Raw genomic sequence first — 72,089 nt, 5'->3', positions numbered from 1 at the left:
GAAAGAAAATATTAACATGGGGGCGCCTGGGTGGCACAGCGGTTAAGCGTCTGCCTTCGGCTCAGGGCGTGATCCTGGCGTTATGGGATCGAGCCCCACATCAGGCTCTTCCACTATGAGCCTGCTTCTTCCTCTCCCACTACCCCTGCTTGTGTTCCCTCTCTCGCTGGCTGTCTCTATCTCTATTGAATAAATAAATAAAATCTTTGAAAAAAAGAAAAAAAAAAAAAGAAAATATTAACATGGGAAGGACCAATCAGTCTTCTGTGACAGAATTTGTCCTTTTGGGACTTTCTGACTATCCAGAACTTGAGGCCATTTATTTTGTGCTGGTCCTATGTATGTACCTGGTGATCCTGCTGGGAAATGGAGTCATCATCATTGTAAGTGTCTGTGACACCCACCTGCACACTCCCATGTACTTTTTCCTCAGTAACTTATCATTCTTGGATATTTGTTATACCAGTTCTTCTATTCCCCTATTTCTCAGCAGCTTCTTAATGTCAAAGAAAACCATTTCCTTCTCTGGATGTGGAGTGCAAATGTTTCTCTCCTTTGCTATGGGAGCCACAGAGTGTGTCCTTCTAAGCATGATGGCATTTGACCGCTACGTGGCCATCTGTAACCCTCTGAGATACTCCATTATTATGAGCAAGACTTCATATGTGCCCATGGCTGCTGGGTCCTGGATTGCAGGAGTTGTCAATTCTGTGTTGCAAACCTCTCTTGCAATGCGGCTTCCTTTCTGTGGGGATAATGTCATTAATCATTTTACTTGTGAAATCTTGGCTGTCTTAAAATTGGCCTGTGCTGATATCTCCATGAATGTTATTAGCATGGTTGTTGCTAATATAATTTTTCTTGTGGTCCCGGTACTTTTCATTTTTGTTTCCTATGTTTTCATTCTCTCCACCATCCTGAGGATTCCTTCTGCAGAGGGGAAGCTCAAAGCCTTCTCCACTTGCTCCGCCCACTTAACAGTGGTGATTATATTCTATGGAACCATCCTCTTCATGTATGCAAAACCCAAGGCTAAAGACTCTTCCGGTGCAGACAAGGTACAAGTCACAGACAAAATCATCTCTCTCTTCTATGGAGTTGTGACACCTATGCTCAATCCCCTCATCTATAGTTTGAGGAACAAAGATGTGAAGGAAGCTGTGAAGAATGTACTCTGTCGGAAATGCTCCTCAGAGGGAATGTGAATGCTTTCTAAAGAAATTCCTTTACTCTGAATGCAGGACTAGTTCTCACCTAGAGGTTCCAAAATAAATATAAGGGTTAGTGGTACCATTAATTCCTGAAATTCTCTTTTTTTCTGTTCCTGATATTTAAATGTGAGAGAAATGTAGAGCCTACCATTTTCCTTCATGACTGGATTAAGGAGAAATGGGACAGCAATTTATGGGTAAAAGGATTCTCATCCAAATCATCCACCTTCTCACGGATAACCAAATTTAGTTTAGCTCTGGAATAATGAGTTCTGTAATCTTATGTGAAAGGAAATGCAATTTTATTAGCTTACCTTCTTATCTTCTATGTGAGTTGGTTTTCTAGTCTCTTATCTTTCTTAGGAAGATAAACTAGAACTCAACAAAAATAATTTCTAATGGGGTAGTCTTTGTTCATATAAAGGAAAAGAGTGAGCATTTTAGGATGTTAGGTACCTAGCCTGTGTAAATGCCAAAGAGAGACAAGAGTAGTAAAATGAAACTATTTTTCTTAGGGCTGATTTCCTTTTAGCTGCAAACTGGCAGGCACACTTCTGTGCAGAAGTGTCTGAGGCAGTGTGAATCATTGTGCAGACACCCCAGCTGATAGGGAGATTTGGCTTATCGTAGGTTTCAGTAGATGAGCAGTGGCGTCTTTGAGTGGAAACCATTGTTACTGTTAAATGACTCAAAAAATTAGTTTCTAAGGAACTTGTTTGCATAATTCTCTGAGAACGTGGTAATAATGTATTTACAGTGTCACAAATTAGGTATTTTTGCAGTTACATGAATTTCCTGTAGAATATGAGCTTTCTGTTCATTCATGTATTCCTTCATTCAGTTATTCAAGCAACTAGTATTTACTGAATAGCTATTTTATCTCAGGCATTATGCTAACTATTGGTAATATCAAAAAACTAAATACATTGAGACAAAACCCAAAACATGATTAAAGAGTGCACAGTCCTGTGGAATACCGACTGACACTCAAATTGAGGACAAAATATTAAAGATTATTCACAGCTTTTCCCTTTCCCCCACTCTCTAAGCTGGATCCTTTGTTTTCATTCATAGTATGTTAGCTCTTTATTGGCTGAACAGAGTAATGAGTGGACTTGGAGTAGTTTAAATGGGATAAACTGATCTTTATATAAAAGGACTTGGACCAGCTCTAGGAAAGAAAAGAGGACAATGAGAAAGAGGGGATAATGCAATGAGGAAGAAAGTATTGCATACTAGAGATCTGGAAGATTGATATGGGAGATATTTAAATAGATACCATAAAAATAGAATCAGAGAAAAGGAAAAAAAATAGCTAAATAGGAAGCTTTGGTGTGGTGTTCTGTGACCCATCCTCAGTGTCTCTCTCTCCTGGCAATTTCAGTAAAGATATGCAGTATTCTTTAAGACATTTAGTGATGGATTCCATTTTTTTTAGTCTCTCCATGCTGAGATCAGCTGTTAAGATTGGTTAACTTAAGTGGGTCACAATTATAATGTAGTGTGTTAAGTGCTATTAAAGGAGGATGTTTAATTCCCCTAGAAGGGGCAGTTCTAAGAAGGGAAAGGCCTTTCTCCTTGGCTGAACTGGGGAAAACAATTCTCCTTATAGTCTTGTGCAGAAGAATTTTTCAGACAGAGAATATAGCATGTGGCAAGATATGGACTACAGCTAAGAGTTCAGATTAGTTGGAACTTGAATTGTATTGTTGCTTAGTGAACAGGGGAGAAGATCAGAAAGACAACTTGGAGCCAAATTATGGGGGCTTCAGATACTAAGATGGGAAGTCAATATTTCTATAGGTTTGGGGTGATCACCTCCTTTCTCTGGAGCTCAGGAGGGCTCCACACAGATGAGTACATTCCAAGAAGTCAGATCTTTTTCTTCAGAGGAAAGTCTTACCAGCCCTTAAGTCTGAAAGAAGAATGCCTCTAATCATTCACCAATGTCTATTTTTCTCTATATTATTTGAGGATGGTATTGTTTAAATACTTCATGTGGTGCAAAGAGCCAATTTGACTCCTCAATTCAAGCTTCTTCCTTCATTCTTTATGTTTCTGTTCCTTTCTTCTAAATTTGGGTTTAAAGTTCACCATGTGCTTAATGTATATTTTTAAGTGACTAATTCCTACATTGTTCTTCCCTCGGCTGTTTAGTACTCATATTGCTTTACATATATTCATTTGTGCTTGTAAATATTTTATATATGACAATGTAAAGGACATTGCAAAGAGATCTGGCGTTAAATAGTATATGGCCTTGGATAATCTCTGAACCCACTTATTCTCTGGAACCTTAGTTTCATAATTATTAAAATCCAACTTCAATGGATCACTTGGTCAATGTGAGATAGTTATCCAATGAATTCATTTATGTGAAAATCATTTATGTTGGAGACTTTAAAGTATTAGAAAATGATAAATATAACTAAATTATTATTTTATTCATTAGTTTTTCCTTTTTTAAAAAAGATTTTATTTATTCATTTGAGACAGAGAGATACAGAGAGCATGAGCAGGGGGTGAGGCAGAGGGAGAGGGAGAAGCAGACTCCCCGCTGAGCCGGGAGCCTGATGTGGGGCTTGATCCCAGGACTCAGAGATCATGACCTGAGCTGAAGGCAGACACTTAACCATCTGAGCCACCCAGGCACCCCTCATTAGTTTTTCAATAGCAGGGACTAGATCCTTTATTTCCCCTGTGTCCCACTCTAGCCTAGTAATATACCATAGTTTCTATTAGTGCTTTTAGGTCTATTACAGGAGCCCAACAAACACAATATTTATTGTTTAGTTGATTGATTTATTGAAAATTGGCTGATTGAACTGAATACAGAATATACCAGGGAAGAGATGCATTTGTTGTGCTAAGGTGAATGAAAAGATAAATAATTGAAAATAAAGCACAGACACAAATGCTTCTGTTGAGAAAGTAAAGATTTGTTCCTGCTGAATAGAAGTGAATTTGTATATGCTATCAGATGCACAATAATTTGATTTTATATACTACTAGAAGAGCTTATATTTTTCAGATGAAAAACATTCAAAAGTGATGTTCAAGACATATTTTTTCATTCAAAGACCCAAATCCCCAGAGTGTAGAAAATCAATACATCTTACTAAGGAATGGGAAAGTAAAGACAAATAGGCTTTGCATCTTGCTCTTGAGTAGTGTTCCACCCAGTGGCAGAAATGGGGTAAAATGAAATAGAACAAGTATACATTGTGATTAAAATATATGATAATACTAAACACAATAAAATCACAGAGAAACATCTTCCGGGAGTGAATTAGAAACATTTTACCTTGTTCTGAAGGATAAGTAATCTTTTTCCAAGTGGAAAGTGGGGACAGACATTCCAGATGAAGAGCACAACAGAACATCATTTTCAAAGGAAGACAGGGACTTAATCCATGAGTTTGTTGAAAGCACAGGTGTCAGAACAAGGTTTAGGTGATTTATTTAATAAGATGACGGCAGGGATGTATTTTAACTATGAATAAAAAATAGAAGGACTAGTAAGATGGACCCAATAGAAAGATTTCTTGAATTCAGAACTGGCTTCTTTCTGCTCCCACATAGTTAGATACCTTAAAGTCCTGCTAAGCTCCAACACATTCTTCAAAGGGAGCCAAAGTGCTGTGGCTTTCCTATAATTTTCTTTGAAAAAAAAGCTTCCCAGGAGGGTAAGTCCAAGTGAGGGTTCTTCTTCCCAGGTCTGCTCACAGACATATTCCTTCTGGTTTAAGAGTGTTAAGCTGGGGCAATGGTTATGGACCAATAGAGCATAATTTGCTCCTTTTGCTTTGTCATATAAAGACACATGTAATATATTCATGAATGACATAAATTATTTTTATAGATCTACACACGTTCTTGCCCTTGTTAGAGAAAAATGTAGTATTTCAAATAAAGACAGAGATTTCTGGATTGTACAATTTCTTCTAAATTGATCTACAGTGTCCTAACAAGATGCCATTTGTATGGAATGGAAATGTGTCATTTATCCACAGACTGGGATTTATAAAACGAACCGAGTATCAGTTCTTGGGTTTCAGGCTTCTTGGTGGAACACACATGATAAAGAAAGGTTCCTTAGACTTCTGAAACATAGACTTCAGTGATACCAAGGATCAAAGATCTGAGCTAGAAGGAATAGTACTGGCTTTTTGTTGGTAAAATATGCCAGTAACACCATAAAAATGTGTTATTTTAAATTGTACTGATCATATAACTTGATTTGCATGCAATAGTCCAAGTTATGTCTGTTGTTCAAGTATAATTGCTAATAGCACCCTGTTTCAGCTTCAGAAGTTTGCTGGTAGGTGATATTGTGGCCCTTGTCACAGGGTAGAGTTGCTCAGAAATAATGTTGCTTAGTTTCTACCAGGTGGGGAAATTGGTAGATTCTAAGGGTTTCTTTCTTAGTGAGGTACTAGTGCAATATTTATACTTTCTTAAATATGCATTGTGGTGGCTAGACCTTTTCATTGCTCCATCCTCCAAAAGATTATCTTTTTATCAAAACAAATAAAATAAAAAATAAAATATAAAGAGTTTGTAGGAAAGTCAAGCTCCTTCAGCATAAACTTTATGATCATCTATCAATTTCTACAGAAAAAGCTACTAGGGTTATGATTAGGTAAGATAAATTTGGGGAGAATTAGTTCAACAATACTAAGTAAATTCATCAACATAATGTATCTATCCATTTATTTTGGTTTTCTTTAATTTCTCCTAAACTGTTTTGTAGTTTTGGTAGAGAAGTTTTATTTCTAAATAAATTCTGTTTATTCTTTAATATTTTTGATGGTATTTTTTATTTTTATTTTTTTTTAAAGATTTGAGAGAGAGAGAGAGAATCTCAAGCAGATTCCATGCTGAGTGTGGAGCCCCACACAGAGCTTGATCCCACTACTCTGAGATCATGACGGGAGCCAAAATCAAAAGCTACTCAACCAACTGAGCCACCCAGGCTCCACTGATTGTATTTTAAATGGACTTAAAAAAACAAAAAACAAAACAAAACAAAAACCAAAAGAAACGTTCTCGGGATTGCTCGATTGTTGTTCTGTATAAATTTTAGGTATTTTTCTCTATTTCAGTGAACAATACCATTGGAATTTTGATAGGGATTGCATTGAATGTGTAGATTTGAGTAATATGGACATTTTAACATTAGTAATTCTTCCAATCCATGAACACAGCGTATTTTTCCATTTATTTGTGTCTTTAATTTCTTTCATTGATATCTTATAGTTTTCAGTGTACTAGTCTCTTACCTCCTTGGTTAAATTTATTCCTAGGTATGTTATTCTTTTTGATGTATTTGTAAATGGGGTTATTTTCTTAATTTCTCTTTCTGCTAGTTCATTATTTGTGTATAGAAACACAACTGATTTTTGTATATGGATTTTGCATCCTTCAGCTTTATTAAATTCATTTATTATTTTTAGCTTTTTTTTTTTTTTTTTTTTGGTAGAGCCTTTGGGGTTTTCTATATATAATACCATGTCATCTGCAAATAGAGACAGTTTTACTTCTCCTTTCCAATTTAGAAGACTTCTACTTCTTTTTCTTAATCATTACTCTGACTATGACTTCCAGTACTATGTTAAGTAAAAGTGGGGTTATTGAGCATACTTGCCTTGCTTCTGATCTTAGAAGAAAAGCTCAGCTTTTCACCATTGATTATGATATTGGCTCTGGGCTTGTCATATATGGACTTTATTATTTTGAAGTATTTTCCCTCTATACTCAGTTTGTTGAGAGTTTTTATCTGGAATGGATGTTACTTTGTCAGTTTTTTAATGGATCTATTGAGATGATCATATGAATTTATCCTTCATTCTGTCAATGTGATTTATCATATTGATTTGCGAGTATTAAACTGTACTTGCATCACTGGAATAAATCCCCCTTGATCATGGTATATTATTCTTTTAATGTATGGTTGAACTCAGTTTGCTAATATTTTGTTAAAGATTTTGCCTGTTTGATATTTCATTGATTTATTATTTCCTTTCTTTCTTGTATACCAATTACATGTGTGTTAGGCCTTTTGATTTTTTTCTTTTTTTTCTCCAGGTACTTGATTCTTTATCACTTAATCTAATGTTGAGCCTCTTCAGTGGATTTTTAAATTTCTGCTATTATACTTCTCAGTTCTAGAATTTCCATTTGGTTCTTTTTATACTTTTTATTTCTTCACTGAAATTTGATATCTTTTTTTTCCTTGGGAGCATATTCTCTTTTATTTCATTTGAGCAGTTACTTAGGTAGTTGGTTTAAGTAGTTGCTTTATCACCCTTTCTGCTAATTCCAGCCTTTAGGCTATCTCAGGCTTGGTTTCCATTGATTGTCTTTTTATCTTGAGAGTGGGTCACACATTCCTGATTCTTCATTTTATTTGTTGAGTAATTCTGGTTTGTAGCCTGGACATTGTAAATGTGATATTGTGGAAACTCTGAAACCCATTAAATTCCTCTGAATAGTTTAGATTTTTTGGTTTTAAAATAAACCTGGTTTGACTTAAACTGCTAACTCAGTATTTTGGTAATAGTTCACATCTTAGGTCAAGATTTTTGTGTGTGTGTGTGGTTTTTGTTTGTTTGTTTGTTTGTTTTATCATTAGCTGGGCTGTGCATACATGGCACCGGGGTCAGTCAGAGAACTGGACCAAGATTTTTACACAGAATTTGATTTTTCTGCTTTTGTATTTCCCCTTTCTGGAATTCTCCCCTGACTTTACACTGGCTATGTTTTCCATGACTCTGAGGTTTGTCCAGGACTGCCAGTTTATTATCAGAGTTCATGAGCCTATAGGTATAAAAATGTGAAACTTACACCAAAACATTACTTCTCCAAAGTGACTTTTTATAAAAATTTTGTACAAAATTTACCATAGCTGAGATGCTTGAGTCTGATAGGAGCTTATTCAGTCATAGTGAAAGCAGCAGAAATCAGAAGTTCCTCCTTCACATTTTATGACTAGAATGTTTGCACCTCTTGCTTTCTCTTATCATACTTATGTTGTTTCTTTTTTCAAATTTTTATTTAAAATCTAGTTAGTTAACATATAATATAATATTGATTTCAGGAGTAGAATTTAGTGATTCATCACTTACATATAACATCCAGTGCTCATCACAAGTGCCCTCCTTAATGCCCATCATCCATTGAGCCCATCCCCCACCCGCCTCCTCCTTCAACCCTCAGTTTGTTCTCTATCATTAAGAGTCTCATATGGTTTGTTTCCCCCTCTCTCTTCCCACCCCCTTCCCATATGTTCATCTTTTTTGTTTCTTAAATTCTAAATATGAGTGAAATCATATGGTATTTGTCTTTCTCTGACTAACCTGTTTCACATAGCATAATACACTTTAGCTCTATCCATGTCATTGCAAATGGCAAGATTTCATTCTTTTGATAGCTGAATAATATTCCATTGTAAATGCGTGTGTGTGTGTGTGTGTGTATAGCACATCTTCTTTATCTATTCATTCACTGATATTTGGGCTGTTTCCATAATTTGGCTATTGTTGAGAATGCAGCTATAAACATTGGGTCTGCATGTGCCCCTTCAAATCACTATGTTTGTATCCTTTGGATAAATACCTGGTAGTGCAATTGTCAGGTCATAGGGTAGTTCTGTTTTTAACTTTTTGAGGAATCTCCAAACTGTTTTCCAGTTGGCTGAGCCAGTTTGCATTCCCACCAACAGTGTAAAAGGGTTCCTCTTTCTCCACATCCTTGCCAACACCTGTTGTTTCTTGTGTTGTTGATTTTAGCCATTCTGACAGATGTGGGGTGATATCTCATCATGGTTTTGATTTGTACTTCCCTGATGATGAGTGATATTGAGCATCTTTTCATGTGTCTGTTAGCCATCTGGATGTCTTCTTTGGAAAAATGTCTATTCGTGTCTTCTTCCCATTTCTTCACTGGATTATTTGTGTTTTGGGTGTTGAGTTTGATAAGTTCTTTATATATATTTTGGATACTAGCCCTTTATCAGATATGTCATTTGCAAATATCTTCTTCCATTCCATAGGTTGCCTTTTAGTTTTTTTGACTGTTTCCTTGGCTGTGCAGAAGCTTTTTATCTTGATGAAGTCCCAGTAGTTCATTTTTGCTTTTGTTTCCCTTGACTCTGGAGACCTGTCTAATAAGAAGTTGCTATGGCTGAGGTAAAAAAAGTTTCTGCCTGTGTTCTCCTCTAGGATTTTGATGGTGTCCTGTCTCACATTTAGGTCTTTCATACATTTTGAATTTATTTTTTCGTATGGTGTAAAAAAGAGGTCCAGTCTCATTCTTCTACATGTTGTTGTCCACTTTTCCCAACACTATTTGTTAAAGAGGCTGTCGTTTTTCCATTGGATATTCCTGTTTTGTTGAAGATTGATTGGCCAGATAGTTGTGGGTCCATTTCTGGGTTTTCTGTTTTGTTCCATTGACCTACATGTCTGTTTTTATGCCAGTACTATGTAATTTGTTGATTACAGCTTTGTAATATAACTTGAAGTCTGGAATTGTGATGCCTCCTGCTCTTCTTTTCTTTTCAGGATTGCTTTGGCTATTCAAGGTCTTTTGTGGTTCCATACAAATTTTAGGATTGTTTGTTCTAGCTCTGTGAAAATGCTGTTGGCATTTTGATACGGATTCCATTAAATGTGTAGATAGCTTTGGGTAGGATAGATATTTTATCAATATTTGTTATTCCAACCCATGAGCATGGATTGTTTTTCCATTTCTTTGTGTCCTCTTCAGTTTCTCTCACAAGTGTTCTGTAGTTTTTAGAGTACAGAGTTGTTTCTTAATTTACCTCAGAAACAAAATAATGCTGATATTTAGAGTGGAGAATATGCTACAATGAATAAGGAATTTGAAATTCTCCTGAGGCCAGAGCTGAGCATACCATAGGGTTAAATAATGCGAAATAACTCCGTAGTCTGATTTGAAGGTATTATTATCCTATTGAGGGTTAAATTGACTTTATGTGAAGGCACCTGGCTCATGGGAGGGATACATTACATTTTATTATCTTCCTTTTTTCTATTTGACTTTTTAGTCTCTTTCTACTGTTCGTATAGCCCTAGTCCATTCTTTCCTTGATTAGATAAAATGAAGGCTGGCCTCCAGAGTTCCCTTCCTTTAGCTACATCATCTCCTTTGGTCGCTTTTTGCTAATGCTCCCTCCTTTTTGTATCTTTTTCAAATATAACCATCTAGGACTCCATGATTAATTACCTTATTTTCCAGAACTCAAAAATGAATGAAGAAGGTAAGTAATGGGATGAGAAGTAATATTTAAATAATGCATATGTATGTAAAATGTGCTAGGTAACTAGATAAGTTATATATACTATTTTTAAGTTCCTTTTCATTAATTAATGCTGGTGGAAAATGAAATTTACGATTGTCCCTTACTGTCTCATTCAAATGTAGACACCCAGAAATTTTTGCTTAATGTCCTCTTTCAAGAAGCCAGAGAGCAAATGAGGAAGATAATAGATGGATAAGGCAATATTGTTTAATAAATGCATAATATATACTATGTGGTATACTAGGTATCATAATACATAATATTTTAAAATTATTTTCATTACTTAATAGCAATAATATTAATGTTGATGTTGCCTTCATTTTTGTGTGGATTACGTCTCTTATTTTTTCAACAGTGTATGTGCCTGGTAGGGACTGGGGATTCAGTGCTGGCTATTACATTGTCCCTACTTTCAAGGATTAGCTTCAGATGGCTTTGTAAGGTAGATAAAAAAATTTAGGCCCATATAAAGGTCACATAGTTCTTAAATGGCAGCCAAAAGTTAAGTCCATTTTCTGTCTGTATTTCCTATGTTAATTTTGGAATATGTTTGAGGAGTAAATGAAATATGAAGTGATATATCAGGAGGAAACAAAGAACTGTGAGAGATTCTTAAAAAGTGAAGAAGAGATTGTCTACTACTGCTGCTGCCAATTTTCTGAAGGAGAATTACTATTTTGATTCTGAATTTTGATTTTGAATCAGGGTCTTTCCATTTGTGCTGCAAACTAAATGTGTGTGTGTGTGTGTGTGTGTGTGTGTGTGTGTGTATGTGTGTGTGAAACAAATTGAAACAAATAATCTTTGTCTTCCAAGTTATTTTGACAACACTCTTCAGAAATCTCCCCACCCTGTATGTGGAGTTAATTTAAAATTTGTTCTTAAAAATGAAATCTGAGTTTATAGTGCAGCATTGGAGTAGAAATAAAATCCGAGGGCAGTTATGTCTTATGAAACACCACTGTGTATTACAACGCAATAGTCATGCAGAGGAGACATTTTTAGGACCTTTTCAGCATATTTTACTCAGTTCTACTTTTATCATCTCCTATTTTCTCCTACATTTAAAGATTAGATGCTATTTTATAAAAGTATTCAGAATTGTAGTTGGGGATGAAATAATATATAAAACCCATTTTTCTTATTTCCCTAAGTGGTATTTCAGATATTTGGACTTGTAATTTTACTATTCTTTTTCCATTTCAACAGTTAATGGCTGCCCACTATTTTTAATTAACTTGGCATTGTACTTAATACAGAGAACAGTGAGCCATAGTTCTGCCATTGGGAACATTTCAGAAGCTAACAAATGGTTATAACATAAAAGAAAAATTGCTGTAGTAGGTAAGGGTCAGGATAGCATAGAAGAGGGAGGAACTAACTCAAGGGAGTTATTGGAAGGCTTTACAGAGGACCTAACACTTGACCTATTTCTTCTGTCAATGCTAAGATTTCACTAGAGAAGGAGAAATCTGACAATGCAGAGGAAATAGCATTTGCTGTTGTTCTTAGGTGAGAAAGAACATGAAAGAATCAGGTAACTACAGTGAGTGGAGTATACAGTATGTGCAAAAGGAATGGGGGCAGTATAGGCAGGAAACAAGAAGGTGAAATGTGTAGTTGGGTATGTAGGTTGGGGCCAAATGAGGTCTCTGGGTAAAATTAAAAAAAAAAACACACAAAGAAATATATCAAAAGTATTTCAAATAGAAGCTACTAAAATATATGTTTTATTTGTTAAGTAGCTATATGTGTTGGATTTTCTTAGAAAAGCTTAATTTCAAATATTTTTTTGTTTTGTTCCCATAAGTTACTTGCATTTCTTAGACTACTTAGCCCTATGTTTTAATGAGATCATAGTCATTTTCAGAAAGTGATATAATTAGACTATTAAGTTCTGTGATTCTACATATGACCTTCTTTTGTTCTCTTTATATTGAAAACCCTTGCCTCAAAATATGTGCGTTACTTTTTTTTTTCTATGTGAGCTTCTTTTATGCATGAACTCAAGGATATCAGTTTCTCCTCATTTTCTCCAGAACCAGTGTCTACTCATTAATTTTTCCATAGCCCTGCTCTTCCTTACTTCTCAGGTTATAGATGATAAGATTGAGCATGGGGTTGACTACCCCATAGAAAAGGGTAATCAGTTTGTTTGAAGTCAATGTCTTTGGACTTCAGCTTCATATACATGAAGAGGACTGTCCCATAAGATATAGTCACCACTGTTAATGTGTAAAAGGCCTTTTTTCTTCCTTTAGCTGAAGTAATTTTCAGTACAGCATGATGAAAATACAGGAAACAGAAATTAGAAGGAATGGAGCAAATGAAAATATTACATTGCCCAACATTAGTATACTCTTATTCAAGAAAACACCTGTTCAGGCCAGCTTTATTAAAGTCAGTATTTCACACAAAATGATTAATGACATTTCTTCCATGAAGGAACACTCTTAATGTGAGTACATTTTGTGTCATTCCATTGAAAAAGCCTAATCTCTAGGAGATAGTTGCCATCTAAACACAAAGTGCCTTGTTTCTGATGACGGGCTATTTCAGAGATTTGCTGATGACCATGTAGAAGCCATATGCTATCACTGCCAGGAACACACACTCTGTGGACCCCATTACATAAAGAGATAGACATTTATATAATACAACCTGTGAACTAGAGGTGTTTTTTTTTTTTTTTTTTTTTTTTTTTTTGGCAAGTTTGTCAGCATAGAGGGGACAAAACAGGATGCATACCAGATATCCACGATGAAGAGGCATGTGGAGGCAGGCTTCTGGGAAGGTTAAGATGACCAAGGTGCTGTTCTCCTGGAGGATTGCCAGGTATACCACTAACCAAATAGCAAAAAGGAATTTTTTCGGTTCCTTGGTACTCATAAAGATTTCTCAGAATGTACTCAATTTCAGTTGTCCAATTGGTCCTTTCCATTTTCCTTTTTCATACCTGGAATAAGCCAGAAAAAGAAACAGCATATGAGTTAAATGGGTGGTCCCGTATGATATAAAGTAAAAGTGGGGTAGGAGGTCCAACAACTATGTGAGCGCCAGCTGGCGTAGTGGTAACAGCAGTGAGATTAGCTCAGGGGATTCCTCTTCTAGCTCATAAAGCAGCTGACCCACATGGGTAACTTATTAAAAATGCAGGCTTCTGTGTTCTGTTTTCTGAGATTGTGAAGCACAAGGTCTGAGGCAGGGAAGAGTGATTTGCATTTTAACGAACATCTGCTATTTCTGATGGAATCAATCCATAAACTGCACTTTAAAAATCAATATTTTAGAGAGAGCATGCTTTATTTTCTCAACAAAGATTTATTTATTTGATTTTACACTATGACAGTCACTAACAATATCATTTGTTTAGAGTTTTATAGTTTACAAACATGTTCACACGCATTAGTTATTTTATTATCACTATAATTCTTTGAGGAAAATGAAATCCAGAGAGAAGAAAGTTATATAAAATTGGAAGTGAACAATTATTCACTATTACTCAAATCTGTTTCTTTCTGATTTTAAATCTCATGTATTTTTTTAACTATACTTTATTGTCATCCAAAAATTCTATAAGTTAGCTAGAGAGTGGGAATCAGACACCTTTTTAAAAATAATGCTCTCCAGATGATTTTAATATGCAAATAAGGAGGAAAGCCACTGATCTAGTGCTGTCTAACAAACTTTAGGACGTATGTGAACCAGCTGGGGGAATCTCGGAAGTATACAGATTCTGATTCAGTTGGGTTGAGGTGGCTCCTGAGACGTGAACTTACTAACATGTTACTGCGTGATGCTGGTGCTGCTTTTCTACAGAACACACATGAGTCACAAGGCCTTTTAGATCAACTTTCTCTAATACCTTAGAGAGCACCTTTGGTGCTTCAGTTGTGTGTACAATAGTAACTGGATAGCCGACAATGTGAAACTGAACATTCTGGTGAGACTTGGAGGTGAGAGTTCTGTGTAGTTTATTGCAAACAGTTGCATATTCTTTAGATTATAGATGTACAAGCAACCAAATTGCACATAGGCTGTCCATCTGAAAGTTATCCATCTTGCATTTGTTGAATTTGCAGTTAGGGCCAATATTTTTTTAAAGAAAGAAATCTGGGTTAGCTAAAGCATCTGGGTTGTGTGCCAAAAAGCATGGAACAAATGTCTTCAATTTGAAAAAAATATTAAAGAGTAAATATTAGTAAATGACCTTCCTGTTTATAGTAAATGAATCACAGAATGTCCTTTTCAAAAAAGCTCTGCATGTTTTTAACCAGAGTTGCAAAATATTTCTCTAGATAAATAAATTAATTGATCTAATGGATGAGTTACTACTTAGTATTTTCAAACAATGGCTGTGGAGATGGTATAGGATTTGCCTTGTGATTGTCATTTGACAATAAGTTATGTTGCTTCCTAAGGAAACAATGATCATACCACATAGTCAATTTAGAAGGAAGTTTATGATCCAATTGACTATGGGAAAAAGGGCCCTTATCCAAGGTAAGCAGCACCAAACTATGCAGGTTTACAAAGAGAACATGAGGAGGTGGCTAGGCCAAGATATCAGTACTGTTTAATAATGAAATTTGAATTACGGCAGGAATATAATTAACCTACTTGTAGTCTGCCAGTAAAACTCTGATAGAGGCTTTGAACAAGCATCAGTAATCTGGAGTCCATAATGAAGCTGTTTTAGGGAAGATATAGATCAAGTCAAATGCCATTTCTTCCCTTTCAAGTTTTCCAAAATGTTTATTCATATTTGGAAATTACTTTCAGAAAATAATTATTTTATGCTGAGAATAAGGTGGTGTATTTGGTACTCTAAAAGCCCCAAAATTGTTACTGCCAAAAGATTTTACTTACAATCTTCCTACAGGAAGCCACTCATCTCCTTTGATGCTTTAAAAAAATAACAAATTGAGGGGCGCCTGGGTGGCACAGCGGTTAAGCGTCTGCCTTCAGCTGAGGGCGTGATCCTGGTGGTATGGGATCGAGCCCCACATCAGGCTCCTCCGCTATGAGCCTGCTTCTTCCTCTCCCACTCCCCCTGCTTGTGTTCCCTCTCTCGCTGGCTGTCTCTATCTCTGTCAAATAAATAAATAAAATCTTTAAAAAAAAATAACAAATTGAGTGGAGGTCATTATTTATATTTCTCTTGCAATGCTAGAGTAGCTCTTTAAGAGGTGATTGAAGATTCCACATATTCCATTCTTCAAAAGAGTACTGTCTTGAATACATTTGTGTTTCAAATGCTTCCTGCATTTTTATTTACTTCTTTATAAGATGGAGACCCAGAATCTGTGTAATGGAAAGAAAAAAAATTAAGGTTACTGATAGTACCTATAAATTTCTATTTATTTCCCATAGGATTTGGAGTTTTAGATAATATTGCCATCATTACCTGACACCTTTTAAAAAAGTTTTCACTTAAATTCCAGTTAGTTAACATACAGTGTCATATTAGTTTCAGGTGTACAATATAGTGATTCAGCACTTTCAAACAACACCCAGCACTCATCACAACAAGTGCACTCCCTAATCCTCATCACCAATTTAACTCCTCCCCCACCCACCTCCACTCTTGTAACCATCGCTTTGTTCTCTATAGTTAAGAGTCTGTTTCTTGGTTTGCCTCTCTCTCTCTTTTTTCCCCATTGTTCATTTGTTTTGTTTCCTAAATTCCACATATGCGTGAAATCATATGGCATTTGTCTTTGTCCAACTGACTTACTTCACTTAACATAATATTCTCTAGCTCTATCCATGTTGTTGCAAATGACAAGATTTCATTCTTTTGATGGCTGAGTAATATTATATATATATATATATATGTGTGTGTGTGTGTGTGTGTGTGTATATATATATGTGTGTATATATATATATACACGCACACACACAGACACACACACACAGACACACACACACCCCACATCTTCTTTATCCATTCATCCATCATTGGAGATGTGGGCTATTTCCATAATTAGGCTATTGTAGACAATGCTGTTTTAAACATTGGGGTGCATGTATCCCTTTGAATTAGTATTTTTGTATTCTTTGGGTAGTATAATTGCTGGATCATAGGGTAGTTCTATTTTTAGCTTTTTTTTTTTTAAAGATTTTATTTATTTATTTGACAGAGACAGCCAGCGAGAGAGGGAACACAAGCAGGGGGAGTGGGAGAGGAAGAAGCAGGCTCATAGTGGAGCAGCCTGATGTGGGGCTCGATCCCATAACGCCGGGATCACGCCCTGAGCCGAAGGCAGACGCTTAACTGCTGTGCCACCCAGGCGCCCCTATTTTTAGCTTTTTGAGAAATCTCCATACTGTTTTCCACTTTGACTGCACCAGTTTGCATTCCCACCAGTGTAAGAGGGTTCCCCTTTCTCTGCATCCTTGCCAATACCTGTTGTTTCTTGTGTTGTTGATTTTAGCCATTCTGACTGGTGTGAGGTGATACCTCATTGTAGTTTTGATTTGTATTTCCCTGATGATGAGTGATATTGAGCATCTTTTCATGTGTCTGTTAGCCATCTGGTTGTCTTCTTTGGAAAAATGTCTGTTCATGTCTTCTGCCCATCTTTTAGTTGGATTATTCATTTTTGACTGTTGAGTTTGATAAATTCTTTATATATTTTGGATACTAACCCTTTGTCAGATATGTCATTTGCAAATATCTTCTTCTATTCCATAGGTTGCCTTTTAGTTTTATTGATTTTTCTTTTTCTGTGCAGAAGCTTTTTATTTTGATGTAGTCCCAATAGTTTATTTTTGCTGTTGTTTCCCTTGCCTCAGGAAACATACCTAGAAAGAAGTTGCTACAGCTGATGTTAAAGAAGTTACTGCCTGTGTTCTCCTCTAGGATTTTGATGGGTTCCTGTTTCACATTTAGATCTTTCATCCATTTTGAATTTATTTTTTTGTATGGTGTAAAAAAGAGGTCCAGTTTCATTCTTCTACATGTGGCTGTCTAGTTTTCCCAACACCATTTGTTGAAGAGACTTTTCCCCATTGCATTCTTTCCTGCTTTGTTGGAGATTGATTGACCATATAGTTGTGGGTGCATTTCTGGGTTTTCTATTCTGTTCTATTGATCTATGTATCTGTTTTTGTGCCAGTACAAAGCTGCCTTGATTACAGCTTTGTAATATAACTTGAAGTCTGGAACTGTGATGCCTCTAGCTTTGCTTTTCTTTTTCAAGGTTGCTTTGGCTATTCGAGGTCTTTTGTGGTTCCATACAAATTTTAGGATTGTTTGTTTTAGCTCTTGAAAAATGCTGTTGGTATCTTGATAGGATTGCATTAAATGTGTAGATTGTTTTGGGTAATATAGACACAGGTTAACAATATTCATTCTTCTAACCCCTGAACATGAATGTCTTTACATTTTTTTGTGTCATCTTTATGACTTACTTGGGTGCTTCACTTGAGTAATGTTGGATATAGGATTTTGAGGATCCCTCATGATTTGAGAAGAAAGGAAAAAAAAAATGGGTAAAGAACTCTGTTCTTGAGATGGAAGCTTAGTCACATGTTGACAGACCAGGACCTAAGAAAATGTACAGGAAGCAATTCCTTGTGGTTAGATCAATGAATTTCAGAAACAATGATGTTGGATATCCAGTTTTAACTTGTTTCATTTCAGTGCTGATGAGGTTATGGGATATATGAGGTTCAGTGGGGTGAAGTCTGGAGCCGACGACCAAGAAAGAATTCTTGAGGCGTCTTTCATGCAAAGTGGTGGTTTATTAAAGCACGGGGACAGGACCCATGGGCAGAAAGAGCTGCTGCACCGGGCTTGTGAGGAATGGCCCATTATATACCCTCAAGTTGGGAGGGGGTTAGGGATAGCATAAGTCTCTAAGGAATTTTGGAAGCAAGGTTTCCAGGACCTTGAGGGGGCTAGCTATTGTTGGGAAAAGGTCATTTATTACCGTCTAATAAAACCTTAGTTATGAGACCCTTCAGATGTATATTGGTGGGCCATATGCTTGGAGGATGATTGCCAACACGTATCTTGGGGGGGGGGGGTTAGAGATGAAGTTTCCAAAGGAATTTTCATACGTTAAAGTAGACTTACAGGATCTTGGTGGAGGGGAGGGGGTCAGGCTAGGACTGCCTTAGGCCCTTAGCAAAGTATTAACATTGAGGCAGCTGAGTTCCTAGAGGAATGTCACTCTGGCTGTTTCCAGGACTTGTCAATGGGCTGTAGGTAGTAAGGAAATTTAATTGTGTCTACCCACATTCCCTTCTGGAAGCTAGGTTACTGAGAGCTTTGTTCTTGTAAACTGCTAAGACATTTGTAAACTGAGGGAGATTCAAGTCTTGCAAGATTGTGTATCTATAGGTTAACTGTTTCTTTATCCGTTAGGGCAGCCAGGAGTGCCTGAGGAATGTCACATACATCCCATGTGGGGGAGGGGGGGTTGCAGGGTGTCAACTTCTGCTTTGTCCTCAGCTTGCCTTCTGTTCCCTCATCAAGTGCTATGATTTTTTCCTACTGTCTTTAGACCTGTAGTCAAAGTCTGTTTTGCCTGGGTTAGTGGTTTTGTGGTAACAAATTACATTCATTGTTTGGGGGAAGCCGTTCAAGGAAACGAGAGCACACCCTTCAGAAGTAGAAGTTGGCTGAGAGTACCTGGGATTTTATACATATATTCATCTTTACCTCCTAACTGTATTAGGTGATAATTTCATGCCAATTAATGTGGGTGATAGGTATAACTGTTTAGGTGACTTCTTTTTAAAAAATATTTATTTATTTGAGAGAGAAAGAGAAAGCATGCACACACACACACACACACACACACACACACATACACACACACACACACACAAGTGGGGTTGGAGCTTGATCCCACCACCTGAGCTGAAACTAAGAGATCATGACCTGAACTGTAACTAAGAGTCAGAGGCTCAATTGACTGAGCCACCCAGGTGCCCTGTTTAGGTGAATTCTTGGAGATGCTTACATATGGAGTGGGATTGTGTTACAAATTAGGTTGTAAAATTGCAATAAGAAAACTGAATAGCTCAATGGCTTCTAGATTTTCATTGAATGGTTGCAAAGTTTCTGAATTTGTTGTGAATTTCAAAATGCCACTCATATTCACATAAATACAAGTAAATTCTAATTTTCAACTTCAATAATTTTAAAACTATTTCGTACAATAAAATATTTTTGTCTTCACTCACTAAGCAAATAAGAATTAAATAATGATTATAGTATAATCATTATATTATAATATAATAACTTAATGTATATAAAAATTCTTACAATTCCTGGAAATTTAAAAGTTTTTGCTCTGACTATTAATAACCAAGAGCTAATGTAGCTAAATGAGGTATTTCTACTATATTATCAATAAGACATGTTAGGATGAACAAAGGTATGGACAAAGGCACTGGAATATATTTGAATTAAGGATTTCAGCAGTGTATGATAATACAGAATGGGTTAAGATACATCCTCATTGCTTATTTGAAATACAGTATGGATCTAATATAATTAAGTCTTTAGGGGATTCTTCTTGAAGTTTTCAAAAGTTTTGAAGTTTCCCCTGAAGCAATTTAAAGCTTAGAAAAGTGCATAAGTCCCTTAGAGCAAGAAATATTTAAATTGCCTTCCTGAGCCCAGAGAAAATTCTTTAGAGAAATTCCTGGATCTTCACAATAGGGCAATGTTTCCACCTGGGCTTGAAGGGCAAATGAAATCTTCCATATTCTCAGATACTTATTTTTATCTTACTTTTGAGCTAGCACAGCCAAAATGCACTCCCTTTGTAATCAATCATATTTGGCTGTAATGTATAGTTTTTAAAACACTTTTGCAATAGTACCCTTGCCAACAATGTTTTCCAGACAACAAGGCCTGTGACATGGTCCTCAGTGGTAATACCTTCAGACATTCATCGACCTCATGGAAACTTTTGTATAACAGTCTGCAAATGGAAGATCAAGGCAAAACAGTCTGCTGTGTGTTGCAACCTAGGTGGTGAATTGATCTTCCATTTAGAGGTAATTGCTGAAAACATACTAATAAAACAAATCCAAGGGGATGTCAGTCCAGTGAACCGAGTTGAAATAGCCATGTGTTGGGGGATAGAATATTTCTTACTATAAAGAGTCTATAAAGAATAGGAATTTAAAAAATTCCAAGAGGATTTTCTTTGATATAGTGAGAAAATGGAGACAAAATTTAAAAATATGACCAAAAGAATAATTTGAATAGCCAAAAAAGATGGATATTTAGGTCTAGAATTTATTTTACTGGGAATAAAAATTCATTTAGCCAGAATATAGTTTCTGGGTCCTTGGTTCAGTACTGCCTGAGTATCGAATGGTGTCGTTTCCCACTGGTCCAGTGAGGTTGCTGTACAATAGGCGGCAGATTTGCACTCTTGTGTCACCAGCGTTCCGATTCTGTAACAATTTACCTCATAGCACCAATTCGGTTCTCTTTGGTTCTGTTCAGCAATGTTTGTCCAGTGCTAATCATGAACAGACAGACAGTCCCTGTCCTGGAGCCTTTCACTGGGGCTGCTATTTGGAAAACGCTATTACTTGTTCTCGAATACATACTTTGATTTGTGTAAAAAGTAAATGAAGAGGAGCAAAAGATCCTTAGCTAACAGGGAAGAATTTTGATTTTCATTGTTATAAGAATATTTGGGGAATTGTTTTGAGTACTTTTAATTTTTTGTTGTTGTTGGTAATGCATTCCCATGGTAACTTGAGACATCATATTTGTCACACACACAGACACACACACACGCTCATTTAACTTTTACATGAATGAATTGAAATAGCCTTTCTTTAAACATGTCAACCTGAGTTTCTTGTTTTAAATGGTGCTGGCCTTTACTATGGGGGCATAGCCCTCTTCATTACAGTGTGAGTGGAGTTTGATATAACATCCATCCACGTCACAAAAATTTTCATCTATGTGATGAAAATTAGGTTGACTTCTATTGCTTATAGAACCTTTTTGTAGAAACATTAACTTTAATGCACATCTGCCTGTCAGTAAAAATCTCAATTTCATAAAAAAAATATGTTTGTTTCAATAGACAAAGTGAACTTGCAGAGCAAAATTGCTTCTTAGTCATCATTTACTAAGGAATTGGGATTTAGCTGGCTAGCATTAAATAAAGTGAATCTGGGACTCTGAATAAAAGAAGCATGCATCTTTAGGGTATAAAAGAATCCATAAAAGATGAAGTTGATTGAAATAAGAGCAAAAATAGGATGAAAGTAGTACCCTAATAATGACCAAAGGCAAATAGACGTAATTAGAAGCCAGTTGAAATAGGTCCAAAGGATTCAGACCTAAAATTCACACTAAGTTTCCTGAATAGGGAGAAATGTTCTACATGTTAGGTGCCTTTTTGTTTGAGTGAATTAGAGCCTTTGCAATGGAATCTGTGTCCACAAGAAAGGAAATTTATATATGTGTGTGGGAGGGGTGCTATTTATGAGGAGAAATGAAAGGAAATAGCCTGAAACTTTATGAGGCAAAATCTTTGGATGCAAAACCTACTGTTTCTGATCCCTGAGTGATGGCAGTGAATATTTCCCTAAAGAATAACCCAAGGTGAGAGGTGTCAAAGAACTTTTAGAAAATATCTTTTTGGTCACAGTCTTTCAATTGAACTTAAGCAGCAACTGGTTAAAGTGGCAATGAAAAGTTTTTTGCATTAAGAAAATGAGAAGACAAGTCATAGACTTGTAGACAATATATGCAAGTCATATATCCAATATATTATTCATAGCCAGAATATATGAAGAACTATCAAAACTTGACAATAGGAAAATGAACAATCCAATTAAAATGGTCAAAAGATATGAATGACACTTTACTAAAGAGAATATAAGGATGGCAAAAAACCCCTCCCAAACATTAGTCATTAGGGAAATGCAGATTAAAATCATGATGAAATATTACTGCATACCCATTAGAATGTGTAAAATATATATATACACACAATACCAAGTGTTGATGAGGGTGAAAAGCAGCTCCCATACATTTCTGGTAGGAATGCAAAAATGATGCAGCTACTGTGGAAAATTGGCAGTTTCTTATAAATTTAAATATGCACAATTCTTTATCCACTATGCCACTCTGAAATTTACCCTAGAAAAATGAAAACTTGCATTCACACAAAAATCTGGGTATAAAATTTATAACAGCTCTATTCATAATTGCCCAAAACTGGAAACAAATGTCTCTCAGCAGGTGAATAAACTCTGGTACATCCATACAGTGGAATGCTACTCAGCAATCACAACGTGGGTGAATCTCAGAGGCTTTATGCTAAGAGAAGAAGCCAGAGACCAATGGCTCATGTGATTCCTTTTATATGATATTCTGGAAAAGGTAAAACTATAAAATAAAAGGCATTTTAGTCTTTGCAAGATTTATGAGTAGATGAAAGGGAGGACTAACAAGGGATAGCACAAGGAACTGTTTAGGGTGATAGACAAATTCTGTGTTCTGATTATGGCGATAGTTATGTGAATCTATACATGTTTAAAATTCATAGAACTATACACTAAAAGGGACAAAATCAATTTTACTGTATATTTTACTGTATGGTAATTATTACAATTTTGTTCTATCTTCCACCAAAAAAAGGATATTTGCATTATAACAAAAAGACTTCAGATAATTGGGTTTTACGGGAATTGTACTTGTTTTTTGGGCAATCAAGCAGTCAATAAACACTGGTTGGGTTTAATGCTGACCATTGTTCCATCCGATTAACACACTTCTTTCCATGTTTTAATATGCAGTGGGTTATTATTGAGTCTTCCCGAGTAGGAGCCAGGCTGTCTTTATAAGTGCTAACCAAATCTCTGATATAATGCATTCCTTATTACTTTTATAGTTCATTAAACATTTCAGATAATTAGGGACCACAGGCAGGCTTAAGTTTGGGCCTAGGCTTTGCGACGTATTAATTATATGACTTTAGGTTTAAACTCTCTTTGGTTAACTTAGATAAATTTCTTATTTTTTTTAAATGATCTTAAGTGTGGGGTTTAAGTGAGGTGATATGTGAAATCAGCCTCACAAATAGCTGGCCCATAATGGTGGATACAACAGATTCTCCTGCATACTTCACTTTCCTTGTTATTTCACTTCTTTACCTTTTCTCTCTTCCTTCCCTTCTTTATTTTCTTTCTTCCTTCTTCTCACTGGGTTAATGGCAAATTTTTATGTATGTGCATTGGTGAACTTGGACTTACCGTAATAAATAAATTATTATGCTTAAAAAAATTTTGAATTCTTACAGGTAAGAGAAAGTAAAATGGAATGGGAAAATCAAACCATTCTGGTGGAATTCTTTTTAAAGGGGCTTTCTGGTTACCCAAGGCTTGAGTTACTCTTTTTTGTGCTAATCTTAATAATGTATGTTGTCATCCTTCTGGGCAACGGCACCCTTATTTTAATCAGCATCTTGGACTCTCACCTTCATACCCCTATGTACTTCTTCCTGGGGAACCTCTCCTTTCTGGACATCTGCTACACCACCACCTCCATTCCCTCCACACTGGTGAGCTTTCTCTCAGAGAAAAAGACCATCTCCTTCTCTGGCTGTGCAGTACAGATGTTCCTTGGCTTGGCCATGGGGACAACAGAGTGTGTGCTCCTGGGCATGATGGGCTTTGACCGGTATGTGGCTATCTGTAACCCCCTAAGATATCCTGTTGTCATGAACAAGGATTCCTTTGTGCCCATGGCTGCTGTGTCCTGGTTTGCCGGGGTTATCAACTCTGCAGTACAAACTGCATTTGTGATACAATTGCCTTTCTGTAGGAATAATGTCATTAATCATTTCTCCTGTGAAATTCTGGCTGTCATGAAACTGGCCTGTGCTGACATCTCAGGCAATGAGTTCATCATGCTTGTGGCCACAACATTGTTCACCTTGATGCCCCTGCTTTTGATTGTCATCTCTTACTCATTAATCATCTCTAGCATCCTCAAGATCCGTACTTCTGAGGGGAGAAGCAAAGTCTTCTCCACCTGCTCAGCCCACCTGACTGTGGTGATAATATTCTATGGAACCATTCTCTTCATGTACATGAAGCCCAAGTCTAAAGAGACACTTCATTCAGATGACTTGGATGCAACTGACAAACTTATATCTATGTTCTATGGGGTTACGACTCCTATGATGAATCCTTTAATCTATAGTCTCAGAAACAAGGATGTGAAGGAGGCAATAAAACATCTATTTAACAGAAGGTTCTTTAGCAAGTGAATGGAAAAGGTGTTGGATTGTGAACACATTGGACATCGTTGAAACTTCGAAATTATGTTGGAACTTTGGTTACTTTTACTTTTTTGTATTTTCATTATTTATGATGACATACAGCTTTACAATATCATTGCATGCTCATGGAGAATTTGCAAGATACAGGACAGTAGGGTGAGGAAAATAGAGATTACCTATTACTCTAACACTATGAGATGGTTCCTTTCAAACATTTTGAACAATATCTTTCATATTCTGTATATGGAATATAACGTTTTGGAATTGGGCATTATATGTCATTTTATGTTCACTTTTTTACATAGTCCTATTTCATAGGCATCACTTCATCAAATCTTTCAAAATAAATAAGAAGCTCTTTTTTGTGAAAAAAGCAAATCAGAAAAACCTGCAAACACTACACCCACATTCTCCAGTGGAGAGCCTTGTGTTGTAGTTTCACATTAATCTCAAAATCCTCCTGTCTTTAGATACTATTTTCTCGTTCAATATTTAGAATATTTTGCCTGTGTAACTAACGGTGCTGAGCATTTGGGACTATTGAGGGAATGGGTAAATGAGCCTTAAGGGTGGAGCCTATGCAATCAATTAGGGTATCCTTGTTTTATATCCTTTCTTTATTTCAGCGTACATGTTAGCTCTAGCATAAAGAAAATTTTGTGAAATTAAAACTGGGTTAGAAAACGAGTCTGCTGGTCTAATAATAATGTGGACAAATGTTCGGTTGGATGGGGTCATATCCATGCTCATTTAGAAGAAGCCAGATTTGTTTGATATCCTGAGGTCATTCCAGTATTTTTCCAAAACTTAGAAGAAGGTCTAAGTTCTTGATTTTTAGTGTAGACCTGCACTGATATCTCGTCTCTGTTATTAATAGCTTTGTGACCTTAGTAATCTGAGGTCTGCGTAGAAGATGGGGTATGTCAGACAAGATGTGACATTATCTTGATTTTCCTTGGCTTTCTTCTCAAATTTTTACTCTATTTGAAGAACATTTCTAATTTACAGGCCAACAGGAATGAGAAAGTGTGTTCAGGAGTGAGCCACATTCTAGGAAATCCATTTGGCTGGGTAAATTTTATATTGATGGAGCAGTGAATTCAGGGGATGTTGGGCATTAACATATTTTACATAAGCAAATAAGAGTTAAATGTTTTTGGGATTTGGGGGTATATTAATATCACTTTTCCAAATTCAGTTTTAATTTTAGTGGCAGGAATATCAGTCATAAACTCTAATTACCTCCAGCTTCAATTATAGTTATTCACAGATTAAATCTGATGGCAAAGGCTAAGACTGTTGCTGTATCCCATTCACACCTTAGTGAAATATGCTATAAAAACCTATTAGTTTCCATATACATGCTCATAGGACTTTTTTCTCCTTAAGATTTCCAGGTAGGTGGAAAACCTCTAGAGTCAAGCATATTGTGTTTGACCCACAGGCCATCTTGGGTACTCAGACTCTACTTTTGTTTTTTTCTCAAAGCTTAAAACCAGCTGCTTCCAAGCTCTCTGGGATGACTGAACTAGGTCCTGGTCTTATATCAGACTTATAAATTTTTGATAGAAAATTAATTAAAGCAAGTAAAAATTTTAATATGTGTATTTCTTCCCAGAGGAAAAGTCCAAGAGTGTTTTCTTCCTCTCAGGGTCATAGAATAAAGGTCTGAGGAAAAGAAAGGCAAGTCACCTGTCTTTGATGTACCCATGTGTTTACATTTGCAGGGCAAATACGTTATCACTAACTGTCCTGGAAATTATGTCTTGATTCTGAGTTACTTGTCACTTATACTTCCATAGCACACTAAACCAATAATTTAATTGCAGCATTTACCCCCTTTTATTGAAATCATCTGATTACATGGACATTTTTTCTCACTACCTATTGGACAGGTAGAGACTGTCTTGGACATTTTTATAGTCAAAAAGATTCTTACTGTCAGCTTCATTGAGTAGGTGTGCAATAAGTGTCATGTCAACAGAGGTTATTAGAAAATATAAAACACCGAATAGAAACATGGGTAAAAGACATGAGTACAGAACACATATAAAAGAAAATACCGTGTATTTAAGACATACACACAAGTTAGTATCTCTAGTAGTTAAACATTTCATTTAAAGCAATGATGAGATAATATTTTAAGCCCTTAAGATTAGAAAAAAAGAAAGCTAAACTATTTGTCAGTATCCAATGATGATAAGAGCAAGAGAAAATCAAAAACACTATAACACTGGTGGGAGCATAAATTAGTGTTACCTTTCAGATTCATAAAAATCTTCATTTATTTTGATAAAATCATTTTACTTCTGGAATTCTATTTTAACAAAATAATTTGAACTTATTTTGTTAAAAATAAATTTAAAGGGGTGCCTAGGGAGCTGAGTTGGTTACGCATCTGACTGTTGAATTCAGCTCAGGTCATGATCTTGGGGTCCTGGGATCGAGCCCAACGTCTGGCTCCACACTCAGTGGGATGTCTGCTTGAGATTCTCTCCCTCTCCTTCTGTCCCCCTAAAATACATAAATAAATCTTGAAAAAAATAAATTTAAAAAATAAAGAGAAAAAAAATCATTCAAAAGTATCTAGTCTTAAGGTGTCTCATTGGATGCTCAGAGGAGCAAATGATTTTAGCTTGAGTTATTATATTGTTTTTTTATCTTTTTTTCTTTTTTTAAGTAGGCTCCATGCCCAGCAGAGAGCCCAATGTGGGCTTGAACTCATGACCCTGAGATTAAGACCGGGACTAAGATTAACCCACTCAGCCACCCAGGCCCCCCTATTATATTGTTTTATTATGAAAATCAGGCTCCTTTCTGAACTACTGTTATCACTAGGTTGTTTAATTATAATTTATTTTCAACTTTGTTTTTTAACGCTTTATATATCATCTAACTATATCTTTTCCTTCCTTGCTGAATCTTTTCCCTTCTCCTTCCTTCCTTGTTAAAAAAAAAAAATTCATCCTTCTTTCACAATGTGTATGTCTTTTGAAATATTTACAATGTAAATATATGTTTATTAAAAAGTCAACTTTTACTATAAGCTAAATTATAAGGTGAACATAAAATTGTGTAAGAAATAATACATACTTTCAAAATGGTTGTGTGTATGTGTGTGTACATGTGTATGTGTTTGTGTGTGTGTTTGTATGTGTGTAAGAGAGAGGGAAAAAGAGAGATGGAAAGATTGAGAGAGAATTCAGCTGGGGAAATTTGATGACAATACATGAGCTCCTTTATGATTTTTGTGTGAAACAGAGTAATAGGCTTCCTGTAATTAGGTCTTGAGGGCTTTATTTCTGAAGTCTCATACGTTTTATACATATTTCATTTATGAAGCAATTTAAAGTTGTATACAGAGGTTTAGAGAGGTCCTTAAGAACATTTAAATTGTGTCCTAAAGCATGGAGCAGATTCTTTAGGTATTTGTGGGTCTCCACAATGGGGCAGTGTTTCCGCCTTGGGCTTCATGGGCAAATGGCCCCATTCCTAAAATTTCTGCTAACTATTAATTTTCTTCCTTTTTTGAACTAGAGGAATCTAATGGTACTTTATTTGAGCTAGAAGAATTTATCTTCATAATCACACTTGTAACAATTATGTTTCTATAAATGTCAAACAATCAATGAATTTCTGTGACAAAATGATTACTCACCAGTAACTGCCTCTTTGGAGGCTCAGCTACTTAATGAGGAGTCATGAAGATTGGCTGCAAATAGAAAAGCAAGATGAAATTATCTGTTGTTGTTGCAGCCTAGAACAATAGGCAGTCTCTGGTTTGAAGGTAAGTTACTGCAAAGACAGGAAACAAACTCATCATCTATAAGCAAGAATTGGACTGATGGGTTAAAGGTGTCAAGTCTGAAAATGGGATGTTTTGAGGAGAGACTGTTAGAAATGGAATTTAAGGGTCTGTTCACTGAGATGTTATGGGGGAAAAAAGCTATGAGACTAAAAGGGCACTTCTGTATGGAGAAGCCATTGTGCAACAAACTGAAAGGAATTTGCCCAGCATGTGTGAATTGCTTTTTATTAATGTGTAGCTTTTTAGTACATTACAAAGTATTTGGTCACCATTGCCTATTTGAACTAAATGAGGCTCACTACAGGGTACATAATAGACTGTATGTTCTGTAGTATAGAATTAATAACAAACAAGTCTTCCTTGGTCCCCTAGCAACAACTCAGTTCCATTTGGTTCAGTCAACTGAAAACCAGGGGAACTATGTGTCAGGTACTGTTCTAGGGCCTTTATACAGAGATTACATATGAGGAGGTTACTATGACCAATTTGGATTAAAAAAAAAACCTGAACATTATAATTTCCTGAGATCTGAAAAAGATAATTTACCGAAGCAGTGCATAGCCAGAAAGAGACCTGCTCGGGCATTATTTTAGTGTGTTTGGATGCAATATTGGTGACTATTTTGAATATTTGCTTTTCAATCATTAGGTTATAATTGTAAAAGTGAGTTACTTTTCCTTTTTTATGTTAGGAGGATTGCTAAAATGTTAAAATAGTCTTAGTCAAAAAAGTTAGTCATGTGTTTTAAGACAAGGAATACACTGGTATCTTACTACAACCCTATTTCTTTTATGGAGTGAATTGAATTTGATATAAGGCAGATCTTTTGGGTGATTTTTCCTTTTTGGCACCTAATTTGCTGGTTTCTAGAGGATGAGAGTGAGTGTGATAAAATGTATTATAATTTGTATATAGGATGAACATAATACCATTTGTCAGAATGCTATGTGTGATCTGATTAAGCTTTTAAGCTACATATACCTGATCTTGCAGAAAGAAATGATGACCATTTCAGAGGTGTAAGAAGCGTCTAACAGAAGGAAGAAATTAACAGAGAGGCATAAAGGAAACCACTAACAATGGGAACCACTGTTGTACCTATTGAATTACATATACTAGCTCATTTAATCTTATCAACAAATAATATGATATTGGTGTTTTTATTTTCATTCTATAGCTAGGAATGGTGATGATCAGAAACATGCTTAGGCCATCTAGTTAATAAGGGGGAGAGATGGTATTTGACCTAAGCCTGCCTCCAAGGCCTGTGTTCTTTTTTTTTTTTTTTTTTTTTAAGATTTTATTTATTTATTTAACAGAGATAGAGACAGCCAGTGAGAGAGGGAACACAAGCAGGGGGAGTGGGAGAGGAAGAAGCAGACTCCCATCGGAGGAGCCTGATGTGGGGCTCGATCCCATAACGCCGGGATCACGCCCTGAGCTGAAGGCAGACGCTTAACCGCTGTGCCACCCAGGAGCCCCCAAGGCCTATGTTCTTGACAATATTAGGAATATGCTTGATAGAATATCATGTAGCATGGAGATAGCTAATGGAACAATGGGTTTTATAGAGATGATTTTTTTATAGGTGTGCATATAAATCTCCATTATTCAAAAAAACCCCTCGTGTACTTAATACCCTTTGGGATCTCAAGTGGTTTGAGACCTAGCCCAGAAAATCTGAAAAATTCCATAAAATGCAAATCTTATAAAAAGTTAAAGTATTTTAAAAGCTGGGGAAAAGAGGGGTTTAGAATAGGAAAATCAGATTGGGCTTTGGTGATCCTAAAGAGACTAATTATGTCCTGAAAATGACAAGATGGACCTCAGATTCAGAGCAAAGTACCTCATAAAGTTAGGTAGACAAAGGATTCTGAAGAGGGAGGACTCTTTGGCCATGAGAATGGAACAAGAATAATATCTAGTCTTTATTGAGCTGTAATTTTGTTCCAGGAATTTTACTAGCTCATAAAAGCAATAATGCATTTAATGGAAAGGGAATGACATTGGATAGAAGTATAGACCTTTAATCAGGTCAAAGAATAGTTTACAGCTTGATGGTGGGACAGGAGATGATTATGGGCCTGGAAATCCTAATGATACTACGTAAAGGGTCCTGAGTATTGAGAATGCAACTCTATGTAAAGTATCTATGAGTATTCAATTCCCCTTTAGTGCGTAATACTGAACAAGTTAGAACAATTTTCAAACATACAGGGTTGTGTCCTATGACGGGGATAGTTCGATGTAGTATACCACTAGAAAAGTGAAAGGAGAAAGGCTATGAATCTCAAAGCTTAAATGTTGTTTATTTTATGAATAAGCAATATATTCATAAAGTGCCAAAATTTTGAAAAGTACTAGAAGGTGTATAGTATACCACCTACCTTCCACTCCTGTGAATAAGCTATCCATTTCCTTTTCTGGAGATCACTATTCTTGTTTCTTTTTCTAGAGATATTCTATGTGTGAACAAAAATGTGTGTGTGTATATATATCACATTCATATATAATCTTTTTTACACAAATGTTAGTGTGTCATATATACTGTTTTGAACATTACTTTTCAAATTAATATTTCTTTTTAAAAAAATATTTATTTATTTGTTTTAGAGAGAGCACGTGTGAGAGTGAGTGAGGGGGGCAGGGAGGAGGGAAAGGGAGAAAGAATCTGAAGCAGACTCTGCACTGAGCACAGAGCCCAGCACAGGGCTTGATCCCATGACCCTGAGATCACGACCTGAGCTGAAACCAAGAGTTGGACGCTTAATTGACTGAGCCACCTAGGTGCCCCTCCAGTTAATATTTCTTAAAGATCTTTCTACATCAATGCACAAAAAGCCCCATATTCTTTCTGACAGCAGAATAGTATTCTATTATTTCTATGTCCCCTTTTCCTAGAAATTTAAATTGTTTCTGCATCTGCTAATACAGACAATACTTTAATGAATCAATTTTATGTAGATCACTTTATACATGTGCCAGCATAACTTATGATAATTACCTAGAAGTATGCTTTGGTGATTTTGATAAATATTGCCAAATTATCCTCCACAGAGGATGTACCAATTTGTGTGTCCACTGAGAATTTATAGGAGTTCCTGTCTCCTTACCTTTAGGAAGCAAGTCATTAAAGGTGACACCATGCCTTGTCCCTATGAGATATCCGTGCATAGCCACCTGAAGAATGGGTCACAGTGAGAGATGTTAGGAAAATTCTCTGGAGGCTCCCTGTGATTTTGGTCATTGAGTTTCTTAACTTTTTTCAGAATATATATATATATATATATGTATTATATATAATTTATGTAATATGTTTATATATTTATACTTATATATATAATTGTTATTGTATATATAAGCTTTAATGTACCAACTAATGTAAAGATGTCAATTAATGGGCATGATTCATATATACATATGTATGTATATTATTAATATATATTTTTTACTTATATAATTATTACAGGTCATACGTGTATTTGTTGTATATAATATGTAACTATATATTGTATATTATGCATAATTATGTATATTATTTTCTTAGGATATAGTCTTAGGTGTAGAATTTGGTAGAAAAGTCATGCATTATAAAAATTTATGCAATTTAAAATAAAGAAGTTATTTGATGATCTGTAAGAATCCAGATAATATATTACATACTCATCTGAGGAAAATTCTGCAAATATACTCTAACCAAACCAAAATATAAATGAAAATCTGGTCCTGAAGAGAATAGAAGAGAAACAGAAGAGAGAGGAACCAATGGTGATCAATGAGTAGATATATATAGAGATAAATACATTGGTAAAGACTGTCCAAGTACATATAGTGTAAGGGCTGATGAAGAACTCTCAAAAAGATACATTTTAAGGAATTTATAAATACTTCTACATTATCTCATTGACATTTGGGAATTTGAGGATAGAGATGGAGGAACAAAACTGTTCTTGTAGTTCTGTCTTCATTTAGTGTTTGAGGGATAACTTAGGAGATTAGATTCCACTCTAGTGGAAAAAATAATTAATCTTTATGAGCAAATGGTTGGGTCTTATCAGTCAAATTATGGGCATAGTGAAAGAGAAGGTATCCACTTATGGAATGCCAAAACTGAGTAGAGTGTCCAAGTTAATGAAAACAAATAGTAAATGACAACTTAACCAGGAAAAATAAGGAAGTGGGGAAAAAAGAAAATGCAGTAATGAAAAATAAGTAAGTAATAAAAATAAAGTATATGGAAAGAAAACAATGAAGTACATTAATAATTGTATTTTTAAAGTGAATGGACTGGATGTTCTCAAGAAAGACAAAGACTGTAAAAGGAGATTAAAAATTTAAACTCAGACATATGTTACTTATAAGTAGTGTACTTAATGAAGTAAAAAAGAAAAGTTGAAAATAAAGGGATGCACAAAGAGCAGACAAAAGCAAACTAAAAGAAAGCAGGAGTGTAATAGCAATATCATAAAAGTGGAATTTAAAGTACAAAATATAATAAAGACAGGTCAATTAATAATATTCACAATTGATAAAGATTACCAGCCATAAAAACACAGAAACTAAGCATATAAAAATCCTAGATATATGGGCAGAACATGGTTGCAAATATTTATATAGACTTGATTAAATATAGATGACAGATATAATCATTTCACAGATTAGAATAACATTAAATAAACTTGATTATGTGTATACATGTATGCATGTATTGTGTATCTGTATAAAACTATATCTCTCTCCCCAAGATAATTCATATTTTTTGTTAATATTTACATGGATCAAGTAATTGGCTGCCAAAGTCTCCATAACTAGAGAATTACATGTCATGTTCTCTTGTCATAATAAAAATTGTAAATAAATAGCAAAAATTGAACACAAATATCTAGTGACTAGATATGCAGAGAATACACACCTGAATAGCTGTTGGCTTAAAGAGGAAAAGTAAAGAAAAATTATGTAGAAGCCAAACAAAAGAACATTTCATGTCAAAATCTAAGTTTTTAGGAAAACAAAGTATTTTAAGGGCATTAATTAGAGCTAGAAATAGAGAAGAGGAAGTAGTAAGCAATTTAGTTCTTATTTCATGAAATTAGAAAATTCCAAATAAGCTTTAAAAATTTACAAACAAAACTTAATAAAACAGGAAAAAAAAAGTGGAAGTGATAAATCTATCCAAAAGCTCCCCTCCCCTTTTTTTGAGAAGAGCTGTCATATAGGAAAACCCCTCGTGAGACTAATAAAGAAAAAATATCACTAAGGATAGTAATGAAAAAGAAGATAGAACTTCTCACAAGGGAGATCACAGATTATAAGGATCAAATGCAACTCTAGGACAACAATTTGTAGGAAAATATCAAGTATCAAAATGAACTTTCAAATCACTATGTTGAAATCTTGCTTCTTTCTGAATAGTCACCTCTTTTGGTCTGATATTTCTTTTGAAACATTAGTATTGTCAATTAGATTACAAGATATTCTAGTCTGTGAGCCAAGTTCTCTGCAAATTGAAAAATTAAGAATTTATACTCTGCAGCCATATGGCTTGGATTTAACTCTTAGTTCTACCATTTATTTAGCTATATGACTGTAGGCAAATTACTTAACTTTTCTGTGCTTTATTTTCCTCCTCTATTAATAAAGATGATGATGCTAATAACAGTAATTGCCTAACAGGGTTGCTATTCAGACTAAATAGGCAATGCACAAAGCAAACAATTAGTAGAGGATTGACACAGAGTGAGAAATGTTAGTCATTATTTTGTCTTTCTTTTTATTCTTTATCCAACAAATATTTTTGAACAACTATCTCTGTGTCTACTCTATTGTAGGTACGAGGACTATGGAGGTAAACAAGAAAAGTACCTACCTTTATAAACTTTACATACTACTATGCAAGACAGATGGTAAACATAACATTATAATTTAAAGGAGTCACAAGATCATTGATTTATTGTGTGGTGCTTTGTAATCAATAAAAATGGTTTATTGTTCAGTTACAAATAATACAGTGCCAATTTTTATTATAACCTCTAGTTTACATATGTGATGATAAATATGACAAAAAGCCCAGACTTCCCCAGAGAAGACTTCGTCAGGTTTGAATCTTACTTAGCTCTCCAATATATTTACCTTTAGTCAAGTTTACTTAATATTTACACTTTAGGTTATTTTTCTGTAAACTGTGGATAATAATACCTCTGTCTTAGAACTGTGATGAGATTAAGTAAATTACATGGCATATTGTATGTGGCTTAAAGCATGTAAGTTTCCTCTTCCCACCTCACTCTTCATTCATATTACCTCACTTCTGTTTACTTCTTCTTTTTTTTTTTTTTAAGTCTTTCTCTTTAAAAAAAATTTTCCCCTCTGGCAGTGTGGTACTTGTAAACTGGTACACATTTGAAAGCAATCATAGTGAGATATCTATTTTGTTCTAAAAAATTCTAATGTCTTACAGGTAAAAGAGAAACAGTAAAATGGAATGGGAAAATCAAACCATTCTGGTGGAATTCTTTTTGAAGGGGCTTTCTGGTTACCCAAGGCTTGAGTTACTCTTTTTTGTGCTAATCTTAATAATGTATGTTGTCATCCTTCTGGGCAATGGCACCCTTATTTTAATCAGCATCTTGGACTCTCACCTTCATACCCCTATGTACTTCTTCCTGGGGAACCTCTCCTTCTTAGACATCTGCTACACCACCACCTCCATTCCCTCCACACTGGTGAGCTTTCTCTCAGAGAAAAAGACCATCTCCTTCACTGGCTGTGCAGTACAGATGTTCCTTGGCTTGGCCATGGGGACAACAGAGTGTGTGCTCCTGGGCATGATGGCCTTTGACCGGTATGTGGCTATCTGCAACCCTCTAAGATATCCTGTCATCATGAGCAAGGATTCTTTTGTGCCCATGGCAGCTGGGTCCTGGATCATAGGAGTCATCAATTCTGCAGTACAAACTGTGTTTGTAGTACAATTGCCTTTCTGTAGGAATAATGTCATTAATCATTTCTCCTGTGAAATTCTGGCTGTCATGAAACTGGCCTGTGCTGACATCTCAGGCAATGAGTTCATCATGCTTGTGGCCACAACATTGTTTATATTGACACCACTGTTATTAATCATTATTTCTTATACATTAATTATTGTCAGCATCCTTAAAATTCGCTCTTCTGAGGGGAGAAGCAAAGTCTTCTCCACCTGCTCAGCCCACCTGACTGTGGTGATAATATTCTATGGAACCATTCTCTTCATGTACATGAAGCCCAAGTCTAAAGAGACACTTCATTCAGATGACTTGGATGCAACTGACAAACTTATATCTATGTTCTATGGGGTTATTACTCCTATGATGAATCCTTTAATCTACAGTCTTAGGAACAAGGATGTGAAGGAGGCGGTTAAACACCTACTGCGAAGAAATGTGTTTAACAAGTAAATGGGAAAGGGACAGGTAATTTTTATAATCACAACATGGCAATCGATTAGGGAAACCAAAAAGCCAAATACGTAGGTTCTCACTGCTGTGTCAAATTTATCTCTCAAAGCTCTGAAGCTCTAAAATATTTTTTGAGTGCAGTCATAATGAAAATAAGTAAACAAAATGTCCATGTTTTAGGAGTCAATGATTGTAGTTTGTTCTTATTTTTGTTGTTGAAGAGCTTGATTGTGAGGGCAAGTAGAGGGGTTGTGTAATAATGAGAGAGATTTCTAGACAGGAAAAAGTTACACTTGTATTAAAACCTTTAAAATGTTTTTTTTATAAGATTATTTCCAAAACCAATTTCATACTTTCTTACTTTCTTTACAAGACAAAATGAAAACTGGTTTCAGATTTTTAAAACTCAGTTAAAATTATGAATTTACAGTACTGTAATTACAAGAACAGTTTGACTTGGAGTCTATTCAAGTATGTAATGCTGATTCTCCTCTATGTAGCTGTATAATATTAAACCTTTTGGTTCTAGAATCGTATTATTTTTTATAACTTGCTGTTCACTTCCACCTATGAAGCATTAAATTATTATTCTTTTCTACTTTCAACATATCTACTTTGACAGCCTTGTTTTCCCAAAGGTCTTCTGATTCGTGGGATCTAACTGCTTTGGACTTGGAACCTAATAACTGATTTTTAAAGCTGTTTGAAAATTAAAAGTAAATGAGTGAACGATCTGAGTTCTGAGTGAACTATCCATGGATAAAAGTAGAGCTATATGTTTTCTTTTGTCCCATTGGCTCTCTAACCATGAAGCATGTTGCTGATCCAAAAAGAATTCTGTTATTAGGGAATGGTGGGTCTACCTTTAGATGGTTTTTACATTTTATTTTTATCTGGGATTTATATTTCTTTCCTCTGTATGGTAACCTTCAGCTTTAAAAAATATTTACTTTTTATCATTTTATTTTTTGTTGATCTGAATTGTACACTTTGAATATTCATGTTAGATTTTAATGTTGAATATTACATCTCTTTTTTTCTTTCCTGCTACTGTATTATCCTCATAATTTTTTCTTTAAAAATTTAAGTAATTTAGCTTGTTTCTTTTAGAATTTCAGAACTTTCAGGTTTTAAGTTGTTTTTATTCTTTTGTTTAATTGCTTTAGTTTAATTGCTTAAAACCCCACATTACTTATTAATTTTTCTTTAGATTTTAAAATATTCTTGGTTTTCTGTTTTATTCTTTAAATTTTTTTAGATCTTGTGTTTACTTTTAATTGTAAGGTGGAGATTCATTTTCCCCTCATAGTTCAGAAAGAGGCAGCAGTGATCATTACATAGGACACCACACCACAAAAAGAAATGACTCCTTTATTTCATTGTCATGCTGCTTCTATCTCTGTCTCCTTGAATCTGTTAGCTCTCTTTATAATTATTTTTGGAGACTATTTTCCAAGAAATCTGAGAGAACCACAATTCTAGATCCTTCCTCGATGCTATATCTAGCAACAACAAAAAGATCTGAGACTTAACTGACTTCTTGGAGGATATTTCAGGGATAAAATATTTTCAGTTTCTCCAGTACATAAAGCCAAAAACATTGGTCCAAACCACAAGCTGTCAGCATTCCCAAAGAGGTCATGAAAGATTTGATTGACGAACTGCAGTAGAAGTTTTATATAGCAGGTTCACAACCTGATACACATCAAATATATTCATTCCCAAGGTGGAGTTCTTGGGAATTTTGTTCCAGAAAGGTCATATATATTATATTTTGTTTCACTCCTTTGCATTACTTTCTTTCATCATGATGGTCAATGAGAAGCTGGCTAGAATCCAGTTTATCCAAATAAGACTTAAAAAAAATGGGATCAGAGACTTTTAAAAATGGGGTCAGAGTTGTTTCACTGATTCATGGTTGGATTGTTGGATTTAGACTGGTCATTCTGCAGCTGCCCAGAAAGTGGAACCACTGTATTGCAGATTGGCCCTTCTTTAAAAAATTCTTAGGGAAAAGAGAGACTAACAATTTTTGAACTTTAGTTGACTTTCTTTTTTTTTTTAATAATAATATTTTTTTTATTATATTATGTTAGTCTTAGGAGAGAATAATGTGCCATTCAGAGAGCCATAGAATAGTTGAAGGGAGACTGAATGAGAGTCTTTAGAGACTGCTGGTTGTGGCTGATCTCTTGTTTCACACCACTATTTCGGCTTCAGGGCCAGTCCTTTCTGCCTGTTCTTTGATGTCATCAATGTTGATGCAGTTCTTGGTCCTGTTTGTTTCATCCCACACATGGATGTACATTCCCTTCATTCCCTGAACTATAGATAGCTCTGGGCTTCTATTTACTAACTGAAAGTTTGAGGAAGATATAAGGGAATGACAGTGTAGAAAAGGAAAAAAGAAAAACCATAAATAGACTTCAGATTTCACTGTTCCTAATCTCCACCATGATCTTTCATAAAGATTCCTTATCATCCAACTCCTTCTTTAGTCCCTTGTCTCCTGTTACATTAATAGGGTTCACTGTGTCTCAGATTAGAATTATATCTTAAATTTATTATCACTCTGAGTCCCAGAGAAGCATGATATCTGCCCAGGGATTGTTTCTGCAGCCTGACTCCATGAATTTAGATTTGGACCTTGGAAGACATCAAGTTCAGACCAAAGCTTAAGTAGTTGCTGTTGGCCAGGGTGCAAACAGAGCGTAATACCTGCTTTTTGTCATGAAACATCTTGTGTCTTTGGGACTTGATGGCCCTAATAGAACCAACCTTGGAAAGATGACCATATATCTCTATTTCCTCAGAGCTAGTCTACTTAACACCAGTTTCCCTGGTGTAATTAGTAATAATTCTCCCTTTCATTGTTAAGTGGCCTAGCTTGGATGACCTAATACATGACCACCCTAAAAGTAGGGCCTATTTGAAGCAGCAGGAGCATCAGATTCCAGGGAAGTGATAGGAATAGTAGTTCATAACTTTGCGATGGCTGTGTCCTGAGGTAGACAGAGTGAACACATAATAGCACATGGGAGATACTCCCAAGGACTCTTCAAATTAAATGGGTGGTTCTTTCATCAAATTTGGAGATACTCCATTAGATTTCAGTTGTCACTGAAAAATTGCTTAATATCCACCCATAATAATAACTTTATTTGGATCTGTGGACTTCCTTTAAGACAATAATTCACTAGAATGATTGTTATTTCTGGTAGCTTCTTGTTAGGATAATAAAACTATATCGTGTTTATAAAAAATGTCCTTTTCGTTTTTATTATGGAGGGACTGACAACCAATTAATCTAAAATGATGTGTGATTATTGAATAACAAAAGAATGAGTGTCCAAAACAAAGCAACTCTGTGTTTTCCCACTGGAACGTTAGCTTTTCTATCAGAAGATCACTCTTATTGGCGTTGCCTCTTATGAGGTAAGGAGTATGTGGGAAATCTTCTAAGCCTTGTAAACTTTGGCCTGTTACTCATATTTAACATTAAATATTAAAATATAATGGAGTAATATCTACAGGAAAATAGAAAAAAATTTCAAATACTTCCCTATTCACCATCATTGCTAAAGATTCAACAGTTCTCTTAAGATAAAGTTGCTTGATGGTCATACATTTACACATGAGTTTTTATTTATTCTATTTGTACCTCTCATTGCTTAGAGACATTTTTTTTTTAAGATTTTATTTATTTGACAGAGAGAGAGAAAGAGCACAAGCAGGGGGAGTGGCAGTCAAGGGAGAGGAAGAGGGAGAAGCAGGCTCCCTGTCGAGCAAGGAGCCCAATACAGGACTCGACCCCAGGGTTCCGGGATCGAGCCAAAGGCAGATGCTTAACCTACTGGGCACCCAGTTGCCCCTAGAGATGTTTTATTATAAGACATCCTTGATATTCTTCTTGCTAATGGCCTGTAAGGCCATGAGAGATTTTCCTATTATTTTAAAGGATAAATAACTTGGAATCTTCAAAAATGAGATGTCATTTGTGATTCCATAAATTCTGAGGTAACTTGAAAATATCAAGGTGCGTTTGCCATGACTTTGAAAAGACTGACATTAAAAGCCATACTTTCTACTCTCCACTAGATTGGGGAAAGTGAATTTCTGGGATTTTTATAAGCCAGGGGAAATATACTTATTTAATATAATCTTGAGTTATTGCATCCATGAAATATCTTGACTTGAGAGGGATAAGAATTTTCTCAAGTTTCTGTGAATGGGCTATTAACTGTCTTTTTTAGGTAACCTTGAGACTCAGGGAAACCATGTCCTCCTGCACATGAAATGAATGCTGAGGGAAGATCAACTAAAGCTACAAATAAACAAAAATTTTTTTCTGGCCAAATTTCCCCATGTGTCAAAAAAGAGAATTACTCTGGACAGATGTAGATTTGTGTCTATAGTTTGCTTGATACTCATAAAAAATATTGGTTTGAAGCACAAATATGTCAAACATTTAGCTGCTGTTGCAATGGTGAACTGCAATGCAAATTGCCATTGCAATTTTGGTAGAATGTTTAATAAATTAATATACATACTTATTGAGGAGTATAGGTGCGGTCATTTCTAGATGTGTGGATTCAGTTAGAAGGCATGTCAGATGATCATTAACAACACTGTCTCAAGTAGTACAGATCAGAGCAGTTTCTCATCTTTTCTAGAAATAGCTTTATCCTCAGGTATATTTTTTTCACCTTAAGTTTTTAAATAAACACTGATATGTGAGGGCCCCTTAGCTGGTCCCCAGGCAGAAAGTAGCTTGGGATATAAAATCATCAGGACAATTGACCTTGGTCTGAGTTAAAATATGTGAAGCTTTCTACTGAGGTCCTGCATCTCTGTCACCTAGACACAAGTAATTCTGTCTCAGAATATGCTCATATTGCAGATCTATTGGCTAGATAAGATCTACCCAGATACTCTATTATAATGATATTTTCCACAATTTACTTTGAAATTTGTTAATTTCCATTACGTTTGACACCAGAGAGTGATAGATATTTTTTACTTATTCTTTATCGTTTTGTCTCACTAGAATCATTAGAAATACATTTTATAGGATACCTGGGAGCTCATTTATACCCAGTACCAAGAAAATGGACTTTATATTTGCTATAGTACTTTCAAACTAGAAATATTTTATGTCTTCTGTGTTACAGGAGGAATCTTAATTTTTAAGTAATCAAAGCCTAGTTTTAAATAGTCTGCAGCCATTTTCAGGTACCAATACATTTTTCAAATAAAATTCTCTCATTTTGCCTTATTTTTCTCAGCTCCTGAATATGACATTATAAAAGTACCAGGATTCATAATCAGTACTGAAAGTAATGATAAATGATATAAATAAAGACAAATCTAACATTATTTATGAATGACACTATATGTATATAGAATATGCAAATGGTCTACAAACTATTGGAATTCATAAGTGAATTTAATGTTAACTATACCTCATTAAGTATTTAAAAAATTATTATAAAAAAGTGAATTTACCAATATTGCTAAATATAAATTTAGCATAGAAAAATCATTACATATCAATAACAAAATAGAAAAGAGAGTTTAAAGCACAATTTATAATAGCATCAAAAATATAAAAATATATGAATAAATCTAATATAGTATATGTAAGACATTTATACAAGAAGAATCAATACAACATTATTGAGAGAAATTTAAAAAGACCTAAATTAATGGATTAGAAGATGCAATAGTATCAAGATGTCAGTTCTCTCTAAATTGAAGTGTAGGTTCAAGGCAATCCCAGTCAAAACTCCACCAGGTATATTGTGAAAATTACAAAGCAGATGCTAAAATATATGATGCCAATACCAGCCAATCCATCCATAAAGAAGAAATCATTTAGAGGGCCAAAATCAAGACTTATTATAGAGCTATAGATAATAAGACAATGCAGTATTGGTGCAAGTTTAAGAAAAATAGACTAGTGGAACAAAACAGGAGGTTCGAAACAGATCCAAACATATGTGGTCGATTAGTTTATGTCAAAAGTGACACTGCAGTGCAATGGGACAGGGAGATTTTCAATAAAATCATGTTGAGTCAAATAGTGTGCACGTAGTAAAAAATAAATCTTACCCTTGCCTCGTACCATACACAAAGATTAATCCTAGATGGATTGTATATCTTAGTATGAAAGGTAAAAATATAAAGCTTCTAGAAAGTAAGGTAGGAAGCTTGGACTTACCAGAATATTTTCCTTTGGAGAAAAATGGGATAGACAAATGAATAAAATTATGATTCTTTTAAGAAGGATAAAGACCAGGTGAGTCAGTGTTGGATAGGCAGTGACACCACTTATTGCTCCATCATTGCTACGATGTAGTGATACAGTCATAAAATCTCAGTGGATACCAAAGTAAGCATTTGTTTTTATTTTTATTTTTTTTTAAAGATTTTATTTATTTATTTGACAGAGAGCGAGAGAGGGAACACAAGCAGGGGGAGTGGGAGAGGAAGAAGCAGGCTCCTAGAGGAGGAGCCTGATGTGGGACTCAATCCCAGAATGCTGGGATCACGCCCTGAGCCGAAGGCAGACGCTAACGACTATGCCACCCAGGCGCCCCCAAAGTAAGCATTTATGAAAGTCTATGAGACACCTGGAGCCAGGTGATCGCAACTAGGTTATCTTTATATCTCAAATCAGCTGTGAGTTGGCTTATTGATTGATTTTGGACTCATTTGTTGGAGATTGTGTGACTTCTGGCTCACCTAGGGCAGCCTTGGCTTTGGCAACTGAAGCAGCTCAGTTCTGCTTAGTGTGCATTTTATCCTTCAGTTGGCTAACTTGGACATATTTTCATGATAGTAGCAGAGATGGAAAAGATAGGAGTAATCTAATTGTGCAAGTGCTTTACAAGTCTCTGCTTGCATTATATTTGCTAATGCTCCAGTGACCAAATCAAGTCACATGTGTGGGACCAAAATCAGAGTGAGGAACTGGGGTCATTAATTCAATTAATATACCACAATTGTACAAGATTACTTAACTAATCAATAGTTGAGCTGAGGTTTAATCCACAACTCTTTAAGCCTAGTACTCATTCCAAAGCACTATTCCTTCAAAGATTACTGTATAATCTTTATAAAATCACAAACATTGTGCTAAAAACTTAGTCTGTTCAGGGGCATTTGATAGTAATAAATTATTTGATTGATCAATGCTCTCTCTTTGTGGCCATTTAAAAGCTCAGTAAGGGTGATTTATCTTCTATTTCTCAGATAACTGAAATACTTGGAGAGATTTCTGAAAATAAATTGGTCACTTTACAAGCTGAGGCCATATAGACAGGCATTTCTATAGTTCTTAATTTCAATGTTTGCTGTGTAATTCAAGGGCAATCTGCAGAAGGAATGAAATAGGCAAATAGTCTCCTCCAATTCTGCTTGCACGAATGCTGCTCAACCCAAAAAAGTGGAAATAATTAAAATTTTTTAAACCTATTTATTTATTTATTTATTTATTTATTTATTTGTTTGTTCCCAATTAGTTAATGGAACTTGGAGAGTCATACCCTGGAGAACTAGGAAGTTTCTTAACTTCTTTATGTTTCAGAATCACAACACTAAATTGTTAAGGGAGTTGGAAGGTCCCTCATAGCAACAGAAGCTTTAGTAGTCTTAGATCCAGAGATAACCCTTTGGAAGTTTTGGGGAGCAGATCATAGGAGGTGATTTTGGCAGAATAAATCTTTATGTCGTTATTTTTCTTAAGAAATTATTTTTATACTTTTAATTAACAAAAGCTCTGTATGTTGAGAACTTGTGAATCAGGCAAGAATTGGGTTGATTTTTTTGCAAACCAAGAACATCCATATCCTTTTTCATTGCAATCTTCCGAATAAAAATACTTCTGCACAACTCACTCAAATATAGTTATCATGGAATGTTGTCCTAATTACAAAAATTAGATTCTTTTACTTTTTTGAGCACTGCACAAGATTCACAAGAAAGACCATGCTGAAAATCAACTTTAAATATTGAGGCATACATTAATCAAAAAGGAAGATGCTCTTCACATGTGCTAAGGTAAATGAGAGTGGACATTACCCATCTCTTTCTGTATCCTCAGATTTATAAAACTTATTAATGGGTCTCAGGTAGGCCAGGAAGCCAGAATAGAGATATTTACTTTAACAATAAGTACTAGTTGGTAGGGAAAATACTGAGTTGAAATGAGTCCTAAATATGGGATAGGACTTTGGCTTTATGCTTTCGATTTTCGCATTTACCTCAGATAAGTCATTAAATGCTTTCAAGCATCCATCAACTTCAAAATAAGAGGATTGGATTAGAAATCTGAGTCTGTTCTGGCTCTGACATTTAGAAAGAAAGAGGGAAGTCTGTTAGAAAATATTTAATTATCTTAGCACTGGAATCAGAAATCATTATAAAGAAAGTATCATAATAAAATTACTTAGGATAGGTGAGACTCTTAAAAGGATATGAGATAAGGGTAATGGAATGAGTAGTACTCAATCTGCATGTGAAAAAGAGACCTCATTGTTTTGTTTATGAGAGAGAAGACAAGAAAGTGGTGAAAAAAGAAGAGAAAGGGGAAGGCAAGAGGAGCCAGAGCTAGAGCAAGAAAATTGGGTGCTGAGTGGGGAAAGACAATAGAGAAAGCCTCAGTCGAAGTGGTGGTGTGTGCTGACCAAAATGAACAAAAGAGAAATGTCTAACATTAACCTTTCTGGAAATAATCAGTTAAGTGTTTCATATTCATCCATGGTTGGGGGTTGAAATTTCAATAGATTATAAAAAAGGTGCTAAGTTTTTTATCTGAGTCAGTGTAAACTAGCACTGGGTCAGCATACAGGCAATTGTAGTTCTGGAAAGCAGGGAGGCCATGAAATCATAAACTCTTTGTGATTCTCTGAAATATTAGAGAGTTCATGAAATTGGAGTGGTGGAGGGAGAATTTAAAACAAGTTAATTTAGGAATTATCATCCTCCTTGTATAGATTAGAAAACTGAGTTTCCAAGAAGCCAAGTGATTTGTCTAATTGTGTATACTGGTAAGTGGCATGGTTGGATTTAGAGTCCAAATTTCACACTCAGAGGACAGTGCTATAAAACCCTACAGAGGATGATTGTTTAGGAAGCACTATAAGCTCTTCTAAGAGTACAAGTGGTCATTGCCTTCCCCATCCCCCTCACTCTACATCAAATATATAAGCTAAGAGCTCATTGTCTTTGTTTCTTAAATGAACTAGTTTCTTTAATGTTACAGATAAGAATGCAGATGTAAATGACAAGTTAAGAAATCTTCAGGCTTTTATGTTGACATGGAGAACTGTAGTGAAAATGTACTTATTTGAATATGTATCAAAAGCTTTCCACATTCAAGGCAGTGGTGTATTATTAAAAATCTTAAATGTGAGCTATTACTTTGCTAGTATTATGGGGAACAAGCTCTTGAGAAGCTCACTTCTACTAGGGGTGGAAGCAATTGCGATGTACATATATGGCTGTAGTTTGGTGTAATATACTTGAGTAACCTAAGTATGTACAAAGAACGAAGCTGTACTTGAGACTGTGGCATACGGTTTTGATGACAGAATAAGTATTCATGAAAGACCAGATTGGAGCTGGGGAGAAAGGCTACTGCATGGAGATAAACTGTTGATTAAAGACATAAAAATATGAAGTGGCCTGACAAGTATGAGAAACTACACACTGGTTGTTGTTTCAGACCAATGTGTGGAAGTGTAGTGTTGGGAGATGAGAAGTAGGGATAAGTAGGCAATGATGAAGATGTGAGGCTTGAGTACTTGTGATTGAGTTCATTTGAACTTCACTTGTAGGACCGTGGTTTTTAAACATGTCTCCATATGTGACCAATTGTGAGACATAGCACAAGTAATTTGAACTGCAATATAAAATACTCACTTTGAAAATTGTTTTGTTTTTAAGTGTGGGTACAGGATTATTCCCTATTCAAAAATGCCTTCCCAAAGATGGAAATCAGGTGGTACTATAGTGATTGGATGCATGTTTATCTTCTATTTATATTCATTAGTGTACAGCATATTCATCTGTTATATTACGTAATTAGCAGGTTTATGAAATGCAACTAAATCCTTCCTCAGTGTAACTTTTACAGAAATTTTTTCTTTCCCCAGCAAATCTCCTGCAGTCCTTACCTTGATTAAATCTAATGCATTTTTTGATTAAACTAAGTCTCAAAATGTCTCACTGAGCAGCATCCCCAACATAGAGTTAGGATCCTTCCTCTCTGTGTTCTCCTAGTACCATAGGGCATACTTATATCATGTTCTTGTAATTATTTATTTACTTGACTGTGTGATATTCAATTGTGAGTTGCCCAAGAGCAGCTTTTTATGTAATTCAACTCTTGATCTTCAGTGAGTTGTAGTATATTCAATAAATGCTGAATGAATGAACGGATAATTAATATGGTATTGCCAGAATAATGATCCTTTTAAAGTACCCCTAGCAAACACCCATGGAAAGTTGGTAGAATTTAATTTTTATAATATATACAATGTATATTTTTATTCACTACTGCAGATAAACAAAAAGGAATAAAATGGTCAAGGCAAACTTGACAGTCATTTCAGATTTTATTTTTCTGGGATTTACTGACTACCCCAAAGTTAAGGTCATCATATTTGTGTTGTGCTTGCTGATGTACCTGATCACCCTGCTGGGTAATATAATTCTGATCTCCATCACCATCCTGGATTCCCACCTACACAAACCCATGTACTTCTTCCTCAGCAACCTCTCCTTTTTAGACATCTGGTACACCTCTTCTGCACTCACTCCAATGCTGGCAAACTTCGTTTCAGGAAGAAACACCATCTCATTCTCAGGATGTGCCATTCAGATGTACTTTTCTCTTGCCATGGGCTCCACTGAGTGTGTGCTCCTGTCCATGATGGCGTATGACCGGTATGTAGCCATCTGCAACCCCCTGAGATATCCTATCATCATGAACAAGAGCGTCTGTGTGCAGATTGCGGCTGGCTCCTGGGTGACAGGCTGCCTCACTGCCCTGGTGGAAACAATGTCTGTGCTGCATCAGCCTCTCTGTGGAAATAGCATCATCAATCATTTCACTTGTGAAATTCTGGCTGTGTTGAAACTGGTTTGTGTAGATACTTCCAGGGTGCAGTTAATCATGTTGGTGATCAGCGTAGTTCTTCTTCCTATGCCGATGCTCCTCATTTGTATATCTTATGCATTCATTCTCTTCAACATTCTGAGCATCAGCTCAGTGGATGGTCGAAGCAAAGCCTTTTCAACATGTGCAGCCCACCTGACTGTGGTGGTTTTGTTCTATGGGACAGCTCTCTCCATGTACCTGAAGCCCTCGACTGTAGATTCACAGGAAATAGATAAATTTATAGCTTTGATATATGCTGGATTAACCCCCATGTTGAATCCTATCATCTATAGTCTATGGAACAAAGAGGTAAAAGCAGCTGTGAAAAAATTGCTGATTAGGAACCCTCTTTGTGCTTTTTTAATCCCCAGTAGCAAATAATATCAATAAATATTAACCTGAGGGATGTTTTAGTGGTCAGTACACAACAGAACATTGGAATAATGGGGGAAGACACTCATTTTTTAAAAAGATTTATTTATTTATTTTAGAGAGTAAGAGAGCATGAGTGGGAGACACAGAGGAAGAGGGAGAGAGAATCTTAAGCAGAGTCTGCACTGAGTACAGACCCCAACATGGGGCTTGATCTCAGGACCCTGAGATCATGACCCGAGCTGAAACCAAGAGTCAGATGCTCAACTGACTGCACCACCCGGTGCCCCAGGAAGACACTCATTTTAAATGAGATGTGTGATTTCTTAAGTTTCTTCCTTGACTGACTACTGAAACTAAAATAATATAGATATCTCTTATATAAGCATATCTGAAATCTTAAGCAAATAGGTCTCATGATGACAAATTTCAATTTTTATTTTGGGTTATAGAGTGTAAATATAACTTTAAACATTAAGTTAGTGTATTGTTAGTATTCAAAATTATGTACATGTAATATACAAATGTAATACCTATAGTAGACTTTTTAGCTAATTTATGATTAACCTCTGCTTTAGGCTGAATTGTGTCCCTCCAACACTCATTTTGAAGCTCTAACCCCCCAGTACCTCAGAATGTATCTATATTTGCCTTTAAAAAAGTGATTAAGTTAAAATGAGCCTGTCAGTGTGGGCCCTCATACAATCTGAGTTGTGTCATTGTAAGAAGAAATTTAGACACACATGGTTTCACCAAGGATGCTCACATATAGAGGAAAGGACATAGCAAAAAGGTGGCTATCTGCAAGCCAAGGAGAGGCTTCAGAAGATATCAAATCTGCCAACACTTTAATCTTGGACTTCTAGCCTCCAGAAGTATGAGCAAGTAAATTTCTGTTGTTTAAGCAGTCCAATCTGTGGTATTTTGTAATGGCAGCCTTAGAAATCTAGTACAATCTCTTTTTCAGCAAAGCTAAATTTAATGAAAGTAATTGCATATTACACAAAGTGTAACTATGTTTTACATGTGTGGATATATCTGTGCATGTAGATAGATATGTGTGATATGAATGTCTATGTACACATGGAAAAGGTCTGCACAAATATATCCTGAATAGAAATGAGGTAGGAGTGCCAGTCTGGAAAAATATATCAGAGAGTTTAGCAGTTTGTTGTTGGTCTTAGAATGCTGACATTATTTTGTAAATTCAAAGAAGCTACAGGATGTTCATTGAAAGTACTAGTAACCTTTCTTTTTTTATTGTGCTTTCCCTTGACACTTAGTTTCTTAAATCCAAGGGTATAAATGAACCCATTAGTTTATTATAAGATATACAATACCCCAAACCCACTAAAATGGTGTGAAATATTGAAATATATGAATATATCTTATATAAACCACAGTATACAAGGAATTAAAAATTGTACACTCAGCAGCATTTGTAGCATTTGTATATACTTTCTGGACCAGATGACTAAATGTAAGTTCAGTGTGCAAAACTTGTTTGCTCGCATGAAGTTGTTGCCAGAAATCAATAAAATTGTTGTGATGGCTTGGATCCAGAAAGCAATGGGATGAAGAAAATAGGATGAATATGGGAATTACAGGGTTGTAGTGCTGATTTGATTTCTCAAGTATTAATAAACGGTCATCAAAGATGATTGGTCCATTGGTCTAAGTAAAGATCTCAGATGCAGCCATTGGATGAGAGGAGAAGCTTAAGGACGATGACTTCATGAAGATAGGGGTGTAAGTTGATTGACTGATTTGATGGTAAGACTTTCAGGTGAACATATATTAGTGAAGTCCAGGCAAGAAATCAGGACTAAAGCTATACATATGTTGAGAAGTCTTTTGCACAGAGATGGAAATTGAGCCCTAGGTGTGGCTGATGTCATCTAGGGAAAAATTTACCTGTGATTTCAAATGTATTGAGAAACATCTTGTTAGTGTGTTACAAGTCTAGGCCTATCACTCTGGTAGTACTTAGGGATATAAGCGTAAAATACCCCAAGTTATCTCTTTCTCTTTCCCTGACAGTCTGAGCTGAGTCATTCCCTGTGTGGATGTCCTTTTGATTGTACTTGGGTTCTGACAACCTGAATTGGGCCTCCCTTTCATGTTGATATTTCACTTACTCCATCAGGCTCCCAAACATCATGCTGGATAGAACAAGCAAAGAAGCCCTCCTGAACATTGTTTGGCTGCTGAAACCTTTGCCGGGTGGCCCTTGAGGATAGTTGCTCTGTTCATCCAGCTCAGGCTATGACACTGTACCAGGCAGCTCAACTATATATCAAATAAACATATGGTATGATATCACATAAAAAATAAAACTGCATACTATTATTCACTAGCAATTTCAAAGGGATTTTTTAAAAAAGAAAATATTTAAAATGGAACTGTTGCTGCTGAAAAAGTGAAATTGTCAGTATTCTTTAAGAAGGATTTATACAATTGATATATCTTTTTTCTCAGCTATTTTTTTATTAGAGAATAATTATACACTGATGTGATTTTTGTTTTACCCAGCCCAAATGACCTCTTCAGTATTTTTATCAATGTTTTATCTGCTCTTATATTTCCATACATTTAAAATTAGCTGATACTTTATAAAAACCTTTTGAATTTGTTGTTTAGCCAATGAAATAATACATAAATTCAGCTTCTCTTATCTCACTGTATTATATCAAGTACTTGGACTATATTTTGCTATTCTTTAAAAATGTTAATTCAGTAGTTAATTATTGCCTTCTGTTTTAAATTTATTTGACATTAGACTTCATACAGAGAACAGTGAATTCTGCCATTGGGGATATTTCAGAATCTAATAAATGATTTGGTATAAAAGAAAAATTGCCATAACAGAGGTAAAGTTCAAGGCAGCATAGAGGAGGGAATAACTGAGTAAATTTTGGAAGGATTTGCAGAAGATCAAACACTTGAATTGTCTTTAATGAGTAAGAGAAACATGATGATGAGGAAGAAGTGGCATAGGCTATTATCTTTAGGTAGGGAAAGAACATGATATAATTGGAGAACTAATAGCGAATGGAGCATAGCATTGTGCAAAGGGGGTGGGAGAAACATGAGGAGAGAAAGAAGAAGGAGGAAATAGGTACCTGGAAAATTAAGTTGGGGCCAGATCAAGTCCTTGGGTAAAACAAAAATTAGTAATAAAAAAACAGACAAACAGAAAAACTCAAGTATTTCTCTCAAAGGAATTGAAAAATATGTGTTTTATTTGTTCAGTAGATAAAGGTACAGTTGGTCCTTGACTTAAAATGGTTTAACTTAGGACTTTTCGACTTTATGATGATGCAAAAGTGATATGCATTCAATGTAAACAGTACTTTGAAATTTGAATTTTGATCTTTTCCTGGGCTAACAACATGATAGCTCTTGATATTCTCTTGTTATGCTAGGCAGTGGCCACAGCCTCTAGTCTGAGCCACATGATCACAAGGGTAAACAACTGATACACTCACAACCATTCTGTTCTTCAATTTCAGTATAGTACTCATATAATTTATTATTATATGAAATATTCAATGTTTTATTGTAAACAGGCTTTGTGTGAGGTGATTTTGAACAACTGTTGGCTAATGTAGGTGTTCTGAATGTGTTTAAGTTAGGCTAGGCTAAGCTATGATCTCAGTAGATTAGGTGTATTAAATGTATTTTTTACTTATGATATTTTGAACTTTCAATGGGCTTATCAGGACATAACCCCATCAGTTGAAGAAGATCTGTGCTGGATTTTTTGGAAAAGCTTTATTTTATTTTTCTTATTTCTTAAAGTTTACTCTCACTTCTTATGCCAGTTGTCTCTACATTTTTATCAGTCATTTTCATAAAAAAGTGATTAATTTCCTCATAGCTCCGTGCACCTCTGTATTCCTCAGGCTATAGATAATAGGATTGAGCATGGGAGTGACTACTCCATAGAACAGAGCAATCAATTTGTTAAAAGCAGAATCTTTGGACTTTGGCTTCATATACATGAAGAGGATTGTCCCATAAAACACAGTCACTACTGTTAAGTGGGCTGAGCAGGTAGAGAAGGCCTTTTTTCTTCCTTCTGCTGAATTGATTCTTAGTACAGTAGAAAGGATGAAAATGTAGGAGATACAAATTAACAGTAATGGAGAAAACAAAAATATTACATTGCCCAACATTATAGTAATCTCATTCAAGGAAATATCTGTACAAGCCAGCTTGACAAAGGCCAGTATTTCACAAACAAAGTGATTAATGACATTTTTTCCACAGAAGGGCAACCGTATTGCAAGAATAGTTTCTGTCAGTGAATTGAGAAATCCCAATCCCCAGGAGAGAGCTACCATCTGAATACAGAGTGCCTTGCTGATGATGATGGTGTATCTTAAAGGGTTACAGATGGCTACGTAACGGTCATATGCCATCACTGCTAGGAGCACACACTCTGTGGACCCCATAGTGTAGGAGACAGACATCTGAACAACACATCTAGTGAAGGAGATGGTTTTTTTCTGTGATAGGAAGTGTATCAACATTGTGGGGATAAAGGAGGATGTGTACCAAATGTCTAGGAAGGAAAGATTACCAAGGAAGAAGTACATGGGCGTATGGAGGCGGGAACCCAGAAGAGTTAGGATGATCAAGGTGCTGTTTCCCAGCAGGATCACCAGGTACATCATCAAGCACATCACAAAAAGGAATTTTTCCACTCTGGGGTACTCAGAAAATCCCTGCAGAATGAACCCAATCTCAGTCCAATTCATCCTGTCCATTTTACTTTTTTATACCTGGAGTAATCCAGAAGAGAAAACTGCATGTGAGTTTAACAAGTCTATACATATTACCATATGCAATAAGAGATCATTGGAGGAGGGGCAACAAGCGTGTCAGCACTAGTGGAGTGGTGGTAGCAGTTGTGAGTTTAGCTGTTTGGATTTCTCTTCTGGCTCTTAAAGGAGAGGATTGAAGACATGTAGTAATTATATGGATAGCTTATTAAAAATACAGGTTTTTGTATTCTATTTCCTGAGATTGTGATATACAGTTCTGAGACAGGGAAGGACTATTTACACTTTTAACAAACATCTGTTATTTCCAATTCACTGGACCCACAGACCCCACTTTGAATATCATCATTTTGGAGAGAGTGTGCCTAATCTGTTAAAAATATCTATGTATTTGATTTTATTTCATGGAAATCATTAACAATACCAGTGATTTAAAGCTTTATAATTTATAAATATGTTCACACATATTACTCATTTTATCATCACTATAATTATCTGAGGAAAGTGAAATTTGTAGAGGTAAAATGTATATAAAAACACAGTGAGTGAGCCACTACTCAAATGTGCATTTTCTGACTTTACATCACCTGTTCTTTTTAAATAACAGGCTATTCCCCTCTCCAAATTATGTAAATTGTCTAAGGAGTGTGAATCAGACATCTTTTCAAATAATGTTCTCCAGAGGGGCGCCTGGGTGGCTCAGTTGGTTAAGTGTCTGCCTTCGGCTCAGGTCATGATCCTGGGGTCCTGGGATGGAGCCCCTCATCAGGCTCCCTGCTCAGTGGGGAGACTGCTTCTCCCTCTCCCTTTCTCTCCTTCTGCCACACCTCCTGCTTGTGCTCTCTCTCTCATGCTCTCTCTTTCTCAAGTAAATAAATAAAATCTTTAAAAAAATAATGTTCTCCAGATGCTTCTAATGTGCAATGTGAAAGTAAACCACCTGTCTAGTGGAGTGCCTCTAAACTTTAGAATACAGATGAATCATGTGGGGAATCTTTGTAAGGGACTCTGAATCAGCGGGTCTAAAGCAGATTCTAAGATCTGAATTTATTAACATGTTTCCAGATGCTGCTACTGTTGACTACAGAACTCACACGAATAGCAAGGCCTTTTAGACCATCTCTCTCCAATACTACTGCAGAGTGCCACTAGTGCTTCCGTTGTATACAGGACTGTAATTGAATAGTAGAAAATGAAAAACTGAACACTTTCTGAGATTTGGAGTTGAGATATCTGTGTGAGTGTATTGCAGTCAGTTTTTTGTTCTTTAGATTTTAGATACACAAGCAACCAAGTTGCATACAAAAGAGCCTGTTTTTTCATTTCTGTCCATGTTAAAGTCATTTATTTTCTATTCGTTGAATTTGGAATTAGGGTCAGTATTTTCCAAAAAAGGAATTCAAGGTCAGCTCAAGCATCTGAATTGTGTCTCGTAGAGCATGGACAAATAACTTAAATTTGAAATAATTTAAGGAGTAGATATTACTAGATGACCTTCTTTTTTATAGTAAATAAATCAAAGAACATAATTTTGAAAACACCTTTTCATTCCCAAGGTATTCTACCAAACTTTAAAGTATCCCTAGAGGGTGGCACCTGGGTGGCTCAGTTGGTTAAGTGTCAAACTCTTGATTTCGGCTCAGGTCATGATCTCAGGGTTGTGGAATCGAGCCCCACGTTGTCGGCTCCCTGCTCGGTGGGAAATCTGCTTAAGATTCTCTCTCCTTCTGCCTTTGTCCCTCCCCACCCACATTCTCTCTCTTTCTCTCAAATAAATCAATCTGTAAAAAAAAAAAAAAAATCCCTGGAGGAAAAGAAAAGAATTGATCCAATGAATAAGTTTCTACGTAGTGTTTCTAAACAAGGCTGTGTTTCTGGTATAGAGTTTGCCATTTTTCTCTGTGATAGTCATTTGCCAACAGGTTATGTATGCTGCTTTCTATGACAACTCTCGTTTATAATGGTCAGACATATTAATCAGCATAATATAATGTTTATATGTCTTTTGGCTATGGAAAGGAGGACTTGTTGTCCTCCAATTCAAGCTGTACCATACTTTGTAGGCATACACTGAAAAAAGGGTAGGAAAGGTTGAGTAGGCCAGGATATACTTCTATTTGGTATTAAGATTTGAATTTGATTGACCGTAGATGTATATATCAACCTACTCTGAATATGAAAATAAAATTCTGATAGAGGCTTTGAAGGACCATCAGTTGTCTGGGGTCTTTTCAAGAAAGATGTGAATCATGTCAAATACCGTCTTTTCTTTTCTAGTTACAGGTTCATTCCTATTTGGAAATTACTTGCAGGAAGTAATGGTGGTGTACATTTAGTATCTTGACAGTTCAGAGATAGTTGCTATAAAAAAAAATTCACTTGCAAACATTTATAAAAGAAACCACCAATCTGCTTTTGTGCTTGCAAATAAGGGGTGGGAGGAAGGATAATTGACAGTATGGAGGAAATTATTTTCATTACTCTTGCAATGTTAGTGTGATTTTTAAGAAGCAATCGACAAACTCTCTTGTTTAATACCATTGTGACTGAAATTTTTTCTTCATTTTAGCTTACTTCACAAAATGGGTTCCTGGGAACAAGGGAATGAAGATTTTTAAGATCCTTGATAGTTTCTTTCCATGCAAAGTATATATTGGATAATTCCATTTTTACTAAATATGTGCTATTATTGGATATTCTCTTTTGAAACAGTTTTTCATTCTTAGCTAATGCCACAGGAATTGTTAGATAATCATAGCGTACTAATTTGATGGGCCATTATGCACTTATTAATATGACATTTGTGAGGAATTTGTATTAAAACAAAAATGATGTTTATGTTAAAATGATTAAGTGAAACAGAAACAAAACAACAGCATCTTTTGCAAAACCTAAACCAAGATAACCTAGACTGAAAGACTGGGAAGAAATACCCAAAACCTTTATGGTTATCTTAGAGAACTTTCTTCTACTTTTCTGAATTACCCAAAATTCTGAAATATATATAAAGAAAAAATATTAAAAAAGAAAAATACTGAAGCAGGTTCCAGTTGTGTTAGGAAAATTAATTCAGAATAAAAAAATGTTAAAACAATTTAAGTAGTACAGTGATTATCTTAAGTGTCTAGAAACTACTTTGAGGGAGGGCTGTAGAGGTGTGTCCTATGTAGTTATTGGTAGGAACCTACTATTTCTGGTGGAAGAGAGCATTTATAATCCCTGCCCTCAAAGTTGTCCAGGTAACAGGGTTTTTTTGTTTTGTCTTGTTTTTAGGAGGTACACCAAGATAAGGATCTTGAGTTCTTGACCTAATCATATGTTATCAAAAGAGATTGCAGACTATCGATGCCTAGAACAGAATTATCATTTAGAAGATGACATTCCTATTTGTAAAGGATCTGAACTGGCCTGGATCCTAGCCAACCTCTCACCCCCCTCTCTCAACCCCTGATGTTTTACAAGAATTAACCACTCTGTGTTTCAATGCCCTGGGACTTCATCTTGGCACTGTTTTATTGTTGTAATAGAATTAAGGAAAGTTTGTACTTTTTATCCAAGCCAGAAGTCAAGCTCTCTAACTTTCTAGAAGGAAACTGTCTAACTTTCTATAAATTTTTCATTTTATTTTATTGACTTAGATACTTGAAGATCTAATATTTAAAGGACTAAAATTTTTCAATGGAAAACACATACTATCTGCACTCTAGATTCTCACTAGAGGAAATAATCCTCTTATTCTCTCCACTTCTTCTAAAAATATCAATTAAGACAATTGATACTTGATTTAAAAATCAGTGGATTTGCTGATTCTCAATGTATTGATTTTATAAACTCTAATCTTCAATTAATATACCACAAGGAAAGATGTATTATTTTAGGTTACAAAGAGAAGAGAAATTGTCACGTGAGGTCCTAGTATGAGGCACTTCATATAATTTTTATCATTTAATCTTTAAAACAATCCAAATATTATAAATTTTGCCAATGAGGAAATGAGTTTGAAGTTCCAAAGCTTAAGTACGATTTTCAATATCTTTTTTATAAGTTTTTATTTAAATTCCAGTTAGTTAACATACAGTGTAATATTAGTTTCAGGTGTACAAAGTAGTAGTGGTTCAACACTTGCATACAACACCTGGTTTTCAATATCTTATAAGTGGTAAATACCAGAACTATGATTCAAGCCTGTTTTAGCACTATATTCCGTCTACTTATTTATAAAATTTCTTCTTATAAAACCACAATTTAATATGATGCACTTAACTTTCAAGGATCTATATGATAAATACACACATAAAAATATATTGGAATCTTTTGAAAGCATTGAAGGCATTTATTGTCTTCCATTTATGAAGACATTATCCACAATAGTGAATTAAAAATGAAAAAAAAAAAAAAAAAACGCCAAAAATTCCTTTCAGGTCTAGCATGGACAATTAAGATCTAGAGTGGTAGAATTGATTTGTTACATAAATGGGAACTGAAAAAAAAATTAATATTTCTTCTTTTGCCTTGGGCACCTACAGTTCAGAGTAACAATTATAATTATTTCAGCCTTCCATTACATATTTTTGTTTCTAATTCTATTTTTACCATAAACACCTGTACTTACATGTTTCCTTAAACCCTTCTTAAACATAGTTTGTGAATAATATATAAATTATTGTGGGCTCCTTCTCTATATAATTTTTACTTAAGATTTTACTGAACTAGATACTTGAATACAGCAGCTACTCATTTATTACTTACAAGGGTCTTTTGTGTTGCAGTCATCCTCCTCTCCCTTACTAGTCTCTTTTTCATGTACTATTTTGGGATTTTGAAAGGAATTTAAATAATATTCTGCTGTTGAAGATGATGCCTGGATTTTTATATTTTTTTCCTTTACATATATATATACATACTTTCAAAATCCCACCAACAATGATCACCTCAACAACAACAAAAAAATCTTTATATTTATTGATAGGATGTTTTCCTTTTGAAATAATTTTAATACAACTTTTCTCTTTATCTTACCTCCTGATTAGGTTTTAAAGTCATCCGTACCATTGCGTTCTATTAAGTAATAGAAAAAATTTCCAGGACTTTGAATTTCATTTGCATATTTCAGACGAGACCAGAAGAGTCTCACTTTGAAAGGCAGTTGTTCTCCTTCCTAAAAAGAAATGTGGGAAGAAATAGCTACAATCAGGCAATTCGTCTGTATATGAATTTTCATAAGAAGGTATCAAGGAAATAAAATTTATTAAAAATAAAGATCCATGATGCAACTCTAGTTTCCCATGACTTGTCCTAAAGTTGACATTTACTCAAGAGATTCAGCTTCTTTTGGAAGTCAATTTAGCTCTTATTTTTTACAAACTTCTTCAATCCCTAAGGTTATGAGTCAGAAACTTAGGATTCTCCAGAGACAAAGTCCCTGACTTCTGCACATTCTAAAACCCCAATTATCTTCACTTAAAGAGAATCTTCCCCAGTTATACATTTCTTGGAGTATACATTGAAAATAGCTGTATTTGATGGCCTCTACATAATATGGGGCTGGAATCAGAATATGTCCAAAAGTTCTCAGAAAAATTAACTTTTCCCTGAGAATTTGTTTTTCTTTTTTATTCCGGGAATAGTACTAGGTCAATCCTAATAGAGTTCTAAGTAGTCATTCCACCTCTTTAAACACTTGTTTATCTTTAATATTTTTGTTAATTCTAGGTCACACACCACACAATTTTTCTTTATACTGGTATAATCACAGCATAAATTTTAATTAGTATTTACCACTTTATAGCACTATGTTTTGTGATTTTTCATAGTCTTTTTAATGTTCCTTTTTAAAATTTGAAGAATATTTCATTAAGTGGAATTACTATAATCTGGGCTACAATTTTAATATTACTGGATATTTTAATTGGTCTCAACTTTTTTTTAAAGGTTTTATTTATTTACTTGACAGAGACAGCCAGCCAGCGAGAGAGGGAACACAAGCAGGGGGAGTGGGAGAGGAAGAAGCAGGCTCCCAGCGGAGGAACCTGATGCGGGACTCGATCCCAGAACGCTGGGATCATGCCCTGAGCTGAAGGCAGATGCTTAACGGCTGAGCCACCCTGGCGCCCCATGGTCTCAAATTTTTTGAGATTTTGATATAATGGCTATTGATATTGATGTATCAGGTTATGTAATATGCTTTTCCTTCTACTGAAAATTCAGAATTTAAGGCAGATCTCTAGAGATTAAGACTATAGAATGAAAGTGCATGAACTGAGAGAATTCTTAGCTCATATGCAAAATTAAAACTTTAAATCCAAATCCAATCCAAAACTTAAAACTTTACACTGCTACTGAAGTATTTGTACAGACAACTTTTTGTGGATTTTCTGGAACCAGAGAAGGCATTTATTCTTTTCTCTTGTATAAAACATTACTTTTAGCTTTTCATTTCTATAATTGCCAGTTAGATTGAACATTCCCTCTATGTTTACTTATTGCTTATATTTTCTCTTTTGTTGTCCATCCACATCCTTTGCTTAACTATCTCTTGGTATTTTGATAGTTTACCTCTTAATTAGTATGAACTCTTAATAGATGATCACTTTGTTCTTCAAATTTTTTTCAAATACTTTTCCAGTTTGTGGTTTTCCTTATTTTTGACTTGTTATTTTAATTTTCATTGACGTAAGATTTTCATATGATCCCTGAAAAAACATGAATGAAATTTTCTTTTGACTTGAGTTTTTTCTCTCTCATCCATATGATAACTATATTGTTTTATGTCTAAGGCATGGGACAGATTGATATTTTAAAAATATTAACTATTTTCCAAAATAGTTTATTAAAAATGTGCCACACCTTTTCCTTATTCATTCTCTCCCATTTATTCATCCTTCCATATTCATTAATTCATTCTCTCTCATTTATTCATCCTCTTAATGGACTTGCCGCTAGGGCAATATTGAGATGAACTTGGACATAGAAAAATATAGATTCAGGGGCGCCTGGGTGGCATAGCGGTTGGGCGTCTGCCTTCGGCTCAGGGCGTGATCCCGGCATTGTGGGATCGAGCCCCGCATCAGGCTCCTCTGCAGTGAGCCTGCTTCTTCCTCTCCCACTCCCCCTGCTTGTGTTCCCTCTCTCGCTGGCTGTCTCTATCTCTGTCGAATAAATAAATAAAATCTTTAAAAAAAGAAAAGAAAAAAAAAAGAAAAATATAGATTCAGAAATATAGGTTCAAATATTTTAAAGATGGACAGGTGAAGTGTATTATAGATCATAAAATTTCTACCTTTATCTATAATTTACATCCTCTTATGCTTAACATTCTATCATAAGCAGCTTTTCACATATCATCAAGTGTTTGGGTAACACATGTTTATAATGGCTAGATAGTATTCTATTTATGTCACAAAATTTTTTCAATCTCTTCTCAAATAATGGGCATTTGTCTTGCTTTCATTTTTTACTATTATAAATAATGCTCCAATAATAATTGTAATTTATTCCTGAAAAGGAATGCTTTTATTTTTGAAATAATCTCAACTTTCATAGTGAATTATGAATAATGAATTATTAAAGGGGAGATAGAGATAATTAAATGCATACTCTAATACAATCATTCTAGTGAAGCAGTAAAATTCATTTAGAATTGGATCTTAGAACTGGAAATCATCTTTATATTTAGTACTAAACCTTATGAGATGACAGAAACACATCTACAGTGTGGTTGATGTTCCTCTTACTTCTGCCCCCAAACCCAGTGATGGTTAGAGCACTTTATAAAGCCACACAAGTTATTTTTGGACAATCCTCATTATTAGACAGTTCTTCACATTTAACTGTATATATAACTCTCTGTGTGCAACACTCATCTTTCCTTGTGGAACAACAAATATATACTCCTTTTTCATGACAGTTTTTCACGTTTTTTCAGATTGCTGTTTCTGAGTCTTTTTCTCTTGAAGTTAATTGACATACAACATTAGTTTCAGGTATACAACATAATGATTTGACATTTGCATACAATGCAAAATGATTGCCATAATAAGTCTTAGTTACTATCTATCACCATTCAAAGTTAACAGTTTTTTTTTCTTGTGATGGGAACTTTTTTTTTTATGTTTAAGTATTTATTTATTTATTTTTAATTTTTTTATTATATTATGTTAGTCACCATAGAGTACATCCCTGGTTTTTGATGTAAAGTTCAATGATTCATTAGTTGTGTATAACACCCAGTGCACCATGCAATACGTGCCCTCCTTACTACCCATCACCAGCCTAACTTTTAAGATTTACTTTCTTAGCATGTTTCAGATTTTCAATACAATGTTATTGGCCATAGTCACCATGCTGTACATTACATCCTTATGACTTATTTGTTTTATAACTGGAATTTTGTATCTCTTGATCTCCTCCACCTGTTTCACCCCCTTCACCTCAGACCTCTGGCAACCATCAGTCTGTTGTCTGTATCTGAGTTTTGTTTTGTTCAGTTCATTTGTTTTGCTTTTTGGATTCCACATGTAAGTTAAATTATGTAGTATTTTTCTTTCATTGTCTGACTTATTTCACTTAGCATAATGCCCCTAAAGTACATTCATGCTGTCACAAATGGCAAAATTTCATTTTTTATGACTGAGTAGTATTCCAGTGTGTGCATGTGTTATGTGTATATCTTTATCCATTCTTCTGTTGATATAGTAAGTTGGCCATTGTAAATGAAGCTGCCCTAAACCTATAAATACCCAGAAGTGGAATTGCTGGATAATATATATATAATGGTTCCATTAATTTTTTGAGGAACCGCCATCTGTTTTACATGGTGGCTGTACTAACAGTGCACAAGGGATTCATTCTCTCCACATCCTTGCTAACACTTATCTTTTCTTATCTTTTTTGATGATAGCCATTCTGACAGGTGGAAGATAATATCTCATTGTGGTTTTGACTTACATTTCTCTGATGTTGAGTGATGTTGAGCATTTTTCATGTAGCTGTTTGCCCTCTGTATGTCTTCTTTGGAAAAATGTCTATTCAAGTCCTCTGCCATTTTTTTTTTATTAGGCTGTTATTTTGATACTGAGTTATACAAGTTTTTAAATATATTTTAGATGTTGGGGCGCCTGGGTGGCTCAGTCGTTAAGCGTCTGCCTTCGGCTCAGGGCATGATCCCGGAGTCTTGGGATCGAGCCCCACATCAGGCTCCTCCGCTGGGAGCCTGCTTCTTCCTCTCCCATTCCCCCTGCTTGTGTTCCCTCTCTCGCTGGCTGTCTCTCACTCTCTGTCAAATAAATAAATAAAATCTTTAAAATATATATATATATTTTAGATGTTAATCCCTTATTGGATATATCATTTGCAAATATCTTCTCCTATTCAGTAGGTTGCCTTTTTATTTTGTTGATGGTTTCCTTCACTGTGCAGATGCCTTTTACTTGGATGTAGTCCCATTGTTTAATTTAATTTTGCTTTTATGATCATTGCCTTTGGAGTCAGATTAAAAATAAAAATATCACCAAAATTGATGTCAAGGAGCTTACTGCCTATGTTTATTTCTAGGAGTTTCATGATTTCTGGCCTTTCATTGAAGTCTTTAAATTTTGAATTAATTTTTGTGTATGGTGTAAGATAGAAGTTTAGCTTTGTTCTTTTGCATTTAGCTTTCTAATTTTCCCAACACTGTTTATTAAAAGGACTGTCCTTTCCCCATTGTATATTCATTCCTCCTTTGTTGTGGACTAATTGCCCATATATGCGTGGGCTTATTTCTGGGCTTTCTATTCTTGTTCCATTGATCTCTGTGCCTATTTTTATGCCAATACCATAGAGTTTTGATTACTATAGCTTTGTAGTACAATTTGAAATTAGGGAGCATGATGCCTCCACTTTTGTTCTTTCATTATTATTATTATTATTATTATTATTATTATTATTATTATTATTTTCAATTAGCCAACATATAGTGCATCATTAGTTTTTGGTGTAGTTCATTAGTTGCGTATAACACCCAGTGCTCTCAATAAATATTACTGGGAAAATTGGACAGCCACATGCAGAAGAATGAAACTGGACCATTCTCTTACACCATACACAAAGATAAAGTCAAAATGGATGGAAGACCTAAATGTGAAACAGGAATCCATCAAAATTCTAGAGGAGAACATAGGCAGTAACCTATTCAACATTAGCTGCAGCAACTTCTTTGAAGACACATCTCTAAAGGCAAGGGTAACAAAAGCAAAAGTGAACTTTTGGGACTTCATCAAAATAAAAAGCTTCTGCACAGCAAAGGGAACAACCCAAAGAATGGGAGGCAACCCACGGAATGGGAGAAGATATTTTCAAATGACATTACAGATAAAGGCCTGGTATCCAAGATCTATAAAGAACTTATCTAAGTCAACACCCAAAAAACAAATAATCCAGTCAAGAAATGGGAAGATGACATGAACAGACATTTCTCCAAAGAAGACATACAAATGGCTTACAGACACATGAAAAAATGTTCAACATCACTAGCCATCAGGGAAATACAAATCAAAACTACAATGAGATACTACCTTATATCAATTAGAATGGCAAAAATTAACAAGACAGGAAACAACAAACGTTGGCAAGGATGTGGAGAAGCCGGAGCCTTTGTTCTTTCTTAAGATTGCTTTGGCTGTTCAGAATTTTTGGTGGTTCCATGCAAATTTTAGTGGGTTTTTTTTTTTGTTTTGTTTTGTTTGTTTTTTTTGCTATTGCCATCAATTTCTCCCTTTAGTTCTGTTAATATTTGCTTTATATATTTGGGGGCTCCTATGTGGGGTACATAAATATTTACAAGTGCTATATCTTCTTGCTGGGTTGACCCCATTATCATTATGTAATGCTTATCTTTGTCTTTTATTACAGTCTTTGTATTAGAAACCTATTTTGTCTGATATAACCATAGCTACCCCAGCTTTCTGTTGGTTTCCATTTGCATGAAAAATCTCCATCCCTTCACTTTCAGTCTGTGTGTCTCATTCTATCTGACATGAGTCTCTTATAGGCAGCAAATGGATGGGTCTTGTTTATTTAACCATTCAGCTGGTCTATGTTTTTTTTTTCTGCATATTTTTTTTTATTAATGATTTTTTATTATGTTAGTCACCATACAGTATATCCCCGGTTTCCGATGTAAAGCCCGATGATTCATTAGTTGCATATAACACCCAGTGCACCATGCAATACGTGCCCTCCTTACTACCCATCACCAGTCTATCCCATTCCCCCACCCCCCTCCCCTCTGAGGCCCTCAGTTTGTTTCTCAGAGTCCATAGTCTCTCATGTTTCATTCCCCCTTCTGATTACCCCCCCTTTCTTTATCCCTTTCTTCCCCTACCGATCTTCCTAGTTCTTATGTTCCATAGATGAGAGAAATCATATGATAGTTGTCTTTTTCTGCTTGACTTATTTCACTTAGCATTATCTCCTCCAGTGCCGTCCATGTTGCAGCAAATGTTGAGAATTCGTTCTTTCTGATAGCTGAGTAATATTCCATTGTATATATGGACCACAACTTCTTAATCCAGTCATCTGTTGAAGGGCATCTCGGCTCCTTCCACGATTTAGCTATTGTGGACATTGCTGCTGTGAACATTGGGGTGCATATGGCCCTTCTCTTCACTACGTCTGTATCTTTGGGGTAAATACCCAGTAGTGCAATGGCTGGATCATAGGGTAGCTCAATTTTTAACTTTTTAAGGGACCTCCACACTGTTTTCCAGAGTGGCTGTACTAACTTGCATTCCCACCAACAATGTAGGAGGGATCCCCTTTCTCCACATCCTCTCCAACAATTGTTGTTTCTTGCCTTGTCTATTTTTGCCATTCTAACTGGCGTAAGGTGGTATCTCAGTGTGTTTTGATTTGAATTTCCTTGATGGCTAATGATTTTGAACATTTTTTCGTGTGTCTGTTAGCCATTTGTATGTCTTCATTGGAAAAGTGTCTGTTCATATCTTCTGCCCATTTTTTGATTTGTTTATTTGTTTCTCGTGTATTGAGTTTGATAAGTTCTTTGTAGATCTTGGATACCAGTCCTTTATCTGTAGTGTCATTTGCAAATATATTCTCCCATTCCGTGGGCTTCCTCTTAGTTTTTTTGACTGTTTCCTTGGCTGTGCAGAAGCTTTTTATCTTGATGAAGTCCCATAAGTTCATTTTATCTTTTGTTTCTCTTGCCTTTGGGGATGTGTCATGAAAAAGGTTGCTTTGGCCGATGTCATAGAGGTTGCTGCCTATGTTCTCCTCTAGAATTTTGATGGATTCCTGTCTCACATCAAGGTCTTTCATCCATTTGGAGTTTATTTTTGTGTATGGTGTGAGAGAGTGGTCAAGTTTCATTCTTTTGCATGTAGCTGTCCAATTTTCCCAGCACCATTTATTGAAGAGACTGTCTTTTTCTCACCAGATGTTTTTTCCTACTTTATCAAATATTAGTTGCCCAAAGAGCTGAGGGTCCATTTCTGGGTTCTCTATTCTGTTCCATTGGTCTATGTGTCTGTTTTTGTGCCAGTACTATGATGTCTTTGTGATCACAGCTTTGTAGTACAGCTCGAAATCCGGCATTGTGATGCCCCCAGCTTTGTTTTTCCTTTTCAACAGTTCCTTGGAGATTCGGGGCCTTTTCTGGTTCCATACAAATTTAAGGACTATTTGTTTCAGTTCTTTGAAAAATGTCATTGTTATTTTGATCGGGATAGCATTGAAAGTGTAGATTGCTCTGGGTAGCATGGACATTTTAACTATGTTAATTCTTCCGATCCATGAGCATGGAATATTTTTCCATCTTTTTATGTCTTCCTCAATGTCTTTCAAGAGTGATTTATAGTTTCTAGAATATAGGTCCTTTACGTCTCTGGTTAAGTTAATTCCAAGGTAATGTATGGTTTTTGGTGCTATTGTAAATGGGATGGATTCCCTAATTTCTCTTTCTTCAGTCTCGTTATTCGTGTATAGAAATGCAACTAATTTCTGAGTATTGATTTTGTATCCCCACCACATTACTGAATTGCTCTATAACTTCTAATAGTTTGGGAGTGGATTCTTTTGGGTTTTTCATATAGAGTATCATGTCATCTGCGAAGAGAGACATTTTGACTTCTTCTCTGCCGATTTGGATACCATTGATCCCTTTTTGTTGTCTGATTGCTGTTGCAAGGACTTCTAGTACTATGTTGAATAATAGTGGCGAGAGTGGGCATCCTTGTCGAGTTCCTGATCTTAAGGGAAAGGCTTCCAGCTTTTCCCCATTGAGAATAATATTTGCAGTAGGCTTTTCATAGATGGCTTTTATGAGATTGAGAAATGTACCCTCTATTCCTACACTCTGAAGGGTTTTAATCAGGAAAGGATGCTGTATTTTGTCAAATGCTTTTTCTGCATCAATTGAGAGGATCATATGGTTCCTGAGTCTTTTCTTGTTGATATGATGTATCACGCTGATCGATTTGCGAATGTTGAACCACGCTTGCATCCCAGGTATGAATCCCACTTGGTCATGATGGATAATCCTTTTAATGTACTGTTGGATTCTATTAGCAAGGATCTTGTTGAGGATTTTGGCGTCCATATTCATTAGGGAAATCGGTCTGTAATTCTCCTTTTTGATGGGGTCTTTGCCTGGTTTGGGGATCAAGGTAATATTGGTCTCATAGAATGAGTTTGGTAGCTTTCCTTCTGTTTCTATTTTTTGAAATAGCTTTAGAAGAATAGGTATTATTTCTTCTTTGAATGTTTGGTAGAATTCCCCAGGAAAACCATCCGGGCCTGGAGTTTTGTTATTTGGAAGGTTGTTTATCACTGACTCAATCTCTTCATAATTAATTGGCCTGTTTAAGAAATCAATTTCTTCCTGTTTCAGTCTTGGTAGTTTATAGGTTTCCAGGAAGGCCTCCATCTCTTCCAGATTGCTCAGTTTTTTGGCATATAGCTGTTGATAATAGTTTCTAATAATCCTTCCAATTTCATTGGTGTTGGTCATGACCTCTCCTTTTTCATTCATAATTTTAATAATTTGGGTCCTTTCTCTTTTCTCTTGGATAAGTCTTGCCAGTGGTCTGTCAATTTTATTGATTCTCTCAAAGAACCAGCTTCTAGTCCTGTTGATTTGCTCTACTGTGCTTCTGGTTTCTAATTTATTAATTTCTGCTCTCATCTTGGTCAGCTGCTTCCTCGTGAGTGGATTAGGCCTGTCCCTCTGTTGCTGTTCCAGCTTCTTGAGGTGAGAATATAAAAACTGCATTTTAGATTTTTCTATTCTTTTGAGTGAGGCTTGGATGGCTATGTATTTCCCCCTTAGGACTGCCTTTGCAGTATCCCATAGGTTTTGGACTGTTGTGTTTTCATTCTCATTGGTCTCCATAAATTGTTTAATTTGATTTTTGATTTCCTGGTTTATCGAGTCATTCCTGAGCAGGATGGTTCTTAGTCTCCAAGTGTTTGAGTTTCTTCCAAATTTTTCCTTGTGGTTGAGTTCCAATTTCAGAGTGTTGTGGTCTGAGAATATGCAGGGGATAATTTCAATCTTTTCGTATCGGTTGAGACCTGTTTTGTGTCCCAGAACATGGTCTATTCTTGAGAATGTTCCATGGGCATTAGAATAGAATGAGTATTCTTTGGTTCTGGGGTGTAGTGTTCTATATATATCTATGAGGTCCAACTCGTCGAGTATGGCATTCAAAGCCTTTGATTCTTTGCTTAGTTTTTGCCAGGGTGTTCTGTCTATTTCTGATAGTGGAGTGTTGAGGTCCCCTACTATTAATGTATTTTTATCTATATGTCTCTTTATTCTGGTTAAGAGTTGGCTTGTGTATCTTGCTGCTCCCCTGTTGGGGGCATATATATTTATAATTGTCATATCCACTTGTTGAATACTTCCCTTAAGAATAATATAGTGTCCTTCTGCGTCTCTAACTATAGTCTCTAATTTAAAATCCAATCTATCTGATATGAGAATTGCTACCCCAGCTTTCTTTTGAGGTCCATTTGCGTGAAAGATGGTACTCCATCCCCTTACTCTCAGTCTGAATGCATCTTTGGGTTCGAAATGAGTCTCTTGTAGACAGCAAATGGATGGGTCATTCCTTTTTATCCAGTCTGCAACCTTGTGGCGTTATGGGAGCGTTTAAACCATTTACGTTGACACTAAGAACTGAGAGACAGAATTTTAATGATGCCATGTTGCCAGTAAAGTCTTTGTTTGTATTGGCTGTGACTTTCTGTTCTGTATCACTCTTGGGGCCTTTTTACCTTTATAGAACCCCCCTTAATATCTCCTGGAGGGCTGGTTTCATGGTTACGAAATTGGTTAATGACTGGCGACTCTGAAATGTTTTTATTTCTCCATCAATTCTGAATGACAGCCTTGCTGGATAAAGGATCCTTGGCTGCAGTTTTTCTCTGAAAGAGCTTTAAAAATGCCCCCCCAATCCTTTCTCTCATTCCAGGTCTGTGTAGACAGGTCCCCTCGGGGATGCCGATGATTCTGACATTGGATCGTTTCATTGAGTCAGTAATCTCCCGTAACCTACATTCGTGGACGTGGATTTTTTTAAGACCAGCTTCTATTTTCGTTTTTTCCTCTATTAACCCATCCTCCAATTCACTAACCTGTTCCTCTGCTTCGGTGACCCTGGCCGTCAGGGCCTCTAGTTTTGCCTGCATTTGGCTCATAGAATTTTTAATTTCTGTCAGATTTGCTCTCATTTCTGTCCTTAGGGATTCTATATTCTCAGTAACCTTTTCGTTAATAGTTTTTTCAATTCTACTCATCATTTTGACCATTGTTACTCTGAATTCCATTTCTGATACTTTGGTTACATCCATATCCATTATTTCTGTGGCAGAGGCCACAGACTCACTGTCTTTTCTTTGCTGGGGGGGGCTTCTCCTTCTTGTCATTCTGATGAGGAGAAGTTGCGGGGTTGTCCAGAGCCCAAATTATTGACTGGGTCCCAGGCCGTGCCCCTTGTTTTATAGGGATCTTAGGGATGTGGGCTTCTTCTTTAAAGATTTTATTTATTTATTTATGTGGCAGCCAACCAACGAGAGAGGAAACTGAAGCAGGGGAGTGGGAGAGGAAGAAGCAGGCTCCCAGCGGAGGAGCCCGATGAGGGACTCCTTTCCGGAAGGCCGGGATCACGCCCTAAGCCAAAGACAGGTGCTCAATGACTGTGCCACCCCGGCGCCCGGGTTGTGGGCTTCTTGATTTTTCAGCCTGCCTTCTGTGTTTTGGGGGAGGGGCCTGCCGCGCCGATACTCAGGCAACCCTGTTTGGGTAGAGTCTCCGCGTCCCCTGCGAGGGGGGATGGGGATGGGCACACTGTGAGCCGGTATTTCCAGGCTTTTGTTCTCTGGCGGCTTTCCCTGGCGGTTTGCTGTGCCTCTTCTGAGAGTCAGAGCAGCAGTAGCCGAATCCCAGCCTCTGTCACAGAACAGAGGGTTTGCGGCCTGTTCTCCACTGATGTTCTGGCCACTTTAACTCTGTTACCGTTGGTGCTGCTCAACCCTGCAGCGTCCAGGGATGTGTGCCCCACACCCGGCGTCCCAGGCCTCACTTCCAGGGCCAGCGCGTCTCTGTCCTTTGTGTTTCTAACGCTGCCAGCCGCCCCCGCACGCGCTCCGGAAGCTCCCGGTCTCAGTCTATTTCCGGTGAGCACACCGGGTCCGGAGTTCCGTGAGAAGCCTGGTGGCGCGCGCTCCTGGCTCACGGTCTCTGTCTGCTGTTTTGCCGGTGCCGACCGCGAGTCTGCTCGCTCCCCCGTGCAGGTGGCTACCGCTTCCCGACGCCTGAATGCGGCGGCTCCCTCCCCCTTCCGTTTATCTTCCGATATCTGTGCACAGTTTCATGGCTCCGCGCTTCATACCTCAATACTCAGCGCTGGAGATGTTCATTTGTAGAGATCCAGATGCATCTTCCTGCGTCTCAGGCTGGTTCCGTGGTTGTTTAGGCTGGTCTGATACCTATCCAGCTCGACTCGGGGGACCGGCTGAAAAAGGTGTCTCCTACTCCTCCGCCATTTTAACTCCTCCCAGGTGGTCTATGTTTTTTGATTGGAGAATTTAAATTTACATTTAAATTGTTCACATTTAATTATTGATAAGTATGTACTTCTTGCCATTTTGTCAACATTTTCTAGTTGTTTTGTAGTTCCTCTCTGTTACTTTCTTCTCTTGCTTTTGGCTTGGTGACTTTCTATAGTGTGATGCTTAGAGTCTGTTCTCATTACCTTTTGTGTATCTACTAGTGCTTTTTGCTTTGTGGTTACCCTGTGGCTCACATAGTAGCCTATATATATAATAGTTCATTTTAAGTTGCTAGCAAGTTAAGTTTGAATGCATTCTAAAACTCCACATTTTTACTTTCTACTTTCCCCCTTTTATGTTGTTGATGTCACATTTCACTCACATCTTTTTATTTTGTGTATATCTTAATATAGTTATATTTATTACTTTTGCCTTTTAACCTTCATACCCATAAGTGATTACTCCTCTACTTTTACTATATATTTATCCTCAATAGTGAGATTTTTACTTTCATATGTTTTCTTTTTACTAATTGGTGTCCTTTCTTTTTAGCTTAAAGGTATCCCTATAACATTTCTTTTATTTTTTTAAGATTTTATTTATTTATTTGAGAAAGAGAGATAGTGAGAGAGAGAGCATGAGCAGAGAGGGAGAGGGAGAAGCAGACTCCCCACTGAGCAAGGAGCCTGACACTGGCCTCGATCCCAGGGCCCTGGGATCATGACCTCAGCCAAAGGCAGATGCTTAACCAACTGACCTGCCCAGGTGCCCCCTGTTGGCCCAGTTTAGTAGTGATGAACTCCTTTAGCTTTTGTTTGTCTGGAAAGCTCTTGCTCTTTCCCTCAATTCCTAAAGATAACCTTGGCAGGTAGAGTATTCTTGGTTGAAAGTTTTTTCCATTCAGCACTTTGAATATATCATGCTACTCTCTTCTGGCCTGCAAAGTTTCTGCTGAGAAATATGCTGATAGTCTAATGGAGTTTCCCTTTTATATAACAAGTTGTTTTTCTCTTGGTGCTTTTAAGATTCTCTCTTATCTTTAAATCTTTTTTTTTTTTAAAAGATTTTATTTATTTATTTGACAGAGATAGAGACAGCCAGCGAGAGAGGGAACACAAGCAGGGGGAGTGGGAGAGGGAGAAGCAGGCTCATAGCAGAGGAGCCTGATGTGGGGCTTGATCCCATAACGCCGGGATCACGCCCTGAGCCGAAGGCAGACGCTTAACCGCTGTGCCACCCAGGCGCCCCTCTCTTATCTTTAAATCTTGACATTTAATTGTGTGTTTTGGTGTGGATCTCTTTGGGTTTTTATTGTTTGGAACTTTCTGGGCTTCCAGGATCTGGATGTCTGTTTCCTTCCCCAGGAAGTTTTCACAATTATTTTTTCAAATAAGTTTTCTTCCCTTCCCCCGCTCCCTTCTCCTTCTGGTAACTCTGTAATGAGAATGTTATTCTGTTCTATGTTGAACTATAAGTCCTTTAACCCATGTTTACTTCTTAGAACTCTTTGTCTTTTTGCAGCTCTGTTGAGGGAGTTCCACTGTCTTGTCTTCCAGATCATTGATTCCTTCTGCTTTATCTAGTCTGCTGTTGAATCTCTCTAGTATATTTTTCAGTTTAGTTTTGCATTCTTTAGCTCTATGACTGCTGTTTGGTACTTTCTCATACTTTCTGTCTCTGTGTTGAAGTTCTTGTCATGTTCATCCATTCTTCTCCTGAGTTTGGTGAGTATCTCTATGACCATTATTTTGAATTCTTTATCAAGTAAATTACTTATCTCTATTTTGTTACAGTTTATTTCTGTAATTTTATCTTGCTCTTTCATTTGGAATGTATTGCTCTTTCTCCTCATTTTTCTTGACTCTCTGTGTTTGTTTCTATGATTAAGTGAAATAGCTATCTCTCCCAGTCTTAAAGGAATGGCCTTGTGTAGGAGATGAAACTTATTGTTTAATGTTGCCTTACCTCTTGGTCGTCTCTCAACTTTTGTGAATGTCTAAGCAGCCTGATTTATTATTGATAGATACCAGTTGTTGAGGGAGAGCCAAGTTCTCCGAGTGTTCCAGAGGGAGGGATCTCAATCAGCCCCTAGTTTCAGGCTGATTGGAATCTAGATCTTCAGGTACATATTTAAATTATGCAAATATATGCAGTCCTATGGGACAGCAGTTATAAACTCTGCTGACCTTCAGACCAGGTGATCTGGAGTTGTCTCCTTGGAGACAGTTGCAAAAACAACAGGCAAGTGTATGAGCTCCTTTCTGGGAGGTACTGACAAACTGTAGCAAGGCCAAGGGAACATGGAAAGATGTCATTCCCTGGCCTCTGTTCCCCAAGAGTACTTCTGTAGCCTCTAGATTTGTGGTCATCTTGAAGCCTGCCCCTTAGGCTGAAGCTCTAAGACAAGTAATTAGACCTTTTTCACAGGAAGACTGGGAGTGTGTTTTGGTCTTCTGCCTGTGCAGTGCTCTGGATATGGTAGCCTGCCAAGAAATGTCTCTCCAATTGTTTCAGACCCACAGGGCTCAGAAATGCAATCCTCTCTGGCCACCAGAGCCAGGCACATAAATGGTCTCCCCTGTATGGGCTATGCACACCCACTGGCTTTACTGGGGCAGTGGGGTAAGCATGGGTGTGGGGAGCTTGTCACAGGGACAA

General features: G+C 36.0%; 5 protein-coding genes across 5 annotated transcripts in view; 4 read left to right on the top strand and 1 right to left on the bottom strand.

Annotated features, from left to right (window-relative positions):
- The window catches only part of LOC113260358 (olfactory receptor 13C7-like), a 17,401-nt gene extending 7,695 nt beyond the window's left edge, over positions 1 to 9,706 (top strand). The window contains exon 1 of the mRNA XM_057313632.1: positions 1 to 9,706. This exon is cut by the window's left edge and continues 7,695 nt beyond it. Coding sequence (XP_057169615.1) covers positions 243 to 1,205 — 963 coding nt within the window. The 5' untranslated portion in view covers positions 1 to 242 and the 3' untranslated portion in view covers positions 1,206 to 9,706.
- A 10,165-nt stretch (positions 9,707 to 19,871) lies between these two features.
- LOC113260361 (olfactory receptor 13C9) lies at positions 19,872 to 26,988 on the top strand. Its single transcript, XM_048223173.2, has one exon. The coding sequence runs from the start codon at positions 23,850 to 23,852 to the stop codon at positions 24,804 to 24,806; it is 957 nt and encodes a 318-aa protein (XP_048079130.2). The 5' UTR covers positions 19,872 to 23,849; the 3' UTR covers positions 24,807 to 26,988.
- A 7,257-nt stretch (positions 26,989 to 34,245) lies between these two features.
- LOC130544040 (olfactory receptor 13C2) lies at positions 34,246 to 36,580 on the top strand. Its single transcript, XM_057313635.1, has one exon. The coding sequence runs from the start codon at positions 35,103 to 35,105 to the stop codon at positions 36,057 to 36,059; it is 957 nt and encodes a 318-aa protein (XP_057169618.1). The 5' UTR covers positions 34,246 to 35,102; the 3' UTR covers positions 36,060 to 36,580.
- Positions 36,581 to 38,172: 1,592 nt separating this feature from the next.
- On the top strand, positions 38,173 to 49,963 carry LOC113260360 (olfactory receptor 13F1-like). The gene has a single exon (XM_044386773.3). The coding sequence runs from the start codon at positions 46,645 to 46,647 to the stop codon at positions 47,602 to 47,604; it is 960 nt and encodes a 319-aa protein (XP_044242708.2). The 5' UTR covers positions 38,173 to 46,644; the 3' UTR covers positions 47,605 to 49,963.
- A 1,483-nt stretch (positions 49,964 to 51,446) lies between these two features.
- LOC130544032 (olfactory receptor 2S2-like) lies at positions 51,447 to 52,367 on the bottom strand. Its single transcript, XM_057313587.1, has one exon. It carries the CDS (start codon positions 52,365 to 52,367, stop codon positions 51,447 to 51,449), a length of 921 nt encoding a protein of 306 aa, XP_057169570.1.
- Positions 52,368 to 72,089: the final 19,722 nt, after the last annotated feature.

This window comes from Ursus arctos, unplaced genomic scaffold (genome assembly GCF_023065955.2).
Source record: "Ursus arctos isolate Adak ecotype North America unplaced genomic scaffold, UrsArc2.0 scaffold_18, whole genome shotgun sequence".
NCBI lineage: Eukaryota > Metazoa > Chordata > Mammalia > Carnivora > Ursidae > Ursus > Ursus arctos.
The sequence above is the reverse complement of the archived record's forward strand: the minus strand, read 5'-3'. Positions and strand labels throughout refer to the sequence as shown.

Coding starts and splice junctions, on each gene's coding strand:
- LOC130544032 (XM_057313587.1), bottom strand. CDS start 52,367: ATGGACAGGATGAATTGGACTGAGATTGGGTTCATTCTGCAGGGATTT.
- LOC130544040 (XM_057313635.1), top strand. CDS start 35,103: ATGGAATGGGAAAATCAAACCATTCTGGTGGAATTCTTTTTGAAGGGG.
- LOC113260360 (XM_044386773.3), top strand. CDS start 46,645: ATGGTCAAGGCAAACTTGACAGTCATTTCAGATTTTATTTTTCTGGGA.
- LOC113260361 (XM_048223173.2), top strand. CDS start 23,850: ATGGAATGGGAAAATCAAACCATTCTGGTGGAATTCTTTTTAAAGGGG.